The following is a 68,467-nucleotide window of genomic DNA, read 5'->3' on the forward strand; positions in this document are numbered from 1 at the left end:
GCAGGGGGCGGGGTGGGGCAGTGTTAGGACCGCTTCTTTTCTCTTCCACCCCCGGGGTGTGTCACTGACCCTCGGGCGTGACCTCCCGGCCCAGCATGACCCACACCCACGGAGAAGACAGGCCAATGTGCGTGAGGGTGAGGCATTGCTGTATCAGCCCCTGCTGTATCCAGGGCTTGGTCAGTTGGTTTTAATGCTTAGAAGTTTAAACACGTGTTAGGAACCAAGATCCCTAGCCTCAGATTTTGTTATTATAGACACGAGGGTTCCCAAAGCCTGACTCGTGGCAAACAGCCCCCGCCCCCTCCCCGTGTGCCCAGCCTGAGTGCTCAGACAGGGAGGGTGGGCGATGGGGCCTCACCATGCAGGGAGGGGCCAGAGGAGCCAAGGGCGCCATGCGATAGGAAGCCCTAGACCGGGGAGATGGTGTGTGTTCTTTCTGGGGGCGAACAAAGCAGTGTGCGCTGGCACCTCAAATTCTAAACACCTTGGGATTCTGCCGTTTTATTCCTAACACTGCTTTCTGTCCTAAAGAGAAAGTTATGCACAACACTAAGTTTATAAGGACGCTCACTGCGGCACCGTTTACAAGAGCACAAAGCTGGAAACAGCCTAGAGGTCCAACCACTGGGGATTGGTCAACAGCTCGAGACAATCATTAAAGCTGTCACAAATTACAGCGTAGAAGCTTATGTGAGGCAGAAACCTGTGCACCACATCAACGGTCACAGAGAGCACTGGTCAGGGGCTTCCCTGCGGTCCAGCGGTTAAGACTCCACACTTCCCCTCCAGGGGGCACGGGTTCGATCCCTGGTCGGGGAACTAAGATCCTGAACGCTTCCTGGCCAAAAAAAGAACACTGGGCAAAGTTGTTTGTAGGGTATAACACCATCTTTATTTTCTCAGTATTTACATACACATAATACTCCAAAGAGAAAGGATAGAAAGTTATACTCCAAAATGCTGATACTGGGACTTGAATTGTTTTCCTTTTTGTTTACCTACACTAGATTTTCCAAGTGAACATTATTTATTATTATTATTTATTTGTTTGGCCACGCTGAACAGCTTGCAGGACCTCAGTCGCCTGACCAGGGGTTGAACCCGCGCCTTTGGCAGTGAAAGTGCAGAGTCATAACCACTGGATTGCCAGGGAATTCCCATCTTTTTAGGTATTTTAAAGGCCACTGGGGTTTTCATTGTTGTTATTTTTTTCATGCTGATTCATACGTGCTCTCTGTATTAGAGAAATGAGGGCCTTTTTTTTTTTGGTCACATCGTGCAGCTGGTAGAATCTTAGTTCCCCGACCAGGGATTGAACTCAGGCCACGGCAGTAAAAGTGCCAAGCCCTAACCTCTGGACCATAGGCAATTTCCGAGGGCCTTTATTTTTACAGAAATAAATGTGTGCTTCCCAGCCCTTCTTACTACTGGCACGTCTTGCTCTCAGTGGACCCAGAGACAGTTCAAGCCCAGATACTTTAAGCTCCCACAAGGGCTGCTTCTGCCCTTTGGGGGCAAGGTCAGGACCCTGAGCCCTCGTCGGGGACTTGGCTGTCTGATGAGCCAGGCTTGGGCACACACATGGGTACAAGTTGTCTCCTGTTGGTTGGCTTTGCTTTTAACTCTGCTGGGGTTTGACTTTGGCAAACTTTGATGCATCCCTCAAAATCCAGAGAGCATTGACTTCAGTCTAGGAGACCTTTCTCCCTGGCCCTTCCAGACAGAATGCACCCCTTCTCTGCACTACTTCTGTACCTTGTTCAGACTTTCCCTATTAATTGCTATTATCAGGCTGAATTCAGCTTTTAAATCATTCTCTTTTTTTTTACCCCCTTAATAAAATAATGTTCATTTGGGACTTCCCTGGCAGTCTAGTGGTTAGGATTCAGCACTTTTGCTGCTAAGGGCCTGGGTTCAATCCCTGGTCGAGGAACTGAGACTTCCACAAGCCACTCCATGTGGCAAAAAAAAAAAAAAAAGTAAATAAATAAAACCCGAAAAGATGCTCAACTTTGCTCATAAAAGAAATGCTCAGTTAAATTACACAGAGATACTATTTTTCACCCACCGAGCTTGCGAAATCTGAAAGTTAGAGAACACCCTCTTCTGGCAAGACTGTGGGAAATAGACTCTTCTACATTGTTATTGGGAATGTAAATTGGTTCAACCAATCCCCATGGAAGACAATTTGGGCCGTATATCTATCAAAATGACAAATGTATATATTTTTTGACCCAGTTATTCCTGCTTGTAGAAATTTATTTTATAGATGCATGCACATGTGTAAAATGACAGATATTCAAGTGATTAATTTGTAGCATTGCAGGTAATCACAAAAGACTGAAAACCATCTAAATGTCCAACCACAGAGGATGAGTTAAATAAATGACAACACATCCATCCAGTGGAATACTACACAGCTGTCAAAACTGAAGGAGGTGATAGGAGCAAAAATGACTGAGCAAGGACCTTCAAAAATTCATCCCTGATAAAATCAATGGAGAAAACTGGCCGAAATGATCAGAATCAGCTTCTTCAGAACTCCGGAAATTAACTAGAGGCTTGCGGCAACCAGGGGAGTGTTTATTCAAGAAAACCAACTGATTTCCAGTAGGAATCAAGCTTTGTGGATTTGTAATTTGTCCTATCCCACCTTCGTCTAGCTCAGCAACAGCTTTGAAAACTAACAGACCACATTTCCAGCCCCTTAAGGAGTAGAACGGAGCTGAAGTTCTTCCAAAACTTTATTTAAAAAAAAAAACTGGCATTTTTGGACATGTCTGGTGGTTCCATGGAAGACCACATTGGAAAAAATTACCTTTATCGGAGAAGGCAATGGCACCCCACTCCAGTACTGTTGCCTGGAAAATCCCATGGATGGAGGAGCCTGGTAGGCTGCAGTCCATGGGGTCACTAAGAGTCAGACACGACTGAGCGACTTCCCTTTCCCTTTTCACTTTCATGCATTGGAGAAGGAAATGGCAACCCACTCCAGTGTTCTTGCCTGGAGAATCCCAGGGACGGGGGAGCCTGGTGGGCTGCCGTCTATGGGGTCGCACAGAGTCGGACACGACTGAAGCGGCTTAGCGGCGCCAGAACCTAAGTCAGAGCTCACTCAGTGCTAAAAAGTCTTTCACAGAGGGACGTTTATCTAAAACAATTACAAGCAAGTGTTTTAATGTTGCAGCTGCCTGAGGCAATGAACAATAGTTGGAACAAGCAAAAGACTAACCAGAATAAGAGGTAAATAAATAATAAATAGATAAGAGACTAACTAAATAGCCGAAGGGGCTTTGAAAAGCTCTGAGGTATTGGGATCTTATCTCTTTGGTGGGCAAAGGATCTCTCTGAGGTCTTGCCAACAAGGCACTTATCCCATTTGTGAGGGCTCTGCCCTCATGACCTAACCACTTCCCAAATGCCCCACCTCATAATACCATCTCTGTGGGGGTTAGAATTTCAATATACAAATTTCCCTCAGTCGTGTCCAACTCTTTGCAAACCCATAGACTATAGCCCACCAGGTTCCTCTGTGCATGGAATTCTCCAGGCAAGAATACTGGAGTAGGTAACCATTTCCTTCTCCTGGCATCTTTCCGACCCAGGGATTGAACTCAGGTCTCTTGGATTGCAGGCAGAATCTTTACCATCTGAGCCACCAGGGAAGCTCATAAATTCATGGGTAGGGCCACAAATATTTAGACCACAGCATTATATGATTCCACTTACATGAATTACCTAGAACAGTCAAACTATAGAGAAGGAACGCAGAAGGGTGGCGGCCAGGCCCGGCGGGGGAGCGATGGGGGCGCGTAGGGAAGATGGAGGGCTCCGAGGATGGGCCGTGGGGATGGCTGCAACGGTGTGAGCACTCAGCGCCACGGAACTGTGCAGTTAAAGATGGCTGCGGAGGTTAAAAGGGGGCAGGGATGGAGTAAATATTCATACTAGCTTTATAAAGAAACTCTTAAGGCCGATATAAAAAGTCAAAGCAGTGGTTCCCTGGGAAGAGAGGAATGGATGGTGAACTGGGGGGCTGGGGGACAAGAGTAAGAAGGGGACATCTCACCGGGAATCTCCTCATATTTATTCATTGTTTTTGTTTTGTTTGCGTTGTGGCCTCACCGCACAGCCTGCCTGCAGGGTCCAAGTTTCCCAACAAGGGATTAAACTGGGCCCCGACAGTGAAAGGGCCAAGTCTCAACCACTGGACCGTCAGAGAATTTCCTGTTTTGTTTGTTTGTTTCGCCAGGCTGCCTGGCTCACAGAAGCTCAGATTCCTGACCAGGGATTGAACCCAGGCCCTGGCAATGAAAGCTCAGGACCCTAACCACTAGCCAGGGCACTCCTTTTATTCATTGTTGAATCACATGAATATATATTCCTATTCCAAAAACTACATTTAAGACAAAATCAAAATCAGCGAAAAAAAACAAACAAAACTGTTAATGATGAAGACTTGAACCCGAGTCTGATCAAACCTCTGGATCCAGCTGCCCATTGGCAAGAAACACAGACTGTGCATATTGGCACCGAGGGATACGGTCAGGAAAAATCCAGACTGTGGGAAATTCTCCAGGTGGGCTGGCCCGGGCTCTCCAAAATATCAGTTGTTCAGGAAAGAAAGGGACGGATGGGACCCTCTGGACAGGACTCGAAGATAAAGCAACGAAAACCGCGAGACGGAGCTGCAGTGTTGCTGGAGATGGTCAAAGCAGGGCCCGCCTGCACAGGTGGGTGAGGGAGGTGGTCATGGCTGGAGTGAAGAACTCGGCTTCTCAGTGTGTGTGCTAAGTTGTTCCAGGCATGTCTGAGTCTGTGTGACCCTACTGGGTGCAGCCTGCCAGGCCCCTCTGTCCATGGGATTCTCCAGGCAACAATACTGGAGTGCGTTGCCATCCCCATCTCCAGGGGGTCTTTCTGGCCCAGGGATTGAACCCAGGTCTCCCGCTTTGCAGGCAGACTTTTACCGTCTGAGCCACCAGGGAAGCCCCTTACTTCCCCAACCAGGGATCAAATCCGTGCCCCCTGCAGTAGAAGCCCAGAACCATAACCATCGGACCACCAGGAAAGCCCCCAGCCTCATTTTGGTAGCCCGCTTCCCTAAAGACTCCACCAGAATCTGGTGTGGACCTGTGATGGTCCAGATTTTGTTCTGCACAAACTTACCTGAGGAAGGACTTTTCTAACCAAAATAGGTCATCATATCTTGTATAGAATCTTGCAACTTGCCCCTGGGATTAATAGTGAACAATTTTTTAATAGATCTAGAAATGATCTGTTCTTGTTGAGAGCATCATCCTAGAATATGTTTTTATTTTCTTTCTTTTCTATTTTTTAGAATATGTTTTTAATGACATTATTTTTTTTAATGACATTATTTTATTCACTTTCTTTTTATGTGTGTTTTTTGTTTCCATCTCAGCAGTAATTTCATCTGTGCCCATTGTAGAAAATCTGGAAAAAAGAAGAGAATGAAAACGCACACTCCGAGAAGTCCTCCCACCCACCAGAAACGCGCCTGCACTTCCCTCCAGTCACTCTTCCACTCCACTGTTCTCCTCCCTCGCTTTCCTGGTGGGCTCTGAGTGCAGAGAGGGAGTGCGGGATCCCCCCATGTGTTCCTTTTCTATCACTGATATCGTGTCAATGACCACCGTTCTGGAAGTCAGGAGTCTGACACGGGGCTCACTGGGATAAAAATCAAGGTGTCACCAGGGTTGTGTCCCCTCTGGTGGCACTAGGAGAGAATCCACCTCCTGGCTTTTCCAGCTTCCAAAGGCCACCTGCTTCCTCGGCTCGTGACCCCTTCCTCCGGCAGCATCAGGCCGAGGGCTCATTCAAGCCCCCCTCCTGGACTTTCAGGAACCTCTGCGATTCCACTGGGCCCATCACAAGAACCACTCATCTCAAAGCCTCATGAGTAGCAAACGTAATTCCCCTTTGCCAATAACCAAGCATAGTCATGGGGTCTGGGGATGAAGGTGGAGGTGGCTTTGAGGGCCATATTCTGTTTCTGTAGATGGCCAGGCCTGATGCTGCCAGGACTCAGGCCCAAGGTCCGCTTAGGAGGTAAGTGGGCGGGAGGGGCTGGGGCTGTGGATGAGAGCAGGAGCCTCAATCTGGGAATGCGCGGCCGGGGGCTGCCACCCTCCCCGGACACAGTTGCATGTGGTAGGGAGTCACCATATAGTAGGAAAAAACTTTTTTATTTGGCTTCATTGAGGCCCACAGGAGCTTAATTGCAGCATTCAAACTCGTAGTTGCAGTATGAAGGATCTAGCTCCCCGACTAGGAATCAAACCTGGGTCCCCTGCACTGGGAGAGTCGAGTCTTAGCCCTAGGACCACCAGGGAAGTCCCCCCACGTCATCTTCCATCTATTACTTTCAGTTGATGTGCTTTGCTCGCTTGTACACCTTAACAATCATTTATGTCCTGGGGAGTTAGTGCATCTGAAATCAGGGAACGTCACAAATAAAAATTCCCGTGTGGGATGCAGTTGAGAGGTGACCTCCGTGTCCTGAAGCCCAAGGGCTGAGAAGGGGGCTGTCATCCTGTGCAAAGATGCTAAACCCACTCCCCAAATACAGCTCTGCATTTCCAGTTTCCTAGAAGCTCCTCTCTGCCTCTAAAAACTCTCACTTAGACCCAGAAATCTCACTAACGAGAGTCTCTCCTAAGGAAATCTTTCTAAATATAGAAAAACGCTCCAGCACAAGGGTATTTGGGCCGTTTTCCTTAGAAGAGTGACTAATTAGAGACAACCTAATTGTCCGACAGTGGGAGGCCAGCGGGCCGGTGACAGCAAAGCTGCATCATTAAAATGATGAGTCCGGGAGAATACAGGCGAGCCGCTTTCATCACGGTGAGCGTACACAGGACCGAAATCCGGTGATCACAGCTACAGACGGTTTCTAAAAGCACAGAACAAAGGCTTGAAGGACATTAACAAAAACAGTAGCAGAGGTTCTCTCTGGCTGGGAAGGACTGGGGTGATTTCTCTTCCCCTTTGTTCTACCTCTCGGAAATTTTCAAGTTCCCTGGGATGAGCATAATAGAAAAGTCTACCTTTAAGTGAATTGGTTGTGTTAACCGACTGGTGTGTGAAATTAATGCCGTCCCTTTGTGTGGGTGAGTGAATGTGTGTACGTGTTACACATGAGTGTGCGTGCATGTGTGAGAATGCACGGGATGTGGAAGTGGAGTGTGTGAACGTTGGGTGTGGGTGGTCTGAGTGTGACTGGGTGTGAATGTGAGTATGGGTGGGTGTGAGGACGAATGCTACATACACCAACATGTGTGTGTGCAAATGTATGTACAAGTGGACACGTGGACATGTGGATGTGAACGTGGGGGCATCAGTGTGGGTGTGTGAGCAAGTGTGCGGCCCTGTGAAAGTGTGAATCTGTGTGTTCGTGTGAATGTGTGAGAAAGGGTAGGGCTTAAGTGTGTGATGTGAATACAAATGCGGAGGTGTTTGTGGACCTGCCTGTGAGAGTGGGGGTGTGTGAATGTCAGGTGTGTGCAAGTGTACGGACGTGAGCATGTGTGCTGGAGTGCTGGTGAATGTGTGTACGTGCAGCTGTGAGTGGATGTGTGTAAGCATGAGTGTGTGTGGATGGCGGGTGTGGGCACCCATGTGATGGCCAGGTCTGAGGGCACATCTCTGGTGGGCAGCCCCCGCCACCCGCAGTAAGGAGAGAAGCCCGACTCGCCCACGTGGGGGTGTCCCAGCCACAGGCCCGGCCGAGGTCCCAGGAAACAGCCAGCCCTGACCCCCCAGCGCGTGAGTGAAGGAGGTCTCGGGCCTCCGAGCGGCTCCAGAGGAGGCGGAGCCCAGGTCAACCACCTCGCTGTGATCTGTGCGGACAGCCGCCCCATGGAAGCCTGGAGCGTCTCCAAAAGGCTTCCCACCCTGGAGTCGGGGGTTTGCTGTGCAGTTTTCTGAGCCTGTGGCCCTAGTGACCACGTCTCCCGTGTGTGTGAAGCAGAGCCCGCGGGGGCTTCTCGCACCCACCCTCCCGTCCAGTGAATGCCCCCTGCTGCTGCCCTGGACACAGTGGGCAGAGGGTCAACCCTGCCCCTCTTGGGAGGGTCACTGCTGAGACCACTCAAGGATCGTCCCCTCAGTCTGCTCACTTGCTCTCAGCTAGAAGTGAACTGTTGTGGGGGGTCCCGGGGGGGCACCCCAGGCTCAGGCGATGGGCTCGGGCAGAACCGGGAGGGACAGAGGATCTTGTCCCCGAGTGGCTGCTGCTGCTCAGGTAGGTGGCTCACCTGGAGGACCACCAGGGGCTCAGGAGGCATCGCTGAGCCCTCCTCTGCCCACCTGATGGCCCCTGCCCTTGTCCCTCTGTCCTGCCCACCTCTGGGCATGGCCCAAGTCCACGTCCCCACTTCTCCCCAGACACCTGCCCACCTGCCCTGAGCTCCTGCCTCAACGGTCCCTTTCCATCCTCCCCCTGGCTGCGGCCAGGTCCTAGAACCCAATCTAGGGCAGGAAGTTTCCACGTAAAACCGATGCTGCCAACACAACATTCCCAACTGGACACAGACTGTGTGATTTCACCAGATGAGCTCCCCAAAGTCAGCTTCACAGAGACAGAAGGGAGGCGGGTGAGGAGTTAGTTGTTAGTGGGGCAGAGTCTCAGTTTGGGAGGATCAGAGTGCTCTGGAGATGATGGTGGAGTCGGTTACACGACAAGGTGAATGTACTTAATGCCACTGAACTGTCCAGATAAAAGTGGTTTAGATAGTAAGTTTTATGTTCTGTACATTTTACCACTGGAAAACACAAATATGTGTATTAAGTAAAAATGAAACTGACTCGGCGCCCACAGCCCCCATATAACACCTGTGCTGACCCGGCCCTTGCCAGCCATACAGAGCCTTCATGCAGAGGGCAGCTCGGGTCCCATCAGTGTCTGGCATCCCTGCCCGCCAGCCCTGCCCTCGCTGTGCCCCTCCTTGTGGCCTCTGCCCACCCCCACCCTCCTGCCTGCAAAGGCTGAGTCAGCGGCTGCCCCCGACGGCCCCAGGCAGCGACTGGGTCTCACGTCTCCCTCCAGGGACCCCCAAGGGGCCCGGCAGAGATTCTGTCTTCAACACCCGAACAGCAGCGGTGGCGGAGAGCCCCCACCTCAGCCCACCCTCCGGGGTTGCAGGGGTAAGGTCAGGGGGCGCCCCAGCTGGAAGGACCACACAGCTGCCTGGTTTTGCTAAATCAAGTCCACTTTATTTGAAACTTTTGACATGCCACAAATTTACATGAAAATACCCCTTCGAAATGTAAGTTGGAACACAAAATTCAGGAGCAGCTTCGCCCAAGGACAAGGAGGTCTGTCATCGGAAGGCAGGTGACGCGAATCCGGTCACTTAGCACCTGGTGACACACACGCCACGGGACAGCCTGGCACCCCCCACCCCACCCCCTCACGGCTGACCCTGTGCTGAGCGGGACTCTGGTTGGGGGGCAGGCAGTGGTCAGATGGGCAGGTGGGCGGGCGGGCAGTAGTCAGGGTGGCAGCCAGTAACGGGCTGGAGGCGACTGATGGCCTGGGGGTGTCACGTGCCATGGCACATGGGCAAAAGCACACGCCTGCACACACCCCTCTGCCCACCCCCACCGCTCACACCCCCAACTCACCCAGTGGGCACAGCAGGGCAGCCTCTGGGTACGGCTGGCCTGGAGTCTGGTACGGCCGGTGCCCCAACCCTGTGCTATTAATGCAAGACCTCATACTTCAGTGTTTTTTGAAAAAACTTCAGAAAGTAATTTAGATGATGCTGGTCAGCCTGTGTGGGACCTGGGGTTTGTGTGAGTTTCTGTGGGTGTTTGCTCATCACGCCTGGTGGACCAGACACTGCTCGTCAGAATCCTGTGCCCTGAGCCCCTCCACACAGTGAGGGGCTTCCCCGTCCCTCTCCTGTCAGCATCCACGTCCCCTTCAGCGGGGGCCACAGTCCAGTATCCTCACCCACCAATCTCCCTTTTTTTCCCAAGGTCTCAGCACTTCTCGAATCCTAAAGGAACAGGGAGGCCGAGAGGAGGCAGAAGGCTGCGCGGTGCTGCTCAGAGGACGACAGGGAGGACCCAGACCGGCAGGTCCCCCGCTGCCAGGCTGGGTGGGTCGGAGGGGTACGCGCTGGGACCCGTCACCATCCTGCCCACACACCCGGAGGCCCCTGGGGCAATGAGGCTGTGACTGGTGGGTTCAGACACTACAGCCAGCAGAGACCCAGGCACCCCGGCCCCGCTTCCCCAAGCCAGGCCTCTGCCAAGCTTCTGCCCCTCGGTCCCTGGGTCCCGCCTGGGGGTGGGGGGGGGCGGGGGCCAAGGGAGCATCACCTCGAGCACCCAGCCTTGCAGAGCCGCCAGAGGGCCCCTCGACCCCAGGCCTGAGTGGAGAGGCCCTCGTAGACCTGGAGGAGAAGGGACCCTCGGATCTGTCTTCCCGGGTCCTCGAAAGGCAGCCGACAGGCCTCTGGGACAGGGAGCACCTTCGGGCCGGTGGCCGGGCTGCCTGGGGGCACTAAGGTAGCAGAGCCCAGTTCCAGGAGCAGGCGGGGCCTCTGGGTCCGGGGGCGGGGCCTCTGGGTCCGGGGGCGGGGCCTCTGGCGGCGGGGCACCAACAGAGGGGCGGCTTCTGGGGTCTCTTGTTAACAAAGAGAGAAACGTCCTGGTCTCCGCCTAGCTCATTCCCAGCTCCCCCTGGTGTCTGAAGCACACACCATGCAGACATGTGTGCACCCACACTTGTGTGCACACCACGAACAGACACACGTGCAGGCACACAGATGTACACGGACACTCCATGTACACGCACGCACGCATACACACACACGCGTGCACACGCAGGCTCCAGTGCTGGCCAGGCCCCTCTCAGCAGGCAGCATATGGTCCGCCGCTTAACAGCCCGGTTCCGCCAATTGGGGACCATCAGGGTGGGTTCTTCTCCCAGCATAAAATGCTGCAGAATATAAATTGCAATTAACAACGGTGCCAAAATAGCACTTAGCGAGAATAAGCACATTATTGACATCTGGTGAGTCCTGTCTCGGCTGCAGGAGCAGGGGAAATGCTTGCTCTAAGTAAAGGGTGGTCGGGAGGACACTAAAACCACAAGCCCCCTCTTAGGGGGCTGCTTTCCAAGGCAGCTCACGCCCCAGCCTCCCGTGAATGGCCCCTGGTGGCTGGCATAGATGAGGCTGCTGGTTGAAAGCGCTTGCTCACGAGAACCATGGCTGCCTGCGGGGAAGGTCCCAGTGAGAAGGTCCCTCTCTGGCCTGAGCCCAGTTGCTCTGGATGAAAAGATGTGTAGCAGGGCCCCGGGGCCTCCTGCCCCCATCCTGGGCCGAGGCCCCCGCGTGGTTAGGCTGAAACTGGCCACAGCCCTGCTGTGAGGACGGGAAGCAGTCGCCACCCTTCCTGATGGCCCTCCAGGTGCTCTCTAGGTGCATCCGACGGAAATCCCAGAAACAGGTGGGGGGAGGATCCCACCATCTCTCGGACCCTCGTCCACAGCGTGTGGCCCTGGCCCTGTCTCTCCGGGGTCCAGGGCGGCCTGGCCTGCAGCCTGCGAGGGGACCAGAGGAGCGGGCCAGGCCCGTGGGGTGAGGGCCCCACTGTGGGGCGTTCCCTGCAGCAGCCGGCACGCCAGTCCCTCCAGGCAGGAGGCAGAAAGCTGCCAGCGGCAGCTGGGGAGGGAGGGAGGCACCCCACGCTCCAGAGCAGACCATGGCACCCACAGCAGGAAAGCCACGGGCGGGGGAGGAGCCCAGCTCCACGTGCAAACACACCGTCCGACCGGTGCAGGAATGCAAGAGCAGGGCCGGGGCCGCGGGGCAGGAGGCCGTCAGACAGACGGTGCTTAGGAAGCGCTGACCAGAGTGCTGGGGGCCTGTGTGCACCCGGGACCCTGACCCTAGGCGCGCTTCTGCCCTCTGAAGGCCTCCTGACCACCTGGGCCTGGCAGGGGGAGGGCTGCTGGACTGTCTGCCCCCGGGAAGGGCAGGCGAATGTGGGCTCAGGGTCCAGGTCCCTTCAGCAGGCGAACGACAGGACAGGCGACACACAACGGGGGCAACCAGCACGTGGACAGGGCAGGGAGCCAGCGGGGCTGGGGGCCGTGGAGCAGACAGCAGCCACGGTGGGCAGCAGCGGTGAGGAGGGCCTGGCAGACTGCATGCCCAGCCCAGAGGGGGAGAGGGAGGCCGGGGCGGGATGAGCCAGCCCTGGGCCCTGTGGAGGCAGCCTCTCTGGAGACCCAGGGGCCCCCGGCTGGAAGGCCTCCTGACGCCGCCCAGCCTTCCCGGGACATCTCCAGGAGCATCACCAGGGGTGTCGGGGCCAGACTCTGGGTGCAGGGACCCAACCGGCGCCCTTGGAAGCCCACCAGCCGTGGAGGTGATGGCTCTGGGGGAGTCTCGCGGTGACAAGGCAGAGGCACCCAGTGACCCCAGGGTGTGAGGCCGGGACACAGCGAGGCTGCCCCTCGTTTTGGGAATAGCCGCAGTGCCATTTTTTAAAGTGCTAAATACAGCTTTCTGAAATGGGGTAATGGGATCGCTCCTCCAGCCTCACACATCCTCTCTGGGTTTTAATATTTCAAGTTTTTCTAATGAAGCAGGTCTGCCTACGTTTCCCCAGAAACAGGGACCTGCAGCTTCCAAAGCCGGCAGCCATGACCGCGTGCAGCCGGGGATACCCGGCCCACCCGCTGCTGGCCTGGACCTGCCTGATGTCATCTGGCTGGAAAGGAACCAGAGACGAAACCGGGTTAACAGGAAGAAGGGACCCCCAAACGGCAGCCACACACCTGGAGCTCCCCTCCGCCCCTCCCAGAGCCTGGAGGCCGCCGACCAGCAACACGGAGTCAAGGGACACCCCGGGGCGGGGGCCACGCGGGTCTCTGGGGACCTGGCTCTCAGAGAGTCCGCACCCGAGGGAGACACCCCGGCCGGGCCCCCAGGTCACGGGACACCCGCTCCCGCCTCCCTCCTCCCCCATCTCAGCCGAGGGGCGCTGAGCGCGGAGTCCTCCCAAGAGGAAGCACCCAGGGGCCGGGCGGGCACACGAGACAGCCCGGGAGGTGGCTTCCTTCCCCCTGGGACCCCCGGGGGTGCGGGCCCGAGCAGGTGGGCAGGGGCAGCAGCCGTGGCTGAGGGGGAGGCCACACGCCCATCCAGGCTGTTGTGCTTCCATGGCCGCAGGCAGCGGGCGGGCGCCCAGTCCTGTCACCACCACAGGTTGGGGGGCTCCTCGGCCACTCTGCTTTTAAACAAGGTGACCTCGTCCAGGTGCACCATGGGCACGTCCCTGATCACGTCGGTCAGGCCCTCGTGGAGCAGGGGGAAGACGACGACGTTCAGCGCGGGCCGCTCCGCCTGGAAACTGAACCAGAGGCGACGGTTAGCGGGGCAGCCAGGCAGGCTGGGTCCCGCACGGAGTGTGCGCGGGGCCTTCCCGCTGTCCCAGCAGGCCCTGTCTCCCCGGGCAGCGGGGGTGGGGGTCCGTGAAGTGACACCAGGGAACCGCAGCACCAAGGTCCCACAGGCAGCACTCAGCGGGGGCGGGGGTGGGGGACAGGCAGCCAACCCCGCATGCACACAGACCATCCAGAAGGACATCGACTCCCAAGTCAGCTGACGCCATCACTCTGCCAGGAGGACACACCACTGCGCCTGCTGCCAGCCCAGAACCTCTGCGTGCAGGAACCTCTGCGTGCACGTCAGACCAGCCTTCTGCCTCGCACACCCTTGGGCGCCAGGCTCCGCCCGGCGGGGTCGGTGACAGTTTACACGGAGCATCTGCCAGGCTGGGCTCCACACTGGAGCCAATAAGACCGGCCCCTTCCCACCCAGAAGCCAAGGTGACTCTGGTCACGGGAAGAACTTCCATCCCATATAATCACGAAGGGCGAGAGACAAGAAGATGGCCACGTGATTTGCCAAAACTAAAGCCAGGCCGCCCCCCAGCCCACGCCTGCTGCAAGGAACAAGGAAACCACGGTCCCAGCCTCCCTCAATCCCCCCACCCGCCCCAGCCAACCCCCCCAGCAGCACTGCACTGGATTTACGACATGTGCAAATTGAACGCTAGAAAGGCATTCATAAAACTTGATGTTGTGGCAATAAAGACGCTGAGGAAATGCCTCCTGGTTCTGTGCACCACGTTCTGCTCCCGGTGGGAGCGTCTGTGACCACGAACCTTGTGGGCAAGTCCTCACTTGCAAGCCTGCTGTGAGATCTACTTGACTTGAAACAAAATATTCTCGGGTGTGGGACTTTCGTGCAAGGCGCCCGCCCGCCCACCTGCCTCCCTGAGGCTCTTACAGAGCCACCGTCAAGATGCCGAAGGGGATTAATTTCTCACCGTCAAGATGCCGAAGGGGATTAATTTCTCACCGGAGCCCGGAATGCACCTGCCCATTACAAGCAGCCCTGACCTGCGACTCCTGCCCCAGGTAAACCGACATCCTTCCCAAGGCTTTCTCTGTGGTCAGCACCCAGGTCAGCCCCGAGAGTGGGGGCTGGGAGAGGTGCTCAGTCACCCTCATACCTCTGAAAGGCACCTCCCAGCCCAAGGAGCCTGCGCGCCCTCCCAGCTGGAGTCTCACTGTCCCCACGCAGAGTGAAGCCTGGACAAAAAGTGGACGAGCGGCAAAGCAGGCAGAGCAATCACTCCTTCCAAGGTGCCCTCTCCCTTCCCGGGGTGGGGAGACAGGCTTTTGGTAGGGCTCGTGGGGGGGGGGGGTCCATCCATCCACAGGTTTTGCGGGGTCACTTGCGCATGTGTTGTAATGTTCATGTGTACACTTCAAGTGTGGTTTAAGAGCGAAGTAAATCGATGCAAGGAAAGAAAATGAAACTCCTTGCTGTCCCCCATGTTCAGAGCTAGACAGATGGATGAGCTACAGCACGGGAGGCTGCCTCTGAGGGCCGCTCCCCTGACCAGGGCGAGTTGCATCACGAGAGGAAAGACCCAAGGCTGCAGCCCGGAGTTGCAAGGACAAAAGCCAGGCCTGCCAGGTTGATGGGTTCACCTCCAGGCACGGAGTGTGCACCCTCCTGGGCACCCCCACCTGGGCGGCATCCCCACACCTGGCTCGGCCCTTGGCAACACCCACACCCTCCCGGGCAGCACAGGCGGGGAAGCCCCCGCCTCCCCTCACACTTCGAGCCCAGATCCCATCAGGGGCACAAAGAGGCAGGAAGTCTGGAGCCCGTACTCAGTCCACACCTCACTCTGAACCTGGCACCTGCGAGCTTGGCCACGTGGCCCCCACGAGGGGCAACAAAAGCTCTAGATGGTGAGAGGAGATGCCACCCTGGATGCCGCCCCTCCTGGGGAGTCTGAGGGCACCAACAAGATACAGGGCTTCAGAAAGTTCAGCCAGACTGACTCTCTGCCACTTGCAACGGCCGGAAGGGAGGAGCCACACCAGAGAAAACTTTCTACCTGCGGCTGTTACACACACACCAGGGGATTTCCAAGGGGCCTCTGGGTACTTGAGAAGCTCAGCTGCCCCAAATGCCTTCTCTGAGCCTGCAGGAAGCAGACAAGATTTTGCTTGCCTTAAAACCATTGTTGTGTTCAGAGAGAACACCTGATAGAGAAAGTGTAAGATGAGCGCAGGGCCCCCAGCCCCCGGCAGCTCTGCCAGCCCCTCCCGCAGCACCAACGCACCCTCTCCTGCTGGGCTGAGCGTGCTCCTCCTAGACGTGGCCTGGGTGACGTCTCAGGACGCAGACATGAATCAGGTTTGGTGAATTTCCTCCAGTCCTCGGGGCTGTGTCCAACCTGCACCCAAAGCAACAAAGCACCCGGGCCGGGGACCACCTCCTCCATGGTCCCACCCCAGCCAGGAGGCCGCTTCTCCAGGGGACACAGTTTAGGGACCCCTTCCACGATCATATTGGTAAGCCTCATTTCACACAGTGCTTGAGTTGTTTCCTCAGGATAAATTCCAGAAACAGGGCCACTGGGTCAGAGGGCATGAACACGTCGACATGTCGAAAGACACAGCAAGGAGCCAAGGGGACACGGCTGCAGAGCGACCGGGGGCGGTGGGACGGGAGGGACGGCCTGTGGCGCGTCTGCCTGTGGCTGACACGGAGGAGCGGAGGGGGTGGCCGGCCGGGAGGCTGAGCCTCAAGCTCGCTGCCAACACAGGATTCGATGGGGCAGCCACAGCCCCGGGACCTCAGGCCCGGCCGTGGCCCGGAGGACACGGAGAGGGGTGTCCCGCACAGGCAGCTCTGAGCCCGAGGCCCGCGAGTGCGCGAGGGGGCCCCAGGGACCTCGGTCTCCGTGCTTGGCCCTGCAGGTGCCTCGGAGCTGGAAGGGCTCCGGGAGGGGCAGCTGGGGACTCGGCCTGGCAGCAGCGCTGGCTCACTCATCTCAGTAATACCTGCTGGCTTGTTTCTTGGCCTGAGAAACTAGAAAAAAAATGAGAGTTGACAACCTCAGCCCCCAACCCTCCAGATAAAGTCATAAGACCTTTTATAAAAGCCACTCTTGCTGTAACGGGGATTTTCAAGAAGCGGGGAGGTGGGCGGTGGCCAAGAATAAAACAGTTACTAAAGGTTCTCAGAACTGAAGACGCGCTCCGGGTGGGTGTGCGGGGCGTGCCCTCCGAGCTCCCCACCAAACTTGTGGGGACCCCCAGGGCCCCTTGGGGTGGCCTGGATCCACCCTCGTGCAGAGGAGCAGGCAGGGAGAGACGCTCCATGTCAGGCTCACACGCCCCCCTCCCATGCGGAGGATTGTAAACCCATGGGCTTGGGCCCCTGGAGCCAGTAACTCGCTGTATGTCTGTCATCAGAAAGGCCTGGAGGAGGCGGGTCAGGGCGAAGCAGAACACAGAGCAGCTGGTTTGGGGCGTCCCTGGGGCTCCTTGCCTTCCCCTCAACAAAGACACCTCCAGGACCAACACCACAGTCTTCTCATAGCCTTCAAGAAACACCACAGAGAGGTGTCAGAGAGAGACAGTACGCCCCTGCTTTTGTTTGAGACACACTTGGAAAGACTCCCTGTGGCGACCCCAAGTCTCTTATGGGCTGCATTTCATTACATTGGCTGGACACATCATAATTTACTTCCCAGCCTCCTACAGATGGGGGGCTTCCCATGTGGCTCAGTAGTAAAGAATCCACCTGCAATGCAGGAGATGTGTGTTCAATCCCTGGGTTGGGAAGATCCCCTGGCGAAGGAAAACAGCAACCCACTCCAGTATCCTTGCCTGGGAAATCCCATGGACAGAGGAGCCTGGAGGGCTGTAGTCCATGGGGTCACAAATGAGTCAAGCACGACTGAGCGACTAAATAACAACTCCTACTGATGTGCACTTGGGCTGTAGTCCATCTTCTGCTAAAATGAAGAGCGCTGCCACCACCAGGATGAGCTCGGTGTAAACCCTGCCTCAAGCCCATCTGCAGGATCGGAGCCTGGAGCTTGGTTGGGTCAAGGATGTGAGTTCAGCCTCCACAGAGCTGGCCCACCCGCCTCCAGTGACAGATGGTCTCCTCCCTCCACTAACACAAGTGGGCTTTGCCTGAAGGGGTGGAAAGGGTTACACAATGTGCTGCAGGGGCAGTATGGCCCCGTGTGACCAGCGCCCACATGAGACTCTGCAGCCATCCCCTCCAGGAAGTCACCACCACCCTTGCCAGAGCAGACCACAGCCTGCTCCTGAACTTCCCAGAAGCAGGGCTCTTCCTGCCTTTCTCACGGGGGAGACTGGGTCCTTTCTCCATCCTGCGGCCTCAGCCACCTGCCCGGTGCGGAGGTTGTGTCTGGGCCCGCCCCCACCGCTGTGCAGGCAGGAGGCCAGGACACTCAGATCTCTGCCTCTAACAGGGCCGGCAGGTCATTTTCTGTAAATGGTTTTTCGTTTTGTTTTGCCTTATTTTGTTGTTTTGGCTGCACCGGGTGGTTTGTGGGATCTCGGTTCCCCGATGAGAGATGGAACGCCAGCCACGGCAGTGAAAGCCTGGAATCGTCACCGCTGGACCTCAGAGGCACACAGGCAAGCGGGCAGGTGCTTCGGTAATTCTCTGAGCTTGAGGCAGGGAACCGGGTGAGAAGCAAGAACCGCCTGAGAAAAAGGTGACGACAACGCCAGCCCCTCCTGGTCGCGATCCCGGGTGGAACGCGTCCTGCTGCGATGCCCTGCCCGAAGCCGGGCGCCGTCACCCTGACCCACGGCGCCACCTGCTGGGCGCCTCGCAGAAGTGCAGCCGGGACCCCACGCCCCGCAGCAGAGGCCTTGCGGGAACACAGACGCGTCCTTCCAGCGCGGGTCCCACTACACCTCCACCGCCTCTCGGAGCCTTGGTCTCCCCACTTGTGCTGGGGCTCGAGGCGCACAGCTCACAGGGCTCTGGGGCGGCGGGAACCACAGAGGCAGGACATGGCAGGAGGAGCCCATAGGGGGGCCATGCTCCAGCACACACAGGGCTCCGGGTACCTCAGCCGCTCGGCGGGTCCCCACCATGGCCCCAGCCTGTGCCCAGGAAGTCCACCCAGCCAACGTCGACCTCAGGCCTGGTCTCGAATACTGTGCCCCCAGGGCCCTAAACGAGGACACCAAGGGCGGAGACACTGGTGAGTGGGGAGTGCCCCCCAACACCCGGCCTTTCTCCAGGCTCCCAGGCCCAGGAAAAGCCCAGGCCTGAGAGAAGGGGGCGTCACAAGTGCAGAGTCACCTGTGAAGGCCAGGCCAGAGCCCCCACAGCATCCTGTAACAGATGCCAAACGGCACTAAAAGGGACTGTGTGCAGCTTTAACGACACAGAAAGACATCCCTGATGGAGCATTAACTCAACAAAATCAGCACAAAACCACATGAGGACTCCGTCCCGGAACCGCTGGCCACTCTGGCTGGGGGAGCCAAAGGGAGCTTCCGCTTGAAAACAGCTTGATCCACGGTCTGAGTTTTTGGAAATATCATGAACATCAAGGAGGAGAAAACCTTTGCTAGGATTTCTCCTGAGAAAGGTGACAGCAAAGTGCAAGGACGGGCGACCCCACAAGGACCGTTTGGTGGGGCGGCCTGAGCCCTGTGACTCCGGAGACCTCCTGGCCGATGGCACGTCTGTAATTCTGTGACCAGCCTGGCCTCCTCCCTGTCACATTCCCCCCACCCGCAGGACATGGAGACCTGGGAGAGGGGGGCTGGGACCCCCGGGGCCACACTCAACAGCCGCCAGGGGCACTGCTGCTGTCACTGCGTTTTCTCTCCAGAGGGTCTAAGCGCTCCATGCTCCTGGGGACCCGCTCGGGGCAGACCCCCCTCCCCAGGAAGCGTTGCTCCAGGCCCACACTCCAGTCCTGGGTGCCGATCTACGTTCCCAGGACCCGCTAGGGAAGGACACGGCCTGGTGTGTACACACCGCACACCTTCTGCAAAGGCCCGGATGGGCAAGGAGGACACGCAGACCCACAAGGAGGCACAATCTTCTGAGCTCTCTGCACTCACCTACAGCCCCCCAAGCACCCACTGCTTCTAAGTCTGAACACGGAAAACTGAAAAGACGCTTGTGACAGTTCACAGAAACAGAAGTGAACGAGGCTCCCTTTGTGAACGTGCTCAGCGCCACTAACTGCACCCCGTCAGACAGTTAAAATCATAAACTTTCGGTTATGTGTATTTAAAGATCTTTTAAAAGTACCATCTTCTCTGGGCTAGGAAGATCCCCTGGAGGAGGGCATGGAACCCACTTCAGTATTCTTGCCTGGAGAACCCCATGGACAGAGGGGCCTGGCAGGCTACAGTCCACAGGGTCACACACAGTCAGATATGACTGAAGCGACTTAAAACACTTATTAAAAAAAAAAAAAAAACTCTTTAGCATCTGGAAGGGCTTCACCAGGCCTGGCTGGCAGGTGCACAGCCATCAGCCCTCATGATGGTTGACTCCGGGTGAGCCACTCGTGGTCAACCTAAGACAGAGGGAACTGCAGTCAACTACTCTGAGCCTTAGGTTCCACCCCCGACCCTGACTTCTCCAGTGTGCGCTGGAAGGCTCAGAAACCTCAGAGGGATCTCTAGATGCACTTGACATAATTGGTCCTCACACAGGACCCCGGGGACCAGGAGAACTTCCGGAGCGCCACCGAGAGCTTCCGGAGCGCATAGCTGAGAGGCCACAGGATCTGGCGTGTCCCGCTGGAGTGGACCCTGTGGACATCGCCTCACTTAACTGCTTTCCTACAAACCGTAGGCTAAGCCAAGTTCACCATCTCCTGCTAGACCGACAGCACACGCTCACTTGGCCAAAGGTATCTGCCACGTGCTCAGGTAACACCCAAGGGAGCAGCGTTTATGGGAGTCTCTGAACTTTCTGGGCATGCAGGGGTCAGGTTCACGTCTGGCAGTTACCCAGGAGATTCCCCGCAGCTGTCATTCAAAGCCCACGGAGCTGCGTTTTATACACAAACCAAGAGGCTTTGCTGCCTGGGTTCTCGGACCAGGAGCCAGGACAAGTGGCAGATTTAAGAGGAAGCTTAGGGCGTAGGAGAGTCAGTTGGGGAGGTTGTTGGACCCACAGCCGTAACCTGAATCCACAGTGAAGACAGATGGCAGGGAAAGCCAGCAGCGGAGAGGTGGGCCCATGACAGGTGACGGCATGGCGGCTGCAATGTGGGCTCACTGGTCCAAAGCACCCGCCCCTCCCTGAAGGAACCCCACAGTAGGGTCCCCCAGGAATGAGGGGAATTGAACTCAGACGAGGAGATGTGACCGGGCAATGGGCACACGAAACGATGCTCCCTGGAAACACACCACGTGGACTCATACGGTGGGAGGATGAGCTCGCCCAGGAGCCCTGGAAGAGTCTGGCGGCAGGTCTCATTGGCAAGGCTGTGGGCCAAGGGCTGTCACACCCACAGGGAAGCTTAGGCTTGGGATGGCCATCCTGGAGAGCAAGCAACCAGGCCACTTCCTGGACACGCCCTGACTATCACTTCTAGGAACCTGCACGCTGGGGGGTGGGGGTGGGAAGGAGGACAGGTCAGCAAACAGCACAGACACAAGAGCCAGGCCTCTGCTGCTCGAGGTGGAGGCTCCCAGGAAAGAAGGGGGCAGAGGTCCTCGGAAGGCAGGGCTGGAAGCAGAGGCGGCAGGATGAACTGGTGTGTTTCATAGACACGCCGATGGAGAGTGGCTCCCCCAGGCACCCCGCCGGCCCGGTGCTCTCCAGAAGACGGCCCACCAGGCCTGACAGGGGCTCGGAAGCAAAGCCACGCAGAAAAAGGACATGCTAGGGCAACGACAGCCGCAGCCTAAGGCTGCAGGGTGACCGGTGGCGCTGCATGGGCTCCCGGTTCTGATAGCTGTCCCTGGGGAGCTCGTGAAAAGCCGATGACGACGAGGAGGGTCCTGCCGCCCGCGAGGGGCCCGTCCACTCACCTGCGGAGGAGGGACTGCTGCAGGCTGCGGCAGGTGCTGAGCGACTCGCCGGTGAACAGGTGGCACACCACCACGTGCAGGCAGCGCGCCATGAAGGCCAGCACGGCCTCAGGCTGCAGGGTCCCGCTGCGCGACACCAGGCACAGGCGCTGCAGCGCGGAGCACTGGCTCAGCGCCTGGAAGAACTGGGCGTTGGCGCTGAAGTAGGGCTGCTCCAACCTGCAGGCAGAGAGGACGCACGGTGTGAAGCGGAGGGCGACAGACGTGCGTGGAGCGGGGCTCCCGTCCAGGGGCTCGTCCATACCACAGCCCCTCGGGGGCGCCACGTGAGGACTCAGACCACCGGGGTCTTCCTCAGTGATCCCAATCTGGGGGGACAGCCCACAGGCCAGACACAACCAGCTGTCCACGGATCTAGCAGGCTCGCTCTGTTGGCTACACTACCTTCTCAGAGTACCTGAGAGCCGGGAGGATGAGGAGGGGAGCAGGGGTCAGCTGAACTGGGCCCCCAGAAGACGTGCTGCGTTCCCACCCCTTGGGACCTGCACAGGGCAGTGGGGACAGGGCCCTTGTTTGGAAGCAAGGTCTTTGCAGACACAGATGACTTAAGATGAGGTCACACAGGACGGGGGCAGGAGCTGGTCCAATGACAGCACACGGCACTGGCCCTGTGACAGCCGGGGGGCACTGCAGGGACACGTCCACGACCCTAAGAATGCTCACACTGCCAGCAGCCACCAGAGGCTGGAGGACAGGCCTGGCACCGGCTCCCACCCACCTTGACCTGGGACTTCCGGCCTCCTGACTGAGAGGATGACCCTGTTGTCTTAGGTGGCCCAGTTGGTGGTCATTATCAGGGCAGCCCCAGGACACTGGCACAGAAGCCCGGGGCAGGGAGCCGGAACACAAGCAGAGCTCGAGATCGTTTCCTGGTGAATCACACGGGAAGACTGAGACGGCCTCACGGACCGAGGTCAGTGTGGATCCAGTCCACCCGAAACCCTCCCACAAGGAAACCTGTTAATAAGGGTTATCCTTGGACATCAGCACCAGGCCCTTGGCGGTACTTCTCAGACATGCTTGGCTGTCATCTGAGCTTTGACAACTCGCTCTGACTGCTGGGGGAGTCCCCGGTCACCTGGCCCGAGCCACTTCAAGGCTGGCAACACAAGAGGGAGAGGCCAGCCAGAGGTGTCCGCCCAGAGCGGGCAGAGGGCGCACAGGCGCTGCAGCAGGCGAGGAGAACGGCTTCACAGAGTGATGGAGATTTGAGCACATCTGCAGGAAACTGCAGTTCAGGGAGCTACGTCTGACCCCTATGACTGACCAGGAGGATGCTTTAATGGGCAGCCACTGGGCACCAAGCAAGGCTCCCTCTCAACCAGCCACCCAGGCCTCTGATGGCCATCGTGCAGGCCATAGTGGGCCCTCACCCTCCGTGTTAGCACGAGGGCCAGGAGAAGGGCACTGGACAGCCCCCCGCCAGGCCACGCCCACACGGTGGGGACACCGCCACACCTAGGGTGACATGGTCCTAAGCCTCCTGGGCCCAGCCGCCCCCAAGTACCTCCAAGGCCCAGGTACTGCACAAACCACCCCCAGCACAAACGTGGTGTAACACCTGGGACACCACGCTGACACTCCAAGTGGGCCTGGGAGGCCGGCAAGACCTCCATCAACATGTGAGACCCACAGGGAACCCCGAAAGGCCCGTCTCTCCCAGTAAACTGAGTGACTTCCTGGGCCGCCCCCAAGAAGCTGGTCTGCAGCCATGGGCTCTCGCCATCGAAGAAGAGGCTTCCAGGACAAGCAGCAAGACCCCCCAAGCCCGCTCCCTGCAGAGGCAGTGGGCCTGTGCTGGGGGCAGAAAGCCTCCAGGTGTCAGAAGAGCCTAAGCGCTCTAAATGCAGTGACTCCCTGGGCGAGGCAGACGTGGGGAAGGGGCTGTCTTCCCCTTTCCCAATTGAGAGCCCGAAGGCCCGCACTCAGCTTCCTGATGCCCAGGGACACGGACAAGGCACAGGATGGGGAAGGGATTTTAAAATCAGGTCTGAGGTGACGGGATGTCTGTTCAGAGCCGTCCCACATGGGAGCCACCAGGCACTGAAACGAAACGCAGCAGGGAGCTGGGGGTCTTAATCACATGTAAGCAGTTCTCCTAAGCTCCTAAAACCGTGGGGAACGGGGGTCCCTCTGGGTCTGATTCTGAAAGGCCTCACGGTCTCTCTGGGTCCAGCAGGAAGGAAGTCCCCCTGGGGCAGGGCTGCTGAAAGGGGGAACACTCGAGCGGGGAGACAAGCCCTGACCCAGGACTGCTGGGCTATAATCACCCCCGACCCCACCCCTGGCAGCCTGCCTGACGGCCATGCCCGGCAAAGGACACGCTGCAGCGCCTTGGTCACTAGGTGGCGATGCGGGTCCTCACTTCCCACTGGGGATCTCGCTGCTCAAGCGGCAGAGGGAAGAGTGCGCAGTACACACAGACTTCTCAACGCTTTTCTCTTTTCTTAACATGCCCACCACCTCCAGGTCCGCCCCCACGGACGCCCCTATCACAGGTGTTCACAGCAGGCGTGGGGGGCGTGGGGGGCCCACCCACTCCACCTGCAGGCGGCCAGCACTGGAGGGCTAGCTGAGCTCACCTGGTGTGAGCGACCAGTGTCTGTGGCCAGGGCACCAGGGCAGAGGACGGAGCGGCACCTGCCATGGCTGGCCATGCCCTGGAGCGGGGGGCGGTGTGTGTGGCCCCCCGTGGTCCCTCGCCCTTCTGCCCAGTAAGGATCTGGCCTCCACAGCTCGCTCTGTGAGGCTCTGTGGGCACAGGCAGGGGCTCAGGCCCCCCCGTGCCTGCCCCCTTCTTGGGCCCTTCTCTGACCAGCGCCCGAGCCTCTGGAACCCACGCACTCAAACAGCCGGTGACGAGGGCGATGTCCCAGAATGGGCTCGGGAGCACGGCCCCCTGTACGCTCTGCCAGCATGCCACCGCCCGCTGTCGCTCCAGCCCCCCGCCCCCCTCTACACACCGTCAGTCCCTGGTCAAGCCCCCAGCCCTCGAGACTCTCAGACCTGTACCCTCCGTCTTGGCAGGCACGCAGCAGGTATGCAAACACTTGCCAAACTCAAGGCCGCACTCCCCTCTGTGCCCTATAGGCTGTGGAAGGGCCCGCAGGGGCTGCGGAGGGGCGGCTGGGCCCCCTCACCTGAGGTCCTTCAGCCGCTTGCAGTGCTTCAGCATGTCTGAGAGGCCAGACATGTAGACCACCTTGCCCATCAAGCCCAGGTGGGCCAGCGAGAGCGACTGGAGCTGCTGGCACTGCAGGCCGATGCTCACCAGCCCCGAGCCCGTCAGGATGCTGGGCAGCTGGGCCAGCGTCAGGTGCCTCAGGAAGGCCAGCTGGCCGATGGCGGCCACCTCTGCGTCCCCAACGCTCTGTGCCCGGCTGCAGGGCGGGAGGGAGTTGCGGATGGCGGGCTCGTTGCGTGGCATGGCAGATGAGAAGTTGGAGCCGATCAGCTCGAGGCGGTCCAGAAAGGGCACATTCTTCAGCAGCGACCAGAACACCGAGGACGGCTGGGGGCCTGCCGGCCCGGGAAAGGGGATGGATGGCACGCCGATGCGGACTTTCTTGCCGAAGCCGCGGGGCACCGCACGCATGGCAGGGGGGATGGGCGCACGGTCGGCCCGTGGCGGGGAGTCGGCCACAGCGCAGACGGGCAGCGACAGGGAGCGCAGGCAGGGCAGCCGGGCCAGTAGCTGGCACAGGTGCTGGCCAGGGCCCTCAGGGCTGTGGTGGTGGGCGGCCGAGAGGTTGAGGTGCCGCAGATTGGGGCAGGCTGCCACCAGCGCCTCGAGGATGGTGGGGTCGATGTCGTCCTCCGCCTTGCGGAGCAGGCAGTCAGGTGCCAGGCAGTGCGCGCAGCCGCTGAGGTTCAGGCCGGCCAGGCTCCGGAGGTCCCTGCCGCCGTCGATGACGCGCTGGAGGAGGTGGCCGCCAGAGAGGGCGCAGCGGCTGAAGCTGAAGTAGAAGGGACTGCTGAACTTCATGTGCTGCAGGAGGGCCGAGCCGTTGAGCCAGGACTTGGGCAGCTGCAGGGCGTCCAGCACCACGTTGCGGGCCATGGACTCCAGCAGGTTCCGGGTGGCCCCGCTCTCGGCGAAGCTGCCGGGCACGGAGATGAGGAAGGCGTGGAGGTTCTCAGGCGTGCGGTCGCTGAGCACGGCCAGGTAGAGGCGCACCACCTCCTGGTTGATGTAGCCGGGGGCCAGGCGGGCGTAGAAGACGCGCAGGTGCTGATAGTGTGGCACGTTGCTCTGGCCCACCATGAGCTGGCCCGAGAGCACGGCGCCCTCCCGCGTGCGGTCCAGGATCTCAAAGTAGAGCAGCAGCTTCTCGAGGCTGGTGCAGCAGGGCACCACGCCATACGAGGGCGTGTACAGCGTCTGCTTGAGCTCCCGCACACGGCTCAGCGTGGCCTTGCACTCGCCGCTCAGCTGGCTGGCGTCGAAGCCAGGGCTCACGTCGATGGCCAGGGAGCGCAGGTGCGGCAGGGCCGACAGCACCTTGGAGAGGCGCAGGGAGGTCAGGGGGCAGCCCGACAGGTTGACCCGCACCAGGCCGCAGCAGCGCGCCACGTGCTCCACCGTGGCGCCCGACAGCCAATAGCAGCCGGCCATGCTGAGCTGCTGCATGTCCCGGCCGATCTCCTTCACCAGCTGCTTCACCTTGTCCTCGCTGGCCTGCGGACGGTGGGGAGAAGGGGACAGAGAGGGGCTGAGGGCACTGGTGTCTCCTCCGCCCTCGCCCCCCAGACCGCACCCTCCCCCAAGACGGTCAGGGAGCCGCCTCGTCCCTCCCAGCACACTCACCTCCCACTGGCAGTCAGAGCCTCGGCCAGGCGGGAGGGGAAGGTAGGGCAGCCCCTGGGGAAAAGTCTGGTGGCTCCCCTGAAAAGCCAGAGTTACCCCATGACCCACAATTCCACGGTCAGGTGTGCACACAAGAGGCCTGAAAGCAGGGGCTTGGACCGACACCAGCAGACCCTGGTTCACGGCAGCACCTTCACAACAATCAAAAAAATGGCAACAACTCGAGTTGTCCATTGACCGATGGACAGATAAGGCAGTGGGGTCTGTCCACGGGGCGCAATTCTGCTCAGCATGGGGAGGGATAATGAAGCTCGGATGCTTCAGCACGGGGCGAGCCCTGAGCACGGAATGCTCCAAGAAGCTCGTCATAAAGATCACATACTGTCTGATCCCACTGATGTGAAAGATCCAGAAAAGGCAAGATCAGAAAGAGAAAGTTGAACAGAGGTTACCAGAGGCCTGGGGAAAGCGGAATGGGAGTTATTGCCTAATAGTTCCAATACTTCTGTTTAAGACAATTAAAAGACTCTCCAGAGTGAAGACGGTTGCGAAACCCTGTGAATGTACTTGGGGCTAGTGGAATGGTATGCTTAAAATGGTTAGGAAGGGAAGTTTCATGTCATGTGGGTTTTTTTCAAATCACACAGTAGAACCATGTCCGGAAAGTAGGCTTTGGCTCTTGCTTTCTCTTACATCACGTGCATGTTCACGCAGTTACATGTTCCTCAAAAACCTGGTCTGGATGCTCAGGGAACCATAGTACGTCCAGCTGTGGGCCCAGCAGCCACCAAGGCCTTCCGACAACACAGTACCGAGCGTCTGTGTATGTCAGGCTCACGCACACGATCACTTCTCTACAGCGATGTCCACACCTGGAACCACACAGGTGAAAGACACATTCTAAATGCTCCAGACAAGGCCTTCCCTGGTGATCCGGTAGCTAAGACCCCAGTGCAGGGAGCGATCCCTGGTCAGGGAACTAAGACCCTGTGTGCTGCACTGCGTGGCCAAAAAAAAGAAATAAAAATTAAATTTTAAAAAACCTTCTCACACCTGTCAGAATGGCCATCATCAAGAAGACAAAAATAATAAGTGTTGATCAGGGTGCGGTAAAAAGGGAACCCTTGGACACTGTTAGTGGGAAAGGAAATTGATGCAACCACTATGGAAAACAGTATGGAGGCTTCTCAAAAAATTAAAAATACAACTACCAAATGATCCAGCAATTCCACTTCTGGGTATTTACCCAAAGAAAGCAAGAACACTAACTCAAAAAGATTATTTGCACCCCCATGTTCACAGCAGTGTTATTTACAACAGCCAAGGCACAGAAACAACTGAAGCGTCCATCAGTGGATGAATGGAAGAAGAAGACGTGACTGAAATACACACACAGAATGTGGTATTCCTCAGTCATAAGAAAAGCAAAGAAGAAAGTCTTGCCATTTGCAACAACATGGATGGACCTTAAGGGCGTTACACTAAGTGAATTAAGTAAGAGAAAGACAAATCGTGTAAGATCTCACTTATATGCAGAACTAAAGAAAAAACCTCTTACAGTACAGGAATATAGTCAATAATATTATAATAACTTTCTATGGTGTGTAATCACGACCCAGATAATCACGATGGTGTAATCACTCACCTAGAGCCAGACATCCTGGAATGTAAAGTCAAGTGGGCCTTAGAAAGCATCACTACAAACAAAGCTAGTGGAGGTGATGGAATTCCAGTTGAGCTATTTAAAATCCTCAAAGGTGATGCTGTGAAAGTGCTGCACTCGATATGCCAGCAAATTTGGAAAACTCAGCAGTGGCCACAGGACTGGAAAAGGTCAGTTTTCATTCCAATCCCAAAGAAAGGCAATGCCAAAGAATGCTCAAACTACCGCACAACTGCACTCATCTCACATGCTAGTAAAGTAATGCTCAAAATTCTCCAAGCCAGGCTTCAGCAATACGTGAACCATGAACTTCCAGATGTTCAAGCTGGTTTTAGAAAAGGCAGAGGCACCAGAGATCAAATTGCCAATATCCGCTGGATCATCGAAAAAGCAAGAGAGTTCCAGAAAAACATCTATTTCTGCTTTATTGACTATGCCAAAGCCTTTGACTGTGTGGATCACAATAAACTGTGGAAAATTCTGAAAGAGATGGGAATACCAGACCATCTGACCTGTCTCTTGAGAAACCTGTATGCAGGTCAGGAAGCAACAGTTAGAACTGGACATGGAACAACAGACTGGTTCCAAATAGGAAAAGGAGTACATCAAGGCTGTATATTGTCACCCCGCTTATTTAACTTATATGCAGAGTACATCATGAGAAACGCTGGGCTGGAAGAAACTCAAGCTGAAATCAAGATTGCCGGGAGAAATATCAATAACCTCAGATATGCAGATGACACCACCCTTATGGCAGAAAGTGAAGAAGAACTAAAGAGTCTCTTGATGAAAGTGAAAGACGAGAGTGAAAAAGTTGGCTTAAAACTCAACATTCAGAAAACTAAGATCATGGCATCTGGTCCCATCTCTTCATGGGAAATAGATGGGGAAACAGTGGAAACAGTGTCAGACTTTAATTTTTTGGGCTCCAAAATCACTGCTGATGGTGATTGCAGCCATGAAATTAAAAGACACTTACTCCTTGGAAGGAAGGTGATGGCCAACCTACATAGCATATTTAAAAGCAGAGACATTACTTTGCCAACAGAAGTCCGTCTAGTCAAGGCTATGGTTTTTCCAGTGGTCATGTATGGATGTGAGAGTTGGACAGTGAAGAAAGCTGAGCGCCGAAGAATTGATGCTTTTGAACTGTGGTGTTGGAGAAGACTCTTGAGAGTCCCTTGGACTGCAAGGAAATCCAACCAGTCCATCCTAAAGGAGATCAGTCCTGGGTGTTCATTGGAAGGGCTGATGTTGAAGCTGAAACTCCAATACTTTGGCCACCTCATGAGAAGAACTGACTCATTGGAAAAGACCCTAATGCTGGGCAGGATTCGGAGCAGGAGGAGAAGGGGACGACAGAGGATGAGATGGCTGGATGGCATCACTGACTCGATGGACATGGGTTTGGGTAGACTCCGGGAGTTGGTGATGGACAGGGAGGCCTGGTGTGCTGCAATTCATGGGGTCACAAAGAGTCAGACACGACTGAGCGACTGAACTGAACTGAATCTATACGTTGTACACCTGAAACCGATATCATAGTGTAAGTCAACCAGACTTCCATAAAAAAGAGGAAAGTTTAAAACCAAGCTCATAGATACAGGGAACAGATTGTGGTGATTTGGAGGGAGAGGATAATCAAAAGGCACAAACTTCCAGTTATAAAATTAAGTCCTGGGGATGTGAAGTGAGCACAGGGACTACAGTTAACAACCCGACATTATTATCACAAAGATGCAAACATACTGCATAGTTGAAAGTTGCAAGAGAAGATCTTAAAAGTTCTCATCACAAGAAAAAAAAAAATTATACCTCTGTAAGGTAACAACTGGTACCTCGACATGATCATTCCCCAATGCATACAAATAGCAAACCATTACAATGTACACCTGAAAGTAATATAACGTTAGATAAAAAGAAGGAAGACAGCAGAAGGAAATCTTCATGACCTCAGGCTTCACAAAGATTTCTTCAACAGAATACAAAAAGCATGAACTCAAAAATTCAACTGGACATCAGCAAAGTAAAAAACGTACACTCTTCAAAAGACTGGCCTCACCGACTCAATGGACATGCGTTTAAGCAAAGTCCAGGAGATAGTGAAGGACAGGGAAGCCTGGTGTGCTGCAGTCCACGGGATTGCAAAGAGGTGGGACACAACTTACCGACCGAATAACAACAAAAATGAAACATTTACACTCCGCAAAAGACACTGCTTAAAATGAAACGGCAAGCCATAGACTCTGAGGAAACATTCACAATACATCTGACCAAGGACTTGTTCCAGAACATACACAGAACTCCCAAAACCCACTAAGAGAAAGAGAGTAACGAGTGGGCAAGAGCCTTGCACAGGCGCTTCTGAGACGATCCACAGATCGCCCTTGCACCTGATGAAAGTATGTGACAGCGTCCTTCACTGGGGAGACCATGTCGAATCCACAGTGAGACACCACCTCCCGTGCATCAGAATGGCTACGACCAGCAGGCAGCCTGGACCCCCGGCTGCGGCCGGTGGGCTGAGGTGGTGCCTCCGACCGTGCTCAACTTCACAGGAGAGCCCAACACCTTTCATGGGTCTGCAAGTCCACTCCTGGGTACCTCTCAACCTGGAAACCAGTCTCTCTCCTGGCCTGGTGCCAGGACCTAAGACCCGCCCCCCCAGAACGACACCCACCTCGCCTACACCCTGGCCTGGGTGGCTAATACCCATACTTCTAGGCCCTGGGCTTTTCACCTTGGAAAAGTCTTTACTGCATGTGTTACAATATTGCCCCGGTTGTTTATGTTCTGGTTCTTTCGCTGCAAGGCAGGCAGGGCTCTCAACTCCCCCACCAAGGACCGAACCTGCACCCCCCTGCGCTGGAAGGCAGAGTTCCAACCACTGGATCGCCAGGGAAGTCCCTGGACCCCTGGCTTTTGTCATCCCTGCAGGCACCCCAGGCCTCCGTGGGGCACCTCGGTTGTTCCCCACCTCTGCCCCCATGCTGGGTGCCACACCCGCGCCCCTCACCTCGTAGTCCTTCTGCAGCAGCACCGTGTGGGTGAGGCTCTTGTCCAGGCACAGCGCCGCGAACTTCCGGCAGGTGCGCCGGACGTTCAGAACCAGGTCCATGCTGGGCACGTGGCTCAGGATGTGCAGGAGGATCTCATCGGAGAAGCCCAGCAGGTGGGCACTATCTGCCACCGGGGCCGCCGCGGAGGGCGCGTCACTGTCATCGCACGTGTCCTGAAAATAAGGGGCAACAAATTTCCATGGGACCCCCAAGGGCAGCCCTCAGCCGAGGGAGGTCCTCACTGTGGTCTGTGGGGAGAAGGAACTGTTGCCAAAACTGTTAACTACAGAGCAGGAGCCCCCGACATGCTCCAAAAGCTCCCTTTCCAATCCAGACTCCAGGATCTCTCTTCGAACATAAGAGTAGAAGTGAAATTTCGAATTTTTTTTTTTGAAATTTAACAGATTTTTCTCCCTACCACAGGTCCTCGGCCAAGTCTGGCAAGTTTCCGACTCAACTCACCACCATCAGCGGAGGCTGTCGTTTGTGAAAGCTGCTGTTTCTCCTCCTTAGCCCCGAATGTCAGTCTTAAAACCCCTGGGTAGGTGAATTCCATCGAGAAATAATGATACCTGGCCTTCACCTCCCAGGATCACTGTAATAGGTTAAGGAGTTACTGTGTATCAGCTCCTCAGGACAGCACCAGATGGGCACTTCTCAGCACTGTTGTTAAGGATGAGTAAAATGAGGGAACGAAATGATGAAGCCCTCATAGTTAAGAAGCAGCACCAACCAGACCAATGCCATTTTAAAATCTTAAGATTCATTAAAAGCAATGGAGGCAGCGCAGCCTCTCTCCACTTCTGATTAGAAACCGTGTTGGTATTTCCAGTAAGATGTCCACATGTCTTACTGTTTCATTTTCTTTTTGCAAACATCAACAGAAGATTTTCTGTCCAAACGTGGGCTTCCCATCTTACTGATCAGTGCCTTGTAGGACCAAGAGGGAGAAGGACTAGGCCTCTGTTAGTGTGACATGAAACCCCGAATCAAGGCCACGGTAAGGGATTCTCTAAGAACAGCCCATTGAGGGGGTGGGGTGGGAGGGGGGTGGGAGGGAGGCGTCCCTGAATCTTTCCAACACTTCCGGAAGGCACCCTCTTGCCTCTAAACCGACCTGAGGGGGGCGCCTCTGTGACACTCCCAGTGGAGTGCCCAGAACTATTTCTACCGGCTTGTCCAGTGATTCTGTCTACCAGCTCCACCTTCTCCAGCCTGCTTCTTCGCTGGTAATACTTGCCAAGCATGGAAGCGTCAAGGCTTGGAAAGCCGTGCTGCTGCCATGGCAACCGTTAAGTCCGGGAAGAAGGGCCCCTCTGCGCACCCCACGCAGGCACCAAGGGATTCCTGGGAGCTCTGACTGCGACGCCCCTCTGGCCTCTGCATCAAGCCAAGCTCTCGCCAGGGCAAAAAAGGTTTGCACGTCCACTGCCCACCTACCAGCACCGGCCCCTCCCACTTTCCCGTCCTCCCGAGAGGAGGCAGCCAGGTTTGCCTTCTCTTCACTCTTTCCTTTCTCCCACCTTTACCAGGGCAGCAGGCGGCCATCAGGCCCAAGTCCACAAGCTGCCCTGGGTTGCTGGATTCTGGGTTCAGTCTTTCGAACCATACATTACTTTCCTGAGAAATTTCCCAGGTCCAATTATCTGGGATCGCCCAGGCACATCTGTTAAAAATCAGATTCCCAGACCCCACCCTAGACCGAGGGACTCCGTCTCCCGAGAGCGGCTGGAACCAGCGGCGATCATTATCAGGCGAGCTCGGGGGTGCTGGGCTCCGGGGGACAAAAGGGAAGGGCTGGGCCTCAATTCCACCAAGCAACCTGAGGCTAACCCCTTCTGACCTTCCGCCGCAATTCGCAGATTTATCAAAGTAAGAATGCCGCCGCAGAGCAAAGAGAACACGGGGCAAAACACTCTCAGGAACGCCAGCATCATATAATTTCCGCAGTTAGGCTACCACTCAGAAATTACAAGAATTAAAAGAAAACAAAAATACACACACAACAAAGCAGGAGCTGGGCTGCGGCTTCCTCCGTCCAGTCCCAGCACATGCTGCGGGCTCGTGCTCTCCACGTGCTGCGCCCCCCAGGGCTGTCCCGAGGCCAGCGTCCCACGCTCCACTCCAGGCAGGCACGGGCTTTCGGGGCGGCGGGCCTGTGTGAGGAGCGGCCCCCCAGGCAGCAGGGCAGCTCACTTCCCCCCCCACCCCCCCGTCTCCCGAAGGCCCATGCGGGAGGAGGCCCAGTCCTGCAGGGTCTGCACCAGTAGAGTCTTCTCCTTGGAGCCGACTCACCCCCAGCCCCCCAGGAAAGGCTCTGCGGAGGCAACAGCACACAGGCGGCCCCAAGAGGAGGAAGACAGGAGCCTCTCGCGCTTCATTCGCCAAATAAAAACGTGGCCCGGACGAGGGCCACGTCCACGCACACCCAAACACATCGGCTTCCCTCTGCCTCTCCGGAGGATGTGTCCTCAGCACGGGAAACTAAGGCAGCCCCACCCTCCATCTTTAAAAAAAGTCAGGTAAGTAGCCCGAGGTCAGAGGGCAAGGATACGTAAGAAAGAGCCTGATTGGCTGAGCCCAAGACCGCCCCGCCCTCCACCACCGGAAAAGAGCCGCTGGGGCTTCCGGAAGGGTCCAGCCAGGGGCTTCCTGGGGTGTCGGGAAATCCCGCTCAGGGCCAGGTGATCCTTATCGGGCACACCTGGGGCACCGGACGACACGCTGAAAACCATTTCGAGAGTGGGGGGTTCAAAGAGTTTATTCGATAAACGTTCTTTTCCAGAATGTATGATATTTCACAATTTTTTGAAAAGTTAGGCCAAATTAAGCTGAAACCTAGGTACTGGCCCCGTAAAAAAAAATCCCCTCCTAGGATGTTCACTGTCTGTCTATAGTCAGGCACCCAAAGAAGTCGCAGGGTTTACAGATCAACTAAGGAGGTGTCTGGGATGTGCTCTAAATAACCCAAGGGGCAAGGAGGGGGTGGGAGGGTCAGAGAGGAACCAAGACCAGTCCTGTGTTAACTATTAAAACGGGGCGATGAAGCACAGGGAATTCTACTCAACACTCTGTAATGACCTATATGGGAAAAGAACCTGAAAAAGAGTGGTAAGTCTACACATATAGCTGATTCACCTTGCTGTACACCTGAAACTAACGCAACAGTTTAAACCAGCTACACTGCAACAAGAATTTTTTAAAAACTGGGCGATGAGTACATAGAGGGAAGTTCATCACAACTTTCTTTTGCAAGTGTGTGGAACTCTCTAATGCTGTTTTTTAATCAAAGGAGCGACCTGAAGGGATGCTTCTCACATTGCCTTTTTTAAAATGTATTTATTTATTTAGTATTAAACTCTTAGCTGTAGCATGTGGGATCTGAATTCCTGACCCGGGCCCCCTGCCTTGGGAGCGCAGAGGCAGCCACTAGACCAACCAGGCAAGCCCCACTGCCCCTCTTCGTAAGTCTTTGCTTTTCTAGTTGGCAATTTCCACAATGTCCCCCAATACCCAGCAGTTGGACCTCCAAGCCTTGGCACAGCTGCTCCCTCCCCTTGACAATGTCTCCCCCACAGAAGGGAAACTGCTACTCTGGAAACCTCAGCTCAAAGGCTCCCTCCCCAGGAAGCCCTTCCAGCACCCCAGACACACTTAACTCACCCTCCTCCTCCACCGCTGCCCCAGCCACCGTCCTCCCACTCTGGGCTCATCAGGTGCGTTGTGCTGCTTTGTTACCTGCTTCCTCACGCGACCAGGAACAGCTCATGAACAGGGATCACCTTTTAATGCTCAATGGAAAGAGGCACTGAACTAGGTGTCAGTGAACCATTGCTTCAGAATCTTTTGATGAGCTATTAAAAGCGCAGAGCCCAGCTCCTCAGCAGCACAGGAGGGGGACATCTGCATTTCAAACCCAGCAAGGACTCTCAAAATCAGACTGCCCCATTCTGGAATCAGACAGTGGGGATGGTGGCACAACCTTGTGAATACATTTTTTTTAATCACTGCATTATACACTTGAAAAGTGTAAGTTTTAAGGACTTTCCAGGCGGTCCGGTGGTTAGGACTCCGTGTTTGCATTGCGGGGGATGTAGGTTCAAACCCTGGTCAGGGCACTAAGATTTCACATGCCATACAGAGGAGCCAAAAAATAAAAATAAAGATATATTTTAAAAGTATATAAATTTTACGGTATGCAAACTATATCTCAATCAATCAATCATAAGATCCACCCAGAGAAAGGGGCTTCCCTGGTAGCTCAGCTGGTAAAGAACCCGCCTGCAATGCGGGAGACCTGAGTTCAATCCCTGGGTTGGGAAGATGCCCTGGAGGATGGCATGGCAACCCACTCCGGTATCTTGCCTGGAGAATCCCCATGGACAGAGGAGCCAGGTGGGCTACCGTCCACTGGGTCGCAAAGAGTCAGACATGACTGAGCAACTAAGCACAGCACAGAGAAAGGGACCTTATATCCACATCCAGGGTAGAACACGCTTCCTCTCTCTCTTCTCAGGCCAAGAGATGCTCACGATGTGACAAGAGGCTTCACTGGGCAGCTCCCCAACATGTACTTCAAGGAACAGAGGGGCCGTTGCGCAGGACTGCATAAGACCACAGTAACAGACGCCTTCCATGCCCCCCCACCCACCCACACACACACCCACACACACACACTAAGCACGTGCAACTAACCAGAATCTGCTAATACAGCCAGTCTACCCCCATGACTCTTCCTCGGGGAGCTGGTACTCTCTGGCCCTTCAATGCTACCACCAGAGAGAGAGAGAGAGTGTGTGTGTGTGTGTGTTGGAGAGGTGGGGCACACAGCCTCTGTCTCAATCTAGGGGCCACTTCTGACCCAAATTCACTTGAAGAGCTGTCAGTAACCCTAACCACCTTCCACGTACCCATGCCCCATCCACTCCAGTTCCCCAGAGCACAAGAAAGCCCATAAGACTCAGAAAGTTCACTCAGTGGTTGTGGGTCCCCGACAATAGCCATAAATACAGGTGCACACAAGTATACATAAAAGTAGGTAGGAAGCGACAAATGGGAAGGCCCTAGTCAGAATCCAGATCCCCCACTCCCTGGTCTACAGAGAAAATACCTTGCACCACATTACAGGAACTCGGCGGGATTCTCTGTAGCACCCAGACTGTGGAGCATTCAGAGTTAAGTCATAAGGCCCCCAGGTGAAATGGCTCTTCCTCCACTACCCTCCAAGTCAAACAAGCAGGCTCAGAGAAAAGTGGACTGGGCTGAAACTGAACATTCAGGGACAGAGGATGGGATGGGAAGCGGGCAGGGAGGAGGAACGTCTCAGAGCTCCAAGGCTGAGCCAAGGCCCGGGGCTGGGGAAAAGGGCCCGGGAGGCGCAGAGGAGCAGGAAGCTCGGGGAGAGCAGGGAGCGGGGAGGGGTCTGCCCATCAGGATGAGGGACTGGGAAAGGGGCGGAAAACCGACAGCTGAGAGAGCTTACACCTTCAGACACAAGGTGAGGCCCTGGGGACGGGATGGGTCACGGCTGGGCCAACAGGTAAGGCCGGGGACGGGACGGGAAGGACCCGGCGAGGCCAAGGCCAGGGTCGGGGCAGGAAGGACCAAGCCAGGCCGACGCCAGAGTCGGAGTGTGAAGGGCCGCCCGGGGCCGCGGCTGGGGGGCCGGATGGGAAGCACAGAGGCAACCGAGGTCAGGACGGGCAGGATGGAGCGGGGCAGGGAACGACGGAAAAGGACGCAGGGGAACCGAAGTCGGGGTGGGGAGGACCGAGCGGGGGCCAAAGCCGCCGGACAGGGAGGAGAACGGAGAGAGGCGCCGGCCGTACCTCTCCAGAGCTGGCCATGTCGAGGGCGGGCCGAGCCGCTGCCTCCGGAGCCACAGCTCCGGGGCCTCCCACCTGGCTGGCCAGGGATGCTCAAAGCCGGCGCGTCCGCGGCTCCACAGAGACCCGAGCAGGGGGCGGGGCCCTCTGCCACTTCCGGCGCCCGCCGACACGCACTTCCGCTCGCCCGCGGGCGGGTTCCATTTGGCCGCCATGTTGAATGCGGCGCACAGGAAAGGCCCCGCTAGGGCGCGGGTTCAGTCCGCGAGGCCTTGAAGACCCGCGCCTGCTCTCCGACCTCATCTCCAGCTCTTCTGCTCATTGCACACCCCTTTGCAGCCGTGCGGGCCCCTCTTGCCTGTCGAGCACTCCCTTGTCTCTAGGCCTTTGCATTCGCTGTTCTTGATGTCTGTAGTGTTAAGAAACCAGCTGTCACAGAGCCGGTCAACACACACACACACACACACTCCGCCACATACACACACACACTCCGCCACATACACACACTCCGCCACATACACACACACACTCCGCCACATACACACACTCCGCCACATACACACACTCCGCCACACACACACTCCGCCACACACACACACACACACATACACTCCGCCACACACACGCACACACACACACACACCCCCGCTGTTCTTGGTGTCGGTAGTGTTAAGAAACCACCTGTCAGAGAGCCGGTTCTCCCCCTCTTTCTCTCTCTCTCTCTCTCTCTCTCTCTCTCTCTCTCTCTCGCACAGAGAATATACCTCCTCCCCATTCTCCCGAACACACACCTGAACTTGCCCTTATCCTGCGCAATTTTTCTCCGTAACTCTTCTCACCATCTGATCTACTGTATCTTTTTTTTTTTCTGCCCTCCCCCAATAAACTGTAGACACCCTGTACCTGGAGCACTCCCTGACATAGGCACTAAATAAATATTTTCTGGGTAAATTAACGTATAGATGATATGCTCTCGCCCGTAACATGTTGCATTTAAAAATCATTCTTCGGACTCCCACGGTGGAACAAGTGGATAAGAATCCACGTGGAAATGAAGGGGACACAGTTGAAACCCGGCTTCTGGCTCGGGACGATCTCACATGTCGTGGAGCAGAGCAACAAAGCCCGTGTACCGCAATCAGTGATACTGCTCCAGAGCCCGGGAGCCCGCGTGCTGCAACTCCTGAAGCCCTGTGTCTAGAGCCTGTGCTAAAAATCCTGTGGACAGAAAGAACTGGATTTGAATGCTTGTTCCGACTTCCTCCTGGGTGACTCTAAGCAAGTGTGTTTCTTGGGAGGAGGGTATCAGACTACAGCCAGCTGAGTAAACAACAGAAATTAATTTTCTTACACTTCTACAGGCTAGAAGTCAGAAATGAAAACATTGACTGGACCATGCTCCTTCCAAAGGCTCAAGGGAAGAATTCTTCCTTGATTCTTTTTATGTTGTGGAGAGTTGCCAGCAATCCTTGGGCTTCCTGGATGGCTCAGCAGTAAAGAATCTGCCTGTAATTCAGGAGCTGCAAAAGATGCAGGTTCAATCCCTGGATCCAGAAGATCCCCCCTGGGGGAGGGCAAGGCAACTCACTCCACTATTCTTGCCTGGAGAATTCCATGGACAGAGGAGCCTGGCGAGCTACAGTCCACAGGGTCCCAAAGAGTCAGACATAACTGAAACGACTTAGCACACACACACCAGCAATTCTTGGAGTTCCTTGGCCCGTAGCCACATATTCCAAGTTCTGCCTCTGGGGACATCTTCCCTCTTTGCCTGTTGTGGGTGTGTGTATCTCCATTTTTTTTTTTTTTTGTGGGATCTTAACTTCCCTGATCAGGGATTGAACCTGCACCCTCAGAAGTGAAAGTGCCCAGTCCTAAGCACTGGACTGCCAGGGAATCCCCTCTCCTCTTACAAAGACGCCAGTCATGCTGGAGTTAAGATCCACCTTAGGCCAGCATGACTTCATCTTAACTAATGACATTTGCTGAGACCTTGTTTCCAAATAAGGTCACATTCTGTGATTCCAGGTGAACCTGAACCTTCGGAGACACTATTCAACCCAGTACATCAAGTTTCATATCAAACCCTCTCTAGGGGTCATTTCCCTCCCACCTCACCAGGCTGAGCCAGTTAGTATCCAGTTAGTATCGAGAGCGCTCTGAGGACAGACCTCCGCGGGGACAGGCCTCAGAGAGCTCAGGGTTTGGTCAGCCTTTAGGTACCACTCCAGACACACGTGTTAATGGAGTCCCCATTGTTTAACTGTGGAAGCCTCCATAGTAGAGCTCAACTCTGACTCAGGCAGGAGTGTGGGGGAGTTTCACAGAGGCCCAGACCCTCCTGACCGCCACACCCCTGCCTCTTCTTCCCTCTCAAGCCAGAATTGGGTCTGTTTCTCGCTGTGGGGGTGTGTTTATCTGCTCTGCACCGCTGCCCAGGGCAGGGCAGCAGCAGGCCCTCAATCAACATTGTCAAATCAGTGATGAATTAAATGCGATTATGCAAGTACGTGTCTGGCAGAGAGGAGCCATTCAATACGTATAAGCTGGAACCATCGTGATTCTTTCTCCTCCTAGTGAGGAAGGCCCTCCATGTGTCCTGGCATCCCCGATTCCAAGAAAAACTTGAGTTGGAAATCACTGAGTGCGGGGTTTTAGAGGCCGGGAGAGGGGCCGGCTCCAACGCCTCACTGCTCCTGTGCTGTCACAGGCCTTTCTGGGTTTGGGTGACACTTCCCTCAATAGCATCCACCGAGAAGTGTAGGTGAACGGATAAATGAACACAGTCCATCGAAACCATGGAATATTATTCAACACTGAAAGGAAATGAGCTATTGGGATTTCTCTTGTGGCCCAATGGATAAGAATCTGCCTGCCAATGCAGGGGACATGGATTTGATCCCTGGTCCAGAAAGATTCCACGTGCTGTGGAGCAACTCAGCCCAAGCGCCACAGCTACTGGGCCTATGCTCTAGATCCCTGGAGCCGCAACTACTGATGCCCATGAGCTCAGCAACAGAGGAGTCACCACCATGAGACGCCTATGCATACAACTAGAGAGGAGCCCCCGCTGTCTGGAACTAGAGAAAGCCCACGTGCTGCAATGGACACCCAGTGCAGCCAACAATAAACAAAGCAGTGTATACACATTAAAAAAATCTGAAAAAAAAAAGAACGAAATGAGCTATTAAGCTGTGAAAAGACATGGAGGAAACTTAAGAGCATATTACTGAGTGAAAGAAGCCAATCTGAAAAGGCTACATACTGTATGATTCCAACGACATGACATCCTGGAAAAGGCAGAAGTTACGGAGACAATAAAAAGATCAAGAATTGCCAGGAGTTAGGGGAACCAGAAGAGGGAAAAATAGGCCGAGCACAGAGGATTTTTAGGGCAGGAAACTACTCTGTATGAAACTGTAATGGTGGACGTCTCTCCAAACCCATACCAGGTAAACACCGAGAGTGAACCCAGATGTAAAGTGTGGGTGAGGTGATGTGTCAGTGTAGGTTCATCAGTGGTAATAAAGGAGCAGACCTGCTGGGGATGTTGATGGTGGAGGCTATGCAAGCAGGGGGTATATGGGAAATGGCTTCTGCTCAGTTTTCCTGTGAACCTAAAACTGCTCTAAAAATTAAAGTTATTATGTCTGAAATATGTATATCTGACCTTCTCACTCCTGAAGACCCTCCCTCTGTCTCTGCTTGTGCCGGCCCCTCTGTTGGGCGGCTTTCACCCCAACTCTGGCTCTCTTTCATTATCCTCCCAACATCCTTTCCGCGGAAAGCAGTCCTGTTCTCCTCCGTCACTACCCTTCCAAGTATTCCTTACAGGCATTTATCCCAGTGGATAGTTAAAGAACCATCAGTATGAGTGTTTAGTCCACACCTCTCCTCCTACTAGCCCAGTGCCTTCCACTAGAATTTTCTGTAAGGATGAGAACGGTCCATAGCTGTGCTGTCCAGTGGACACTTGAACTGTCACTTGTGCAACTGATAAACTGAATTCTTGATTGTAATTTTGTTGTTGTTCAGTCTCTAAGTCATGTCCAACTCTTTGCCACCCCATGGACTGCAGCACACCAGGCTTTCCTGTCCATGGGATTCTCCAGGTAACAATACTGCAGTGGGTTACCATTTCCTTCTCCAGGGGATCTTCCTGGAGCAGGGATCAAACCCACATCTCCTGCATCAGGCAGATTGTTTACCACTGAGCCACCAGGAAAGCCCACAGTTGTAATTTGTTTAAATGTAAATAGCCACCTGTGGCTTGAGGCCCCCTCAGGGACAGTGAGGCAAGACTGGAAGCCCTATAAGGGCAGGGACAATGTCAGGATATCGCTGCTGAACACCCCTTCCTCCAGAACTGTGTCAGTGCTCGAAATACAAGTTGGATGATGAATAAGGCGAAGGAGTGAATGAAGGCGTCAGCCACCAGCAGGGGCTCTAAATGATCCCAGTCCCTGAGTCCCTTGGGTGACTCAAACCACCTGCCACTGGCCCCCTAGGGCTGCCCCACGGCCTCAGTTCCCCCCGAGGAAGATGACTGGCCTCCAACAGTGTCCCCAGGAGCATGTGAGCCTCCCTCACCGCTGGGCTCCAGGAAGACACATCAGGATGAAGGCAGTGACCTGAGGTTCTGAGCCCCTGCACTTGCCAAGACTCCCCTCCCCTCAGGGCACCTGTAGGGGTGCAGTTCCCTCCAGGCAGAGGGTGCTTCTGAGAGAAGGGACGTTCTGGGAGGCAAGGGATGGTTTTGGTTCCTTAAGAAGGTGAAGCTCCGGTGTTCAGAGTGGCCTCACGGGGGAGCCAGCCACCTGGGAAAGCAGGGAAGAGACTCCAGGGTCAGAGCGGAGAAGCCCAAGGTCTGTACAAGACGACAGCCGTTTGGGGGCTGAACCTTGCCTTGTCTGGCCTGTTGACCTCTCAGGCTTCCCAGGTGTCAGGGTCAAGTTCCAGCATCCTCACTCATAAGATGGGTGATCTGGGGCCGGTGTACCTGGCCTTGCTGAGACTCAGTTTTCTAATTTGTAGAATGGGTGTAGGAGGAAGGTTGGGAGGCAATCAGCACCCTCTGGCTTCACCCAGATGATCAGCCCAGCAGTGGGCCCTGGAGGAAGGGGCGGCATCTGCAAGGTCAAACGTGTGTCTCCTTTCAAAGGAAAAGACTGAGGGGGCAACTGCTCACAAGCACCCTTCCTGCTGTTACTGACGTTCCCGTTTCTCAGATGGGCATGTAGGCAGTAACACGATTCTCCAGGGCCACATAGAAAAGACACATGGCCCCAACCACCCTCCCATTCATCCCCGGGAGTCCATCCTCACTCAGTCAGGGCCACTGCCCACACTCCACCTCCCCAGGTGACTCCTGGCCAGCTCACACACCCCTCCTACAAGAAGCCATCTGAAGAAACCTTCTACTCAAGAACTATGGCTACTCCCACCCTCCATCAACCAGGTTTATGGTCCTTTATTACTTTATTTGTTGCTGGGAAAAGGCAAAATGATGACTGCTGCTTTTTCTCGTTACCTGTATTTTTTTTTTTTTTTTTCCAGCTTTGGTGAGCTTGGATATATGGACGTGAATGGCCCCCATCTTCCCTGACTGACCCTACGGTCTTCATCACCCGCAGCCTCTGCCCTTCTTTCTTCTCATCGCCGCTGGGCATGGTACGTTCCTATTTATTCTATCTTCCCCTGTGAACAGGGCGCCTCATGAGGGTAGGAAACACAGCTGGTTTCTTCTCCACCACAGCCCATTCTGGGGCACAAATAGTGCTTGGAAGGAGGAAGGAAGGGAGGTAGGAAGGAAAGGAGGGAGGGTAAGAGAGGAATTTCCAGACTGACAGCTCCTCCAGGGCCGGGTCCAAGGCATCAACATACAGTAGGCGCCCAACTCTTACACGAGGAATGAATAAGCAGTCCAAGGTGGAAACTTAACTTGTAACTCCCAGAGTCCAGGACTCACCACCACCCCAGAATTAGACCTGAAGCACTAACTAGAACTGACCCAACCCGGGACTTCCCTTCGCAGCCCCCGCTTTCTGAGCTTCTGTCCTTGGCGCCCTGCTCTTCCTCTGGGCCAGGTGAGAGAGGCGGTCTGGGACACCCTGGAGAACAGGCGAGCCCAGGACTGTGGGCTCCTGTTTGGTTTTGGAAGCTATCAGGTCAAACAGTCCCCTTCCCAGCACAAAGATAACCACCTTGCACTCACATTTCTCCTGTCCCTCCAGACCTGAAGTTGACCACACCCCCTCAAGATGCTGGGCAAAAGTACATTCCTGAGGGTTTGAACTGTCAATTGCAGCTTCTAGCCAAGAGGAGGCCAGCCAGGATAAGAGCCCCAGACTGACCTGAGGCGCCAGGCAGACCCCACTCTCCAGGAGTGGGGAATCAGGAGCTGGGAGGTGGGCTGTGGCCCCACACAGGGTCTTGGGAGAACTGGGGCAACCTGCACTGGAAATTGGGAATCTTCCAGTCCCAAAGGCTGAATCCAGACCTCGGCCAAGCCCCGCCAGAGCCATCTGCCAACCCCACAGGCCCTCACCCCCGGGTTGGGGCAGGTGATCTGCAGACACATAGGAAGACCCTCCTGTGGGGGGCACTCCAGGTGAATGGGCAGGTGTTGCCGTTGAACTCAGCCTCAGGCTCTGAGGGTGAGGCCCAAGTCTCTGACTTTGGAGGCCCCGCCCCCATTCCAACAAGATAGAAAGTCACAAAGGTCCCCACCCAATTGCAGGAAGTGGGTATAAAGATCCCCAAGTCTTTGGCTCCAAACTCTTCAAGCATCTCAGTATCAGAACCAGTGAGAAATGGAGATACCAGGGCCAGGCCAGAGAATTTATCTCAAACATGAGAGGGGAGAATCCTTAACTCCTCCCATATGACCCCCCAAGAACCCCCAGAGAAAGAGGTGTCTCAGAGAAGCCCCCAATGGCCCCCCATTGTCCCCAACCCCCAACACCAACCAACCATGAGCCACGTGTTTAAGGTGTGCACTTTATTGAACTGGTCTCAAGTCAGTGTACAGGAAAGCCCTGGCTGCCTCCGCACCTCAACCGCTCCCAGGGGGACCAAAAGCCTTCATACATCTCAAGTTGGGGGACAAAAAAAGGGGGCCATGATGGCTGACCATTCAAAATAAAACAAACAAAAAGAACAAGTATTAAGGCGAAGATTAAGACCAAAATTTTTTTGGAAGTACATAATTTACACAAAAGCAATGCTATCACCTCCCCTGTGTGGACTCGGGCGAGGACTGGCCCCTTCTCCTTAGGGAGAAGCGGGGTGGCTTTTGGGAAGGCAAAGGACTTCCTGTAACAATGCATCTCACAATATTTGGAATGACTATTTAAAAAAAAAAAAAAACAATGTACAATCAAAGTCCTCGGCCACATTGTAGAACTTTGGGGATGCTCGATCCAACCGACTGCTGTCACCTTCACCGTTCCAGTTTTTAAATCCTGAGTCAAGCGCCAAAAAAAAAAAAAATCAAAAAAGACAAAAAAAAACCAAATAAAGCCATGCCAATCTCATCTCGTTTTCTGCGCAGGTTAGGTTTTGTCAAGAAAAAGGGTGTAACGCAACTAACAGTCCGCCTAGAAGCATTTGCGGTGGACGATGGAGGGGCCGGACTCGTCGTACTCCTGCTTGCTGATCCACATCTGCTGGAAGGTGGACAGCGAGGCCAGGATGGAGCCGCCAATCCACACGGAGTACTTGCGCTCAGGGGGCGCGATGATCTGGAGAGAGAAAGGAACAGTGAGGGCTCTGGCCATCACCTCCCTGGTTCACAAGGGACCCTGAGCAAGGCGGCTGCCTTGACCACCACCACACCCATCTGCACCCCATCCAGCTCAGGCTGGCCGCTCACCTTGATCTTCATCGTGCTGGGTGCCAGGGCAGTGATCTCTTTCTGCATCCTGTCCGCGATGCCAGGGTACATGGTGGTCCCACCAGACAGCACCGTGTTGGCGTAGAGGTCCTTGCGGATGTCAACGTCACACTTCATGATGGAATTGAAGGTAGTTTCGTGAATGCCGCAGGATTCCATGCCTGGGGAGAGAGAAGGGAAGGCTTAGGCTCCAGTGTGGCCCCAGGGTGACCTTCGTGTGGGGCGGGCACGGGGGCCTTCCCACTCACCCAGGAAGGAAGGCTGGAAGAGAGCCTCAGGGCAGCGGAACCGCTCATTGCCAATGGTGATGACCTGCCCATCTGGCAGCTCGTAGCTCTTCTCCAGGGAGGAGCTGGAGGCCGCGGTGGCCATCTCCTGCTCGAAGTCCAGGGCGACGTAGCAGAGCTTTTCCTTGATATCACGGACGATTTCCCGCTCGGCCGTGGTGGTGAAGCTGTAGCCACGCTCCGTGAGGATCTTCATGAGGTAGTCCGTCAGGTCCCGGCCAGCCAGGTCCAGACGCAGGATGGCATGGGGGAGGGCGTACCCCTCGTAGATGGGCACCGTGTGGGTGACCCCGTCACCGGAGTCCATCACGATGCCGGTGGTGCGGCCAGAGGCGTACAGCGATAGCACAGCCTGGATGGCCACGTACATGGCGGGGGTGTTGAAGGTCTCGAACATGATCTGTAGGGAGAGATGGACCACGTCATACTTGGGACGCCACAGAGGGCAGTCAGGCCAGACTGGGGACATGCAGAAGAGTGCAAGGAACACGGCTAAGTGTGCTGGGGATCCCAGGACGGGGATTCACTTCAGAACGTAATGTGCACCTACTGAATACACACTCCAAGGCCGCTTGGCAGCAGCCTCGTTGGCTTTTGTCACACGAGCCAGGGTTAGTACCTACACCCACAGCACTTTATGCTTTCAACACCTAGTCAGAAAGGCAAACACCAGAAAAAGATTCCATCTGGGGAAAAGCAAATAGAACCTGCAGAGTTCCAAAGGAGACTCAGCTCAGAGAAGAAAGTCCTAGGAAAATGGCAGAAGAGAGAATAAGTGAGAAAGGGCATGGCAAAGAAGGGCAAGAAAGGGGGGGTGAGGCGAGGCCGGGCTGCCCACTGACCTGGGTCATCTTCTCACGGTTGGCCTTGGGGTTCAGGGGGGCCTCGGTCAGCAGCACGGGGTGCTCCTCGGGGGCCACACGTAGCTCGTTGTAGAAGGTGTGGTGCCAGATCTTCTCCATGTCATCCCAGTTGGTGACGATACCGTGCTCGATGGGATACTTGAGGGTCAGGATGCCTCTCTTGCTCTGGGCCTCATCACCCACGTAGGAATCCTTCTGGCCCATGCCCACCATCACGCCCTGCGGAGAGAGGAGGCGAGGAGGCGCCTTCAGCTCCAGCCAAGTCCCACTGACCACCCGCCCCGACCCAGAAAGCCAAAAAGGCCTCCCCCCACCCTCCTCCCCGCCAGGTCCGAAGAGCGCAGGGCCAACCCACCAAGCCAGACCCTCAGGCTGGCGCCATACCTGGTGCCGGGGGCGACCCACGATGGAGGGGAAGACGGCCCGGGGAGCATCGTCGCCCGCGAAACCGGCCTTGCACATGCCGGAGCCGTTGTCGACCACGAGCGCAGCAATATCATCATCCATGGCGAACTGTGGGGACAACCGGGCGGTGAGCCGGGGTTGGGGGTTGGGCTCGGCCGCCCCCGCCCTACCCACTTCCGGCGCAGCGCGCCTTCGAGCCGCAAGGGGGCGCCGGCGCACGCGCGCCCAGATTAGGGACAAAGGAAGCAGGACGGGCGCGTTATTACCATAAAAGGCAAACGCGGGTTGGAGGCGGCCCCCGCGACGCGCGGCAGGAAGCCAGGCCTCCGCCCCCTCCCCACCGGCCGCCAGCCCCGCCCCGCCCTGCCAGAGCCACCCGGCCGGCGCGCGGCGGCGGCCACGCCCGCCAGGCGGCCGGCGGCGCGGCAAGGAAGTGCGCGCAGGCGCTCTCGCGCGGCGGCAGCCCCACCCCTTCCGGCCGGCCGCCCCGCCCTCGCTTCCCGAGCCCAGCGCGCACACGCACGCGCACGGGCGCCCCCCCAGCCCCCACTCCGCCGGGCCGTGCCGCCTCGCCCACCCTCCCTTCCCGCCGCCGCTGCCGCCGCCCCGGATTCGCCCTGGAGGAGCAAAGCCGCCCGCTCGCAGACACAGATCCAGGGCGTCCCCACCCGCGATGGAGCGCGCCGCGAGCTCAGCTCCGGCCCCGAGCGGGAGGAGCGCAGGAGGCCGCTCTCTGCAGCCCGCCGGCCGTCCACGCGGGCCGGGGGACCCGCCTGCCCGGAGGAGGCGCCGACCCCCCGGCGCAGCAGCGTCCTGGCCGGCGCAGGGGGTCCCTTACCTGGTTGCGGTGTCGACCGGCGGCGAAGGCGGAGCGGCGAAGGCGAGAAGCCTGTACTGGCGGGGCGGACGCGGTCTCGGCGGTGGCTGCGCCTCGCGCCGCCGGGTTATATAAGGGCGCCGCCGCGGCCGCTCGAGCCATAAAAGGCAACTTTCGAAACGGCGGGCGCTGATTGGCCCCGCGCCGCTCACTCACCGGCCTCGCCGCACAGTGCAGCATTTTTTTTTTACCCCCCCCTCCTTTTGCAAAAAAAAAAAAAGATGGACTGGGAGAGAGCGAGAGCGAGATTGAGGAAGACGAGGGAGAGTTTTGGCGTTGGCCGCCCTGGGGTGCTGGGCGGCCCATGGGCAGGGGGTGCGACCCCCGGGCCGCCGTCCCGCCGAGCAGTTGCCCCGGGTCCGGTCCCGCGTGGCCAGGCCAGCACCCGGCCTGCCTCTGTCTCTGCGGGACCCCACCCCCCCAACCTCAGGCCCCTCCGGGTGTGGATGGCCCCCAGGGCAGTGAGCGCCCCAGTGGGCAAGGGTCAGCACGGATGCCAGAGTCCCTGGTCACTGTGGGTGCATGCTTAGGGAACAGATGTGGGGGGAGGAGGTGGACAGAGAGCCCCCCACCCTTGCCAACATTAGCTCAACTGTCCAGAAAGCCTGGGTTACAGAAGGGCCTCTGACTGGGGGTGCTCCGCTTGCTAAGTGGGTGTTCTCAGTGTGCTAAGGGGGCCATTATTACTCAGACCTGGGGCTGAGAGCTGTGTTGACACCGGGGACTCAGGGGGCTTGTGGCCATTTAACAGGGGCTTCAGGACCATGGTCCCCAGGGACAGGGCAGGCCTTCCCCCCACCACCACCACCCACCCAGGGGCCAGCAGCTGGCCAAGCCTCCCCTGCTGCAGGACTGGACAGAGATGGGATCTGTAGAACGGAGGAGCCGTTTCCATGGAGCTGGGCTGCCTCTGAGAACTGCCTGGTCACACCCAGCCAAGGCCAAGCCTGGGCCGTTAACCCAGGCAGCTGCCAAGCTTTACTAGGTGCAGGCAGGCCGGGCCATTCAGCGCAGCCCTGGGGCCCGGGCCCAGCCATCCATCGCCTGCCTGTCACGTGCAGCTGAATTGCCCTGGACCATCTGGAGGCCACCAAGCACTGGGGAAGGACACTCAACGTGCCAGCGAGGGGTGAGGGTGAGGGAGGTGGGGCGGCAGTGACAGTCCTTGAAGTCCAGCTGCCCTCAGCCAAGACCCAGCACACCTGCTCCTGCCCTGGGCCTCCCCCCACAAACACTGGGCCAGACCTGGGTACCCCCGCAGTGTTCTGGGTGGTTCCCTGATCTGAGCCCTGCCAGTCTAGCAGGAAGAGCTTGCCCCCTCCCCACAGAGGGTGGACAGCAGTGGTCAGTGTTTGGCAAAGAGACACCCAAGAGGCCGTAGAATCCCAGAGGGGCAGCTGGCCCAGCCTGGGGGAACACGCAGCTTCTCAGAGGTGGTGACAAGCTGAATTCTCACACAGAGGAAAGGGTGGTCCGGATGGGGGCCCTGCCTGTCGCCAGTGGTCTGTCTGCAGGCACCCCAGGCCTGCCTAGGGCTTTGCTACACATAGTAGGTGCTCACTGAGCGTGTGTTGAAACCAGCAAAAGATTAGTCCATATATGGATGTGGAATCTGGCCAGGGAAGAGGCAGCTTGGTCCAGCCCACTGCAGGAGGCTGGTGGCAGGGCCTTTGAAGGTTGCCGAGGCCACAAACAGGTAGGAAGAGTGACCGGCTCTCAGCGCGCAGCAGAGCCCCGGGGCTCAGAGCCGCAGGCTGGCATTCCCAGGGAACCGCTCTCGACAGCTCCCCCAGCACCACCCCAGGCCTGGGTGAATGTTTCCAATCCGTCCACTCCCTGCCTCCCAGGGGCCAGATTGCCCTGTCCCTGGCCTTGTGTCTCTCAGTCACGGGCATCTGGCCAGCCACCCTGGGACCTGCCAGCCCTGTGATTCAGGAGCTGTGGTGGGGATCAGGGAAGTATGGGGTTGAAGCCTCTTTGCTGCCAGTTGACGAGGGCTGCTTCTGGCTGTTCACTGAGCCAGGTGGGGTGCCGGACAGACTGGAATCGGGGCCGTGGGGCAATGCGTGAGAGACTCAGGGGGCTCCCAGCAGCTCTATGGGCTGGAGATGGAGGTCAGTCCCTGGGATGCAGGGCCTGGGCCACCATCTCGCCTCTTCTCAAGCGAGGGGGCCTCACCCACCCACCATGGGCTGGAGGACTCCTGGCTGCCTCTGCCTGCAGCAGCCTGGTGGTCTCCTATGCATCCTTCAAGGCCCATCCCAGAAGGCCCCTCCCTTGAGGGAGTCCTTTGGGATCTGCAGCAAACACCTCCCTTCCACAAAAGACCACTTCACAGGGCGGGCCTCGCTGACCAGATGCGAGTCCTTCTAGGTCTCTGTCCTGCGTCCACCTCCTCCCACCAAAACCGCCCCCCACCACCACCAGGGCTCTGGTCTCAGTGCATTAGTGACCTCCGTGGGGTGTCCTCGGCCTTGAAAAAGGACCCTGGGAAGATGGAGGGTTGGGGGGGTGGCTGGGTTGCCAGCCTAGGGGGCGGGGAAGAGCTGAAGAGAGAAAGGCAGCAGGAGGGAAAGAGGAAGTGGAGTGGCCGGAGGAAGAGGGAGGAGGCCCGCAGGAGAGGAAGTGAGCAGGTTCTTCGCTCGCTCGCGGGAACTTTGCCCTTGCAGGGAGTTTTCTGAGCTGTCACTGGGGCAGGCAGGCACCCAGCCCCCGGGGCCCTTAGCCGGCTCAGCCAATGGGGATGTCACTTGCGTTTCTGGTGCTATTTTTTTTTTCTCTTTCCCTCTTGCGGTTCCCCTCCCCGAGAGGCCTCCAGGCCAGGGGACCTTTACAGCCCATACCAGAGGACCACTCCCTTGGGGAACCTGGAGTCCGGTGTGAAGGGTTCTCGGCGGCGTAGGGCCTGGAGGCCACTCACTGCCCCTCCCTGGGTAAAAATGTCCCCACGGACCGGGATCAAAGGCTGCTCCACAGTGTAAATTCCTGGGTCCCAACCGCCTCCTCCGCGTTTATCTCCTGAGGTCTAGAGAAAACAGCCGGAACCCCTGGTCACAGGACAGTGGGTCCTGAGGCCCCAAGCCTGCTCTTTCCCTGCCCCATCACCTGCTCCCGGGATGGTCTCGAGAGGTGATTCTGGACCTTGGATTTCTGAGGTCCTGGGAGGGCCTGGGCTTGAGGTTCTTCTTGTCTCCTGCCGAATTTTTTCCCTCAGCCTTCAGGGCCAGCTCTTGGGGGCTGCCTGCCCCCTCCAGGAAGCCTCCCGTGACTGCCTCCCTCCTCTACCATAACAGCAGCAGCTCTCCCGGTCAAGAGAGGGGAAGTGACCCAGTCAGGATTCCACAGCAAGAGCACAGGCAGGCGCCCAGCTTCCTGGATCACGCTGCTCCTGAATCCCGCACACCAGCACCAACCAGCCAGGCGTGTTTCCAGGGAGGAACAGCCCCAGACATCACCCCAAATAAAGCAGGTGTGATCCCTGAGGCAGATCTCACAAAAGACGAGCAGTGCTGGTGCCCCAGACGGAAGGAGAGAGGCGAGGCCCTCTGAGGAGGTACCCAGCCAGCCAAAGGGGAGCCTGGAGGCTGGAGGGCTGGGCTGGGCCCTGTGCTCTTGGGCGTCAGCCAGGCCTTGGTCCCCACCCCGGCCAGGCCTCTAGCCAGAGTCTCTCCCGGGGCCGGCACCAGGCTGCCTTGAGCGCCTCAGCCCGCCCTGGGCCTCCCCGTCTCCCTGACACTCATCTACCCAAGGGGGATCCCTGCCCCAGAGGAACCGGGAACTCCTGACCCTTCTTGGGAGTGTTTTAAAAAATCCTTCAAAACTACCCTCTCTTCCTGTCCCCCAGGGCACCCAGAGAAAAGCCACCCCCCTGGGAAGTTCCCAGCCTGGCTTATTTGGTTGAATTTTTTCAGAAATGGACATGAGGTTCCATGGGCTTCCCTCCTCTACACACACGCAGCTGAGCCCCTTCTGATCCCTCGGCCCTTCTGCTGGGAGGGCTAGTTGCCCACGTCCTCCAGATGAGAAGCCAAGGTGACGCAGCGCTGAGACGGGGAGCCCCCCTGGGGGTCTGATGGCCGTCCCAGGCAGATCCGGGGCATCCCGGTCTCAGGCGCCTGCCCCGGGTATGGAGGCCTTCGAGGACCTGGGTCCACGTCCGCCCACCAGGAGTGGCTGGTGACCTGCCCTGGTCACCCGAGTCAGTGCTCCGCGGCCAGGCTCCCCTGGTTCTCCAGCCAGCGGCCTGAGAAGCCGGGCGACCAGATTGAACCAAGTGGGGTGGGGTCAGCAGCAACTTCAAGTTCAGGGCCAAGTGGGGCTCCTTGGGCCTCAGGACCCAAAGTGTGGGCAGACTTGCCCAGGGGAACGGCACAGACATGAAGCCACAGGGACCCCCTGCGCCTAACCCTGGGCTGTGGAAAGGGGCGGGGCGGGGGGGGCGGCTTCTGGCTCCAGGGGACCAGGGGCAGTCAGTGACCTGACGTGGGGGCTCAGGTCCCGGGCACTCAGTGACATGGTCAGTGTTGGGGGCTCAGCCCCTCCCTGGCTGGGGGGCCTCGTTCTCTGCTGGGGAAGGGGAGGTAGGAGGGGATGCCCCCCATGCTAGAGGGGCCCGAGGAAGTGAAAGGGGAACGGGAAGGGGGACAGGAGCTGTTGGGAAAGTGCAGGTGGGCGGGGCGGAGGTGACTCATGAGCCACAGGCTCACCCACCTCAGGGTGCAGCCTGGCCCCGGCGTCCACAGGAGGACAGGGCCGGCCGGCAGGGTCCCCGAGGGCCCGCGGCCAGCAGAGGTGAGCCCCGCCTGGGCGCACACAGAAAGCTCACCGCACCCCTGCCGGCCAAACTGGAATCTCTCCATTTCGCAGAGGGACAAACTGAGATCAGGGAGAGTGGAGACTCCATCACCGGGAGGTCCTGGCACCCAGGACTCCGGGGCCTGGCGTGGGGCCAAGGCCGACGGCCAGTCTCGAAGGGGCCCCATTCATCCGGGAGCCTCTGGACAGTTGCTGTTCCCCGTGTTCCAGGTGGGCAAACCAAGGCCCAGAGTGACCAGTGGGCAGCGCGGCTCCCCGCTGGGGCGTGGGGCGCCCTACTCAGCAGGCGCCGGCTCCCCCAGGCCTGGGGCCCAACCAGGTGGAAACCTGATCGGCTGGGCCACACCGCGGGTAACCGGGCCCTCCTCGGCCAGAAATCTCAGCCGCCAGCTGGGCTGGTCAGGAACCCGAGCTTCCTGTGATATGGGGGGACCGCCCCCTCCCTGGCCTGCACTGTCCGCTGAGGGGGACACGGTCAGTCCGGATCCGATGAGACTGATTCTGTGTGATCCCAGGTCAGGCGGGGAAGGGGCTTCCCCTGGCACAGCAGCCTCTGTTGGCCTCTGGGGCGGCAAGCAGGGCTCCCCCTGACCTAGAGGGCCTGCTCCCTCCACTTCCTAGGTCCCCAGAGTAATCTGGGCTGAGTCACCTGACCGTGGAGACCGGTAGCACTGGGTGCCCACAGCTGGGACTAGGTGGCGGCCAGGCTGGGGGTCGGTCTGGACCCAGGTAGGACTCAGCACTAAACTCTCCGTGCCCAGGGCCGGGGGCTGTGCACCATGCCCTCTTAGTCAAGCAAAGTGAAGGGAGCCCCAGAGCAGGTGGGGTACCCCAAGAAAGAGTGGGCATCCTCCCCACCCCCCACTGCCCCCGCTGTGAGGCCCCAAGAAGCAGACCATGTCTTTTGGAGACCCTGGTCTTTCCTTTTCTGATTCACTTTCAGGCGCTCTGTTGAGTAGGTCTCGGTTCCGTCGCTCAGTCCGGATGTCCTTGGAAAGGGACTTGGCATCTCTGAGCCCAGCAGGGTCAGCAAGACCCAGTGCGGACAGCGCCATCCAGGTGGGCTTTCTGGACCTCTCAGGGGCTTGTCACAGACAGTCTGGCAGCCAGCCATCACCTGCCTACTTACCAACGGGGAAACCAAGGCCCAGAGATGGGCAGAGGCTCACCCAGCTTCACACAACACTTGGTACAAGCTAGAGCCCAGGTCTGGAGGGCTGGGGCTTTGCGTTCTGTGTGCCTGCAGGATGGCAAGGAGGATGCCCAGCTTTCTGCTGGCAGAGCCGGGCTGGTCTGTCCAGGACGGGTGCAGGGCCCCGCACCCCTCGGCCAAGACGGCTCTGAACAGCCTGAGCAGGAACAACCTTGGGCCGCGCGGCGCCTGCCCCTTCCGGGGGACGCGCACGCCAGCCTGGCGGCCCGGGTCTGGCTGGACCCAGCCCTGCGGGAATGACGGCCTCCTCCCTCATCCATTCTCAGTCAGCTGCCTCCGGGGCCCTCGTGGGGCCTGGCTCAGGGGCCTCCTGTCGGCCCCGCGTTGCACCCTCTCTGCAGGCGGGGGGACCCTGGAGGGCAGGGCCATCCTGGTTCTTGGATACATAGGCCGGGGGGCGGCGGGAGGGGGTGGGAAGTTATGTGTCCAGCCCCGCAACCTCCCCTCCCGGGGACACAGCTGAGCTGCTTGTGTGTCGGTGGCCTTGGCCTTGGGCACCTCACTTCGCTACATCGCAGAGCTGTGCCTGCCCGGAGTGGGTACAGGGTGGCCGTGGCTGGCCCCTCGGACCGGGCACGCTGCGTGACAGGCCACGCACGTCCCGCACTGCGTCCCAGGCCTGCCGGGGGGCTGCGGGAGGGGCGGGGGCTCCAACAGGGTCTTCGTCCGCGCGTGCGCAGTGGCTTGCCTCTCCCTGGTCTGCGAGCCTGGGGCGCAGGGCCTCCGGTCCGGTCCGGGATGGGTGGGAGGTGGGGACTGCCTCGTTCTTTTTCATCTCCGCTGGTTGTTCTTCCACCAGAGAATACTGGCTGGCCTTTGGGCACGAAAGAGAGGAGAAAGGCAGGGAGGGGAATGAGAAACAGACCTGGAGGGGCATTTTATTTATTTATTTATCATTATTTTTACCTTTGGCTGCACCACACAGCTTGCAGAATCCTAAGTTCCCCAACCAGGGATCAAACCCGTGCGCCCTTTAATGGAAGCGAGAGTCTTGATCACTGGACTGCCAAGAAAACCCTGAATGGGCTTTTTTTTTTTGGCTGTACTGGGTCTTCTCTACTGTGCACAAGCTTTTCTCTAGTTGTGGCCAGAGGGGCTACTCTGGTCGTGGAGTGCGGGCTTCTCGTTGTGGTGGCTTCTCTTGTTGTGGAGCGCGGGTTCCAGGGCACACAGGCTTCAGTAGTTGCGGCACAAGGGCTCAGTCGTTGTGGCTCCAGGGCCCTAGAGCACAGGCCCAGTAGTCGTGGCGCACAAGCTTAGTTGCTCCAAGACATGTGGGATCTTCCTGGATCGGGGGTCGAACCCATGTGTCCTGCCTTGGCAAGCAGTTTCGTTACGACTCAGCCACCAGGGAAGCCCCTGAAGGGGCATTTTAAACAAAAGTCCACCCAAATCTCCATATCGCCAGGAAAGATAAAAAGAGACTTGACATCAAGGGTCATCCCGGAAATGCAAATGCAAACCACAGTGAGCTCCCACTTCACACGCAGGAACCGATTCTCTCTTATCCTGTTTTCGCAGAGTTTAAAGACAGGGAGCAAATCTACGTGCAGAAGACAGGGCAACAGTGCCCTGTATGGAGGACCACTAGAAAGGGCATGATGGAAGCTTCTGGAACCTAGGCCTGTCTGCCAATCTGGGTGCTGGGTACCTGTGAGTGTTCAGTTTGTGGCAATTCAAGGAGCTGCACATTGACACTGCACATAGTTGTGGACACAGTGGCTAGTTGGGGAGTGTGGCCAACCCCACTCTCATGCCCCTCCAGCCTTACTCTATGTTCCCAGACGCTCTGCCTTCTAATCCTTAGAACACCAAAGTCTTATCTGCCTCAGGGCCTTTGCACTTGCTGTTCTCTCTGTCTGTAATGGACCCTGCTCCCCGCATATATCCTTTCTGCTTCTTTAAGTTCTGCTTCTCCTTTAGGGTTTGGTATAAACCTCACCTCTTCCAGGAAGCCCTCCTGGATTCCTAGACAGGGCAAGTTTCTTGTGGCTCCTGCACTTCTTCTTCATGCTCATAACAGCCAATTATTGGATGTAACTGTGTGATCATAGGTTTACTCTCTTCCTCCATGCTCCACTGGCAGGGACCATGTCTATTTTGATCACTGTGGGGTCCCCCTCTCAGGGTGTAAGCTCAAAAACCCGCTGGGTTTTGAGCTTCTGTCTTCAGATGGAAGGAAGGAAGGAGGAGAGGAAGGGAGGGGAAGATGAATGGATCCAGTTCTCTACAGCAGGGACAGAGGTCACAGGAGTCGATGTGCTGTTTCTCCAAGGTGTGAGCACCCTGTCCCAGGAGGGTGTGGGCACAGCCCTGGCAGGGATAATGTCCTAGGACTGCCAAAGCTGATGAGGAATAGGCCTGGGGAGGAAGAGGTTGGGCCAGCTCAGGGCTCACACCTTCCAGCGGATGTTGACAGGGAGTATAGGAGGGTAGGTGTCACAGGAAGTCCTCCAGTCTCTGGGCTGCAGCTGACTCACCTGGTGTCTGATAACACTCACGGGTCAGACTTGGACCTTGTTCTCCAGGGGTCCCCGGGGAAAACAACTGTCTGATATCCTGAACACGTGAGGCGCTGAACTGGAGGAGGAGCAACCCAGTCCGAGGATCAAGCAAGGCTTTCTATAGGACGGGGCTTTTGGGTCTGGACTTTGACATGTGAATAGGAGTTCACAAAGGAGCCACTTTAGAGAGGGCTTGACAGAAGGGTATGCTGGGAGAACTGCAAACATTTGATGTGGCTGGGCCCTTTGGAGTCCATAGAAACCTCAATGTGGAGGTCTGGGCTCAACACCATTTTTGTTCTGGTCAGCTCTCAGTGAAGTACACAGAGGGCCCAATGAGGAAAGACCCCAACGGGGCAAGCAGGGTTGGGGTGGGCATGGGCTTGGGGGAGCCCTTTTAGCACAACTCAGAGGGGGCTGTGTGTCCTTACCCCTTGGAAGGAATGTGCTGGGCCTTGAATTCAGGTCCATGTGTACAGGTGGGGAGATTCAGGTGGGCAGGGTCTGAGCGAGGCTCGCAGAGCTGGGTTAAGCTTGGGTTCTAGAGCCCATAAGGGCAAGAGACAGGCTCTCTTGGGAGTTGGACACAAGCTTACCAGGCCAGCCTCTGGTGCTCCGTGCTGGGGGTTCCATGACACCCATCAAAGAACCGGTTGGAGACTAGGGCCAAGAACTCGGCAGCAGGCAGCAGCTGCAAGGCCTCTGGGCTTCCCTCCCCTAAAGCGGCCAGGCACCCCTTCCTCTCCTCAGCAGCCTCCACCTTGGCCCAGAGAAGGAAAGCAAGCTGCAGGGCCACAGAGCAAGAATGTCTCCTTGGAATTCAGCCAGGAGGTGGAAAGTGCTTCCTAGGCCTGGAGATTAGCTGGCGCCCAGGATGCCTGGGGCGGGTGTGTTTTCAGAGGACTGGCATAAACTCAGGAGCTGGGACTTCATCAGCAACAGTAATGGGGAGCTATAGAGGGTGTGGGAGCAGGAGAGGGGCAGGGCCATGTCCGATGTTTCAGCAGCTGGCTTTACATTGTGAAAGGGCCCAGGAGGCTCCAAAGCAAACTGTACCCTCAGATGTCAGATTTCTCTCTGCTTCTAGCCAAATAGAAGTTCGTATTAGAAACAGTAGGGCTACACAAATAATGATAATAATAGTCATGAGAATGATAACTTGTTTGTCTGTGATACGCTCCCTTTTCTGATGTTCTATAATTTGACTCTGTCCCCATGGCAACCCCAAGAGGCAGGAAGGGGCATACCTGTCATCTCTGTGATTCTGGGCAGGTCCCTTTACCTGGAAAGGGCCTCAGTTTTCTCGCCTGTGAAATGGGGGTGAAAACTGTGTGGGGCCGCTGGAAGGATGAAATCAGAGTGTGAGTCAAGGGGTTGAAAAGCACAGAGTGGCTGGGCTGTGGTCACTACTGCTCTTTTTCTTGGGAAATAACCGGGAACCAGTGGCCCCTCTGTGGTAACTGCTCATTGTTGGTTTTGGAGGAGTGGGTTGGGGGGCGGCGCTGTAGGGAGGAGGAGAAAGGTGGTCATAGATCAACTGATAAGCTAAGCTTCCTGACTCTGCCCTAGCCCATTCCCAGGGTCCCTGTGAACAGAGGGCAAAGGGCCAAGGGCAGGGGCTGGAATCTGGGCTCTCCCTGTCATCAGGGGCACTTGCAGGCCTATCTAGACTTAATCATGACACTGACCTTTCCCCAGGGTGTAGTGGGTGTGGTGCCAGCCTTCCAGCTCAGGAATCTGCAAGTCTACATGTATTACCCCCACCTGTCCCCACCCTTCACTGAACTGCCACCTCAGGCCTGGGGCTGGGGGCAGGTATCTGTTAGAGGCCTGAAGACCTTAGCAGCCCCCACACCTAGGAAGGAAGGGGCCAGGTCTTGCTGACCCGTGAGGAGGGAGGGGGCTGTGTGAGTGCCACAGGGTGTTTGCAGACGGCTGGACCAGAGTCCTCAGGCCCTGCCATAGCCCCCTCTTCTGCCCAGCTCCTTAGGCCTGCGAAGTCCCTTCAAGGCTGGGGGATCTCGGAGGGGGCTCAGGAGAATGACATGGCACTCCTGAGGACTCTCTGCCGGCATACCCAGGCCAGCACTCCCTGTCCAGACCCTCCGGTCCGGTTCCTGCCGGCCCACAGCAGATGAGCAGAGCCTGGGCACCACCCTGAGCCACGCCCTGCTCTGTCTGGGCCCCAGCGTGTCCATCTGCAAAATGGAGCCCAATGGCCTGGGACCAGCCTCCCAGGGTCCCAGCTGGACCCTGGACCACGCGGATGGGGCGGAATACTGGGTTCTCAGAACTCCATAGCCCATCCTGGCCCTCCTCCTGCAAAAGCGGCCCGGCTGGGCGTGGAGGTCGTTGAAGGTGGAGCAGAACTTTCTCTGTTGGGAGTCTGGGCGGGGACACTGAGCTGCTGGACAGAGGCCCTGACTCTCCCAGGTCAGGGGGAGGGGGGGTGTCTAAGTCAAATCAGTGGGTGGAGGGTCCACCCGGACACCCCAGGTAAGCCGCCGTCTGGGGTCCCAAGGTGAGCGTTCTCAAGCCCATCCCCCGGGAGGCTGGAGCCCGGGCCGGGCCGGCTACCCAGCCGGGGCGCAGGCCCCGCCTCCCCGGGCTCGGCGCTCGCGGCCCGGGTGGGGAGGTCATTATCTGGCGCTCCCAGGCCCGCGCGGCTCACGTGGCCGCGGCTCAGAGCCTCCCGGGTCCCAGGGCCGCTCGGCTCGCGAGGAGATAAGCCCCGGCGCCCCCTGTGCGTGTCCGGCGCGGGCCGGCCGGGGCTCCAGGCCCCCACCCCGCCCCTAGGGCCGGCCCGGCCCACTTGGCCCAGCTTCCTCTCCATAAAAGGCGAGGTTTGGGAGCGCCCCGGGAGGGGGTGCTGGCCCCACAGGCCCGGAGGGAGAGGGTGGCCGGAGCTGCCCACCCCCTGGCCCCTCCCCCCAGGGAGCCGCCGCGGGCCTGGGGGACTCAGAGTGGGGAGGGGGGCGCAGCCCAGCGCCCGAATTTTCTAAATCGCTGCCTCTCTCTTCCCAGACCGCCACCCCGAGCGGGCTCCCCGCTCCAAACCGGACCCCCTGGACTCCCCCGCGTTGTGCATGGGAACACAGTGAGGCCCGCAGCGTGGCAGGGCCGGGGGCGGGGGCGGAAGAACAGCTGGAAACGCCAGCGTGCCCCAGGGTCACGCTGCGACGCAGGTGCCAACAGAGATTCTATTTCGTGCCGGGCCTCTGTGCTTTCCGATACCCCTAGGATTGGGGTACCCGCTCCCAGACCTCCTTCAGTGCCTTGCCACTTAGCTCCCCGGACCCGAGCCTCACAGCCTCAGCTTCCCATCTGTTAAATGGGGAGATGGTTTTCATCTCCTTAGTTTGTGCAGATGTACAACAGCCAGCTGTCGCAGGTGAGGGGGAAGGGAGAGGGGAGCTGCTTCTGCCCCCCTTTCCCACCCCCACCCCGCCCCCGAGAGAGCCCTGGGGTTCGCGGACCCAAACCCGCACTCAAAGGACTGCTATGAGGCCGAGAAATCTGGAGGCCGGGAGACAAACAGTCAGTGCTCAATAAATGCAGCTCCGCGCCCTTGGAGGTGTGAGTCATGCTGTCCTGGCCCTGGGCTGGGAAGCAGGGCCTTTGGGTGTCATCGGGCGCCACCCTGCCGCGGTGCGAGGTGACCCCGGCGGGACGCCACCCTTCCCCGGCCTCAGTTTCCCTCTGGGTGAACGGGGAGGCCGGGCCTGGCCAGCTGCGGGTGCGGAAGGGGAAGCGGGCCAGAGGATGGGCGGCCCTCCGGGGAAGTGCCCGAAGCTGACCCCCCACCTCCGCCGCAGGCCGCCCTCTCCCAGCCGTGCCCGCAGCCCCCTCGGCCGAGGGGCCCGGGCGGCCACGTCCGCCGCCGGCGAGTCCGCCATAAAAGGCAACCGGCGGCGCGGCGCGCGGCCAAACTTAGTCATCCGGCCCGCGGGCCGCCCGGCGCGCGCCGCGCTCAGCTTCCTCCCCGAACTTCCCGTGTTCCGCGGGGCCCCGGAGGGGTCCGAGGTGGGGCTGCGCCTTTCAACACGTCCCCACTTCTCCGAAGGGCCGGCCGCGGCTGGGCCCTGGGGTGGGGCACCCTCGGGGAGGCTGCGGGAAGGGGGCCTGGCCTGGGGGTCCCGGGCTGGGGACCCGCCTTGGACACCCGTGGCCCGTACCCCGGCCCCCCAGGCCGGCGTGCGGGCGGTTTAACCTGAGAGCTGCCTGACAGCCTGGCGCCAGGGCGCCCTCCAGAAGATGCCTGCGAGGGAGGCCGAGGTCCGTGCCTAGATAAACCCCATCAAGCCCCGGGGAGAAAAGTACAAGGCGGTCAGGTCCAGTTTGTAAAATGTAAAAAATACTTTGTGACACCACGGAATACCGGCCTGCAGGAGCGGCGGTAGATAAGAGGGGTATGAGATGCGACCTCCGCGCAGGGTCAGGAACACCCAGAAGGAGCAGCCTCAGGGCAGCAGGGCTCAGGGTCCCCTTACAGCCAAAGCCAGCCAAGGGTGACAGCAGTCAGGATGGTGGTCGTCCAGGGTGGGGGGTGGAGAGGGAGGCTGCTTGGGATGGAAAAGGCCTGTGTGCTAATTAGGGTGGTGGTCCCAGGGCCTTCCACTCAGGACTCAGCTGTACGGTCAGGGCTGGTGACCTCTGCTACTGCTACTGCTAAGTCGCTTCAGTCGTGTCCAACTCTGTGTGACCGCATAGACGGCAGCCCACCAGGCTCAGCCGTCCCTGGAATTCTCCAGGCAAGAACACTGGAGTGGGTTGCCATTTCCTTCTCCAATGCGTGAAAGTGAAAAGTGAAAGTGAAGTCGCTCAGTCGTGTCCGACTCTTCGCGACCCCATGGACTGCAGCCTACCAGGCTCCTCCGTCCATGGGATTTTCCAGGCAAGAGTACTGGAGTGGGGTGCCATTGCCTACTGTAGATTAAATTGCACCGAAACTGAACTGTAAATAGGAGCGGGTGCAGAAGACACTCCCATTTATCGTTTAGGGGCATTTAAACAGATGGCAAGGGGCCACCAGGGCTTCAGGGTGGAGGTGGGAGGGGACATGGAAGGGTGAAGTATCATTGATTGTGATACCCTGTATTTCTTCGAGAAAACAGAGCTGAATACGGTGAAATAATGACCAGATCTGGGGGTGAACTACATTCCTCTCTAGACTTTCCTGTATACTCAGAATACTTCACATTTTTCAAAAAGGAACGAGTGAAGTACGGAGCTGGGAGTTGGACGTGGTGGTCAACCTCTCTGGTCCTGTTTCTTCTGTATGATGGGCCAGCAATCATCCCTCTGGGGCAGGTATATTAGAACCATACGAAGGGGTGCATGCCAAGTGCTGAGCCTAAGCCCGAGGCACCCAGTAGGTGTTCCACAAAGAGGGAGGGTATCAGGCCCCCTTTTTCCTCAGCACTCGGGGGAGAGAGGAGGACTTGCTGGGGTGGGGAAGGTCTTTAGGCCGTAGGCTAAACTGCCTATGATGGTTGGGCCCTGGGGCAGCTAAGGACAGTCCTCTTGCCAGATGCTTTCCCATGGCCACTTCTTGTCCAGCAAGGCCTGGGGGAGGCCGGGCCTGCGGAGGTGAGGGACGGCGGGGAAAGGGGTGCCATGAACAGGGGTGCCTATGAAGGTGTCTGAGCTGCACAGGAATGGCTAATGGCCTGGACTGGCCTGGAAAGGCTTGTGTTTCTGACAAACGGGGTCAGCCAAGCCAGGCCCCGCTGTCCTGTCCTGACTGCCCTGTCCCTGGGGCGAGGGTCACTCCGGGTGAGTCTCGGGGCCGGCACGTTCAACAGGACACAGGCCTGCAGGTCGCCTGGCCTCCGACTCCAGGTGGCCGGGTCCACAGGCAGCTTCCGTGGGCAGCGAGGACACTGGATGGTGCATGCCACCCGGTCAGTCCTGGAGCCCTGCCCGGGGAGCTCGGTGCAGGGGGCTCCAGAGGGCCGAGGGCCAGGCCAGCAGGGAGGGAACGGGGGAGGGTGTGGGGCCAAGAAAGGGCCTTCGGGAAGGGAGAGGAAGAGAAAGTAAAACGAGTCTGCTTTTCCTCCCATGACTTAGGGGCCCCCACAGGTGGGCGCTGCACCCGGGTGCTCCGATGAAAGCCACCAGGACCCTGATGGGGAAGGAAGACCCCCAGATGCAGAGAGGTTAAGTGACTAGGTCCAGGCTAACCCAGCTAAGAAGAACAAGCGTGAGCAAGAGAGAATTGTCAGAAGTGTGGCCAGAGGACCACCGAGTAGGAAGGGGCCAGGAAGCAGCCCAAGTGAAGGGGAGGCCCTTGGAGTAGGAAGTGGGGGCAGTGGTCCCGGGCAGAGAGAGAAGTACATGCCAGCCAGGTGGGGCCAGCCTGCAGGCAGGACCAGTGGAAAGACACTGCTCTTGGATGCCCTCTAGTGGGGATAGTCTTTCCTGGCAAGGTGACATGCCCACAGGGTGCATTGGGGACCGGCTCCATTCTCCCTGTAGCAAGCCCAGAGTTTCATAGGCACCCCCCGTTCATGGCACCCCTTTCTCAACCCACCCTCACCCCCGCAGGCCCTGCCTCCCCCAGGCCTTGCTGGACAATAAGTGGCCATGGGAAAGTATCCAGCAAGAGGAGCGTCCTTAGCTGCCCCAGGGCCCACCCACTGAACTCTCCAGCTGTAGCCTCCCAGCCACCCTACTGGGGCGAACATTTCTCCGCCCCTTTTCCGGATGAGGAAACTGAGGTCTAGAGAGTACCGGGAACGCCCACCTCTCACGCCCACGAATGCACCATGGAACTGGGCGCCCTGAGTCTGGACACCCGGGTGGATGCAGATGAAGCTGAGAATCTGGGTTTATTAGTCTCCCCGCTGGTGAAAGCAGCCCCTCCTCCAGCATCTGACGAATCCAGCCTTCTCTGGGTGGAAGGTGCTTTAACACCCTCACCTGAAGGGACCCCTCTTACAGGCTTTAGCTCCACCATCCCTGTGGCCTTCAGCCCCAGAACTAGGGTCTGATTTCAGCATGCCCCAGGGGCTCCGTGGTCAAAGCTGACCCCAGAGGAAACAGCTTATACTCCAAGAGAAGGACAGATGTTGCTCATTTCCATCAACAGGAGCGTTGAGCTCCATAGAGATGGGCTCTACCAGTGTCAGGGCCACGGAGGTGACACAGGGGCACTGTGCCACTGGACTGGGCTGGATTTACAGACGTGAGTGTGCATCCCAGAGAGTCAGAATGTAACGCGTCAGCTCGTGCAGCTGAAAGGGCCTCCAACAATTTGCTTGGTCTGTTGTCTGAAGTTACAATCCCATCCCATCAGTGGTCTACATTCACTGAGGCAGGCGTGAGAGAACGTCCCAGGCATGATTGGAGGAAGAATCAGAGTGATGTAGCATGTGTGACCGGCATGCCTCTGAGAAATATATCAGCAAGGCAATGCCAGTGTCCCCAGGCACCAGCAACCATCCTCTCTGGGCTGGTGTGAGGGGGCGGTGCTCCACCGCCATGGGCTCCTGATCCCAGGGGGCTGATACCATCCTGAATGGCAGAGGCCAAGCGCCGACCCTTCAGTGCTAGAGACAAGGTGGGCAAATGACACAGGGATGGGGCTAGTTCCAGAAAGTTCTGGCCTGCAGGAATTTTGGATGGCAGCTAATGGATCGTGGTGTTCTTAGGAATGAAGTAGATTTGCCACATACTAGCTGATCACTTGAGTTATAAAATTAGAAAACTGGAGATCTGTTGGGCAGAAATCCCGCTGGAGTCCACACACCCTAGAGTTTCTAGGGTTGAGGAATGTTATCCAATGTATAATGAAAACTTTTACTGGTTACTGTATCACACATTTGCGCTTTCAACTTGTGCTTGCCAGTGCTAAGTCGTTCAGCTGTGTCCGACTCTGTGCGACCCTGTAGACTGTAGCCCGCCAGGCCGCTCTGTCCGTGGGATTCTCCAAAGAATACTGGAGTGCATTTCCATGCCCTCCTCCAAAGGGTCTTTCCAACCTAGGGATCGAACCTGTGTCTCTTACATCTCCTGCATTGTCAGGGAAGTTCTTTACCACCAGTGCCACCTGGGAAGCCCCTCAACTTGTTGACAACTGCTATTGCTACAGTATCCTTTTGTAATTCCTTTGTAATTCTATGCATTTTATTTTATGCATTGAAAGGCATGCTTCTTATTGTCTGTGAATGGATGAATGGATCAACAAAATGGGTGTATATATATATACATATAAAATAGAGTATGATTCTGCTTTTTAAAGGGAAAGAAATTCTGGCATATGCTATAAGGTGGATGAACCTTGAGGACATTATGCCAAGTGATTGAAAGTCACAAAAAGACAAATACTGTACATTTCCACTGACCTGAAACAGCTACCATAGTCAAACAGAAACAGAAAGTAGAAGTGTGGTCACCAGGGTCTGGGGCTCTGGGGCCAGGGTGAAAAGGGGAATTTATTGGGTATAGAGTTTAAGGTTTGCAAAATGAAAAACTTCTGGAAAGTTGTTTCGCAAGTGTGAATGTCTTACTGCTAGGAAGCTGCAGTTAAAATGGGCTGTCAGTGCAGTCACTCAGTCGTGTCCGACTCTTTGTGACCCCATGGACTGCAGCACGCCAGGCCTCCCTGTCCATCATCAACTCCCAGAGTTTGCTCAAACCCATGTCCATTGAGTCGGTGATGCCATCCAACCACCTCATCCTCTGTCGTCCCCTTCTCCTCCTGCTTTCCGTCTTTCCCAGCATCAGGGTCTTTTCAAATGAGTCAGCTTTTCGCATCAAGTAGACAAAGTATTAGAGTTTCAGCTTCAACATCAGTCTTTCCAATGATATTCATGACTGATCTCCTTGAGGATGGACTGGTTGGATCTCCTCGCAGTCCAAGGGACTCTCAAAGAGGCTTCTCCAACACCACAGTTCAAAAGCATCAATTCTTCGGCGCTCAGCTTTCTTTATAGTCCAACTCTCACATCCATACATGACCACTGGAAAAACCATAGCTTTGACTGAAGGGACCTTTGTTGGCAAAGTAATGTCTCTGCTTTTTTTTTTTTTTTAATAAATTTATTTATTTTAGTTGGGGGCTAATTACTTTACAATATTGTAATAGTTTTTGCCATACATTGACATGAATCAGCCATGGGTTTACATGTGTTCCCCTTCCTGGACCCCCCACCCACCTCCCTCCCCATCCCATCCCTCTGGGTCATCCCATTGCCCCGGCCCTGAGCCCTTAATGTCTCTGCTTTTTAATATGCTGTCTAGGTTGGTCGTAACTTTCCTTCCAAAGAGCAAGTGTCTTTTAATTTCATGGCTGCAGTCACCATCTGCAGTGATTTTGGAGCCCTCAGAAACAAAGTCTGCCACTGTTTCCACTGTTAGAAATGGGCTAGGTAAAGACATATGTTATGTATATATTACCACAATTTAGAAAACACAGGATGCAATAAACACAACAGGAACTCTTAAAATATATATATATATATTTTTAAAGCATGATTCTTTGAAGGATCGCCTCGGTATCCTCAGATGCTAACGGCATCCGCGTGGGTGAAAGGTTAAGAGCCCCCGCGCCTCCAATTGGAGGATCCCGACAGGAATTCCGGAGCAACCAGGGATTCTGGGAATGGTAGTTCACAGCCCCCAGCTGGAGCCTCGCGGACAAGGGTGGGCTGGGAGCTGGGAGACAATAGCTCCGAGACCGACATGGGTCGGGGGGCGCGGTTCGCGGGATGCAGGCTCGGCGCGCCCGGCCCCCACGCTGCCCGCCGGTCCACACGTTCGCACGCGCACACACACCTGTCCATTTGTACCGTGTGGCACGTGGCGCTCCCTGGTTGCATTCGCACACCTTTTCCAATCCAGGTGCCCATCCGAACGTGTGCGGGTGAGGCTCGCAGATGCTTCCTCGCTCTTCCGGGAGACATCCCCGTTGGAGCAGGAGCCTCGGCAGTGACCGGGAAGGGCCCAGGAGGGAGGGGGAGGGTGATGCGTAGGAAGAGTGTGCCAGGCAGAGGGCACAGAGAGTGCAAAGGCCCTGAGGCAGGAGGCTGCGTGGCCAGCGGGATGGCTGGGGGAGAACGGCAGGGGACGAGGGAGGCTCGGCCTCATTGGCCAAGGAGGGGCGTTTCGACAGGCCAGCGGCCGGGTCTCGCAGGTGAGCGCCGGGCCGCTGCCTAGTGAATTCAATGACACTTACTGTTCTCCGCGTGGGTGCAGCGGCGGCCTCGGAAGTGACTCAGCGGAATTCCTGGGCGCTGTGGGTGGGCGGGAGGGATGCTCCGAATAGACTGGGGAGGGGGCGTTGCCCGCACAGAGGCCCCACCCCCGAGCTCTGGCCGCACCCCCCCACACACCCCGGCTTTGGGCTTCTGGAGGGACCCGCGGGAGCTGAGGAAAGAAGGTTAACGGTGGGCGTAGAGCGCTAGGGTTCAGGGAGAGAGGGAGGGAGCGGGGACCCTCCATCCTTGAGCCCAGACTTGGGTGGAGGTGGGGCGTCCTGGAAGGAACTGGGGTGCGCGGGGGAGAGGGCTCTCTTTTCAGCCCGGGAGGCCCAGGCCTTTGGCGGGGAGCTGAGCTGCCCCAGTCCGGACGCCCTGAGTGACTCAGCCGGATCAGGGCCTCTCTGGGACTAACTTCTTCCCCTAAATAAAGGGAACCATTCAGTAAGCACGCTCATGCTGTTGCCCGGTCGCTAAGTCGCATTCAATCATAAAGTCGCTCGTGGCCGACTTGGCATTTGGGTGGGTGGGGGGAGGGTGCCAGGGCAGGCTGAGGTAAGGAGGTCTGAACACTGGACTGGGGGCCCTGGTGCAGATATTCTAAGAACTGAGCCTCAGTTTTCTAATGCATAACATGGGTATATTTAACACCCCTAAGAAGGAGATTTGCTGGAGAAGCTGCACGCGGTCCACCATCCGGGGTGGCCGGATTGAGAAGGTGAATAAATGTACTTCGTGGCCCAGCTCCAACTTGCCCTCCTTAGGGAAGCCGTCCACCACCACCAAGACAAAATGTACGGCCTGTTTCCTCCTAGAGCCCCCCGCCCCAGCCCCCAAGGACCCCACTGCTCTCCCCACCGCCCGACCAGGCTGCGGGCCGCCTGGCGGCCTCCAGGTGGCGCTGGAGACGCGCCTGCCACGCCAAGCTGGGAGGGGCTGGACCTGTCCCTGGGAAGAGGGGCGCTCCGGAGGCCACCCCGGACCCACGGAGAAGCCCTTTGGATGCCCGCCTCTGCCTCCGCCAGAAGTAATGCGTTAAAAAAAAATGCAAAATAAGAGTAAATACACCTAATGTATTTATGTGGTCAAGTTACAACGGAACAGGCCTCACCCTTCTGAATTGGGGTCGGGAGCCGGGTGGCAGATGAGAACTGATTAGGATGCTTATCGGAGCAGGGCAGTTTAAACAGGGCCTGGAAAGGTGAGTAAGATGTGGCGCGGAGGGGAGGGGAAATTCTAGGCTGGAAGGTGGGACTGGTTCCAACAAGTACAGAATTTTTACAAGAGTTCATTTCCGGGGTAAGAGGGAGGAATTTCGCAAGTGGAGTCCGATGGGGGTGGGTGATGGCCTAGCCTCACCCAGCTTCGGACTGGCCACAGTTTGTCTCAGTGTGGCCTCTGGGACATAGAAGGTGGTGATCCATCAGCGTGGTATCCTGGCCCCACTGGCATTGCACTCTGATGAACAGATACTGAGAAGTCACCCCGGGCACACAGCGGGCCGGCCTGCCTTCTTCCACCCCGACATCATCCGTAGCTCTCCAGGGCCCCTGAGACAAAATCTGGGGCCTCAGCTTGAACCTGCCTGCCAACGGCCACTGGACATTTCCTGGCAGATGGAGACCAGGAACTGTGTCTGTGGGGTGCCGGACCAAGGGCAACCTCCCAGCTTCTTGGGTCAGAAAGGCATAGAAAGGGACTCCCCTGGCAGTCCAGTGGCTAAGACTCCATGCCCTCTCAATGCAGAGGCCCGAGGTTCGATCTCTGTTGGGGAACTGTATCCCACATGCTGCAACTAAGAGTTTGCATGTGAACTAAAAAGTCTTGCATGCCCAAACTAAGAACTAGTGCAGCCACGAAAGAAAGACAGGCATAGATGAAGAGGTCTTAGCACAGGTGCTAGGGTGGGCGGGCAGTGGCTCTGGCCTCGGAGTAGTGTGTGTAGGGGGTGGTGAGCACTGAGGAAGAACCAGGGCTTGACCCCCTACCCTGCACAGACTTGATCAAGGTCGGGAGGTAGAAAGGCCCTGTGCTGGGAGGCAGGTGTCAAAGTGTGATTTTCAAAAAGCTAAGATTATGACTCTCATACAATTAGAAAATGAACATTTGTGAAAGATTTCGTTCAACTCATTAATTAATGAGGGAACAGTAAAATGGTAACATTGACACAAAGAGGATTTGTGGATCTGGGATATATATAGTCACTTAAAAAATACTAGGAGGAGATTCCTAAATTCCAGCTTCCCTAGTGGTTCAGTGGTAAAGAATCAGCCTGCCAATATTGGCAGGAGACATGGGTTCGATCCCTGGTCTGGGAGGATTCCACATGCCCTGGAGCAACTAACCTCATAGGTACAACTATTGAGCCTGGGCTATAGAGCCCGGAGGGGCAATTACTGATGTTTGTGTGCCCTAGAGTCCGTGCTCTGCAAAAAGAGAAGCCACCCTAATGAGAAGTTCAGGCACAGCAACTAGAGAGTACCCTCACTCTCGGCAACTAGAGAAAAGCCCGTGCAAAAAGAAGTAAATAACTTAAATTTTAAAAAAAAGATTCCTAAATTTGATTTCACAAACCACC

The 68,467-nt window shown here is 57.0% G+C and overlaps 2 protein-coding genes and 1 long non-coding RNA gene across 14 annotated transcripts; 1 reads left to right on the forward strand and 2 right to left on the reverse strand.

Annotated features, from left to right (window-relative positions):
• The first annotated feature begins 3,482 nt into the window (after positions 1–3,482).
• LOC145531120 (uncharacterized) lies at positions 3,483–7,084 on the forward strand. Its single transcript, XR_014072200.1, has 4 exons — positions 3,483–3,567; positions 4,136–4,736; positions 5,429–5,580; positions 6,786–7,084. It is a non-coding gene; the product is annotated as an uncharacterized LOC145531120 (long non-coding RNA).
• On the reverse strand, positions 6,194–36,990 carry FBXL18 (F-box and leucine rich repeat protein 18). Of its 8 annotated transcripts, XR_014072199.1 has the most exons (6): positions 36,836–36,983; positions 30,965–31,180; positions 24,619–26,156; positions 21,419–21,637; positions 15,694–16,445; positions 9,219–13,398 (listed from the first exon to the last, which is right to left on the reverse strand). XR_014072199.1 is itself a non-coding variant. In XM_081552751.1 (5 exons), the coding sequence occupies exons 1-5, from the start codon at positions 36,851–36,853 to the stop codon at positions 6,907–6,909; spliced, it is 2,004 nt and encodes a 667-aa protein (XP_081408877.1). In that variant the 5' UTR covers positions 36,854–36,990; the 3' UTR covers positions 6,194–6,906. The 8 variants fall into 8 exon arrangements, 7 of the variants coding, with proteins under 7 accessions (XP_081408877.1, XP_081408875.1, XP_081408876.1 ...); XM_081552751.1 differs by lacking the exons at positions 9,219–13,398; positions 15,694–16,445 and adding an exon at positions 6,194–6,919 and having other exon boundaries at positions 36,836–36,990; XM_081552749.1 differs by lacking the exons at positions 9,219–13,398; positions 15,694–16,445; positions 36,836–36,983 and adding exons at positions 6,194–6,919; positions 33,010–33,527.
• A 6,827-nt stretch (positions 36,991–43,817) lies between these two features.
• ACTB (actin beta) lies at positions 43,818–47,203 on the reverse strand. Of its 5 annotated transcripts, XM_081552753.1 has the most exons (7): positions 47,120–47,203; positions 46,261–46,389; positions 45,856–46,095; positions 45,324–45,413; positions 44,975–45,275; positions 44,706–44,887; positions 43,818–44,574 (listed from the first exon to the last, which is right to left on the reverse strand). In XM_081552753.1, the coding sequence occupies exons 2-7, from the start codon at positions 46,381–46,383 to the stop codon at positions 44,431–44,433; spliced, it is 1,080 nt and encodes a 359-aa protein (XP_081408879.1). In that variant the 5' UTR covers positions 46,384–46,389; positions 47,120–47,203; the 3' UTR covers positions 43,818–44,430. The 5 variants fall into 5 exon arrangements, with proteins under 5 accessions (XP_081408879.1, XP_081408878.1, XP_081408882.1 ...); XM_081552752.1 differs by having other exon boundaries at positions 44,975–45,413; XM_081552756.1 differs by having other exon boundaries at positions 44,975–45,413; positions 46,261–46,431; positions 47,092–47,203.
• Positions 47,204–68,467: the final 21,264 nt, after the last annotated feature.

Source organism: Giraffa tippelskirchi, chromosome 13, assembly GCF_054371585.1.
Source record: "Giraffa tippelskirchi isolate mGirTip1 chromosome 13, T2T-mGirTip1v1.2.pri, whole genome shotgun sequence".
Lineage (NCBI taxonomy): Eukaryota > Metazoa > Chordata > Mammalia > Artiodactyla > Giraffidae > Giraffa > Giraffa tippelskirchi.

What these genes read in the sequence shown, in the direction of transcription:
- FBXL18 (XM_081552747.1), bottom strand. Translation starts at nt 26,654, where the DNA reads ATGACGAGCTTCTTGGAGCATTCCGTGCTCAGGGCTCGCCCCGTGCTG. An exon ending in GCTCTGACTGCCAGTGGGAG is followed by an intron (nt 26,157 to 26,285) that starts GTGAGTGTGCTG and finishes CACCGTCCGCAG; the next exon opens with GCCAGCGAGGACAAGGTGAA. An exon ending in AAGCGGCTGAAGGACCTCAG is followed by an intron (nt 21,638 to 24,618) that starts GTGAGGGGGCCC and finishes CTCTGCCTGCAG; the next exon opens with GTTGGAGCAGCCCTACTTCA.
- ACTB (XM_081552752.1), bottom strand. Translation starts at nt 46,383, where the DNA reads ATGGATGATGATATTGCTGCGCTCGTGGTCGACAACGGCTCCGGCATG. An exon ending in ACCGTGAGAAGATGACCCAG is followed by an intron (nt 45,414 to 45,855) that starts GTCAGTGGGCAG and finishes CTCTCCCTACAG; the next exon opens with ATCATGTTCGAGACCTTCAA. An exon ending in CTTCCAGCCTTCCTTCCTGG is followed by an intron (nt 44,888 to 44,974) that starts GTGAGTGGGAAG and finishes CTCTCTCCCCAG; the next exon opens with GCATGGAATCCTGCGGCATT.